The 72,089-nt window shown below is 44.7% G+C and overlaps 1 protein-coding gene across 1 annotated transcript; it reads left to right on the plus strand.

The window, feature by feature from the left end:
• The first annotated feature begins 30,012 nt into the window (after positions 1–30,012).
• On the plus strand, positions 30,013–32,842 carry GAS1 (growth arrest specific 1). The gene has a single exon (XM_085632919.1). The coding sequence runs from the start codon at positions 30,629–30,631 to the stop codon at positions 31,457–31,459; it is 831 nt and encodes a 276-aa protein (XP_085489045.1). The 5' UTR covers positions 30,013–30,628; the 3' UTR covers positions 31,460–32,842.
• Positions 32,843–72,089: the final 39,247 nt, after the last annotated feature.

Below are 72,089 nucleotides of genomic sequence, written 5' to 3' on the forward strand. Positions count from 1 at the left end.
GGTAGATTATTCTGTTTGGGTTGTGGAAAAGATTTCCAGCTAGAGGAATCATGTCCGGTTCCTCCGGTTGGAACTCCAACTTATGAGCTCTATGTAAAACATGGCGTAGGCCCCATTGCATATAACGAAGTGTGGATCCACTACACCAGGAAAGATGGTGTTTTAAAATGGCCCCAAAATGGTAGTTTTGATACCGATATTTTAGATAATTTAGAAATTAAATTGTTTAAGAAGAAAGCCCGGCCGGCGATGTTTGACTCTTTCCGCTTATGGCGAAAGGAAGCCAAACAAAAGGAAATTAAGTTAGCGAAAAAGAATAAGAGAGAAAGAGGTATGTCAGTAATGCAAGCAGCTGTACAATTTAAAGACAATGAAGAGGAGCAAATGAGTGAGCAATTGCACAGGCAGCATAAGTTAGGGATTGACAAATGTTACCCAGCTTTACCACATTCTAAGCAGAATGAGTCCGAAGAAAAGGAGAAAGATCCCCTGATGTCACATCTGTTGAGTTCGCCACCCCCGTATGCTCAAACTGCCACGGCACCTCCCCAGCTTGTGCATATGCCACCTCCAGTCAATATACTGCAAGCCTTGCCGCAACCGCCAGTTGTTTTGCAGCCGGTTCCTATCCCTGTAGCGCAGCCCTCTCAAGCGCCGCCAGTTGTGCTTCCAACTGCCCCCGCACTTTCTGCGACTTTGCCTAATTCAGCAACTGCCTCCCCTAACACTCTTCTTTCCACCACTCCAGTACCCGTCTCTACATCCTCTTTTCTTCCCTCTGTTTTTCCCCCTGTTCTCGCCTCAGCTTCTCCTTCAGCGCGACAGCGCTTAGCTAATGTGGTTACTACATTAATGTCTCCTCTCTTTGAGTCATCTGGTGCGACTCCTGGTTTACAGCGTAAGCAGTTGCGCAGCCAATTGCCTAACCCCGATGAGAAAAAGGTAATAGATAACATGGCGCGTAGATGGATTGTTTTTCCTTCACTGTATGATGTGGAATCAGTTGTCAACATTTTCCATCAATGGGATGCCCCGAAACAGAGATATGTGTTTGAGAAAATGTGCGAAATTCTCTGTGAAGAATTGGAGGATAGTGGTAAAAATCCAAACCCGCAGGAATTGTGTATAGTGAGGTTCGATTTTGGAACTGGTATAATTGTGGACCGCGAAGTAGATAAAGCAGTTGCGGTTGTATTGTCCTTTAGGAATGACGATTGCCAACAGTCATTGTTTGAACAAGAGGTCCTTGTGGGAAAAAAGGCAAAAGCGCGACAATACCCTATGAGAGAAGTTCCCCCGGTATGGAAGGAAGCGGTTGCAGCTGTCGGTGGTAACCCCGCTGTGGCAGCGCATTTCCAGCGTGTTTGGGTGCATGTTCCATGGAAGCGCTCTGAGGTGTTAGCGCTTAAGCAGTCCTTGCCTGATCCCCGTAAAAACCCCGCAGGTTATTATAAAGAGTTGTCACAGACGGCAGGGTCATGCATTATGAATCTGGCCGACATAGACATGTTGTTTGGTAATGTTGTTCCACAGCCTTTATGGGGATCAATTCGTAATGTAGATCACAATGCAGAACTAGGGGATACATGGGCTAACATTGTTGCTGCTGATGCTAGACAAACTGGTGGTGCGAAACCAGAACCTTTAGTAGCTGAATTGCCTGGTAGAATCATCACGTATATGAAGACAATAATGCCTGCGATGCGCGTAAATTGGGACAAGTTATCTGCATGCAAGCAGAAGAAAGATGAGACAGTGTCAGACTTCTTTACTAGGTTTGAAGAAACGTTTATTGATCACAGTGGGCAAGATATGAGTACTGAGGGTGGCCAACGGTTATTTGTGGATAAGTTCGTGCAGAATTTACTTCCTGACCTGTGTAAAAAGTTAAAAGATTCAGAAAGTTCTTGGGCTGTTTCTTCTTCAGCGCAAATACTGGCTACTGCACAGTATTATGAAAACAGAGATAAAGACGAGAAAGATAGAACAGAAAAGAAAACGAAAGAACTCAAGACAAAGGTCCTTTTACAGCAGGCCTATCCGCCACGTGGAGGTCAGAATAATTATAGGCAACCCCAAGGTGTCTATCACCAACCCCAACAGTTTCAGAACAATCAGCAAATGAATGGGTATTACCAACCACGTGTCCCTGTAGGTCCCAACCAATGTTCATACTGTAAAGAGGAAGGTCATTTTAAATATAGTTGCCCTAAATTGCTGCAGCGTAACGGCAATGTGTATGGCGCAAGAGGTAGGGGTGGTCCGCAAGCTCCTAGAGGTAGAGGGCGTGGATATGCTCCCCAGAACGCGCGTCCTCTGCCGCCTCAAAATACCATCAATAGCTTTGATCAGCAAGCTAACGCGACTGGTAATACGACCCAGTATTATAATAATGATTATTATGCAGAGGACGGTGATGCAGAAAATAATGATTACTAGGACAGCCGTAGACAGAGAGAGGGAGTTGTTTCAGTGCCAGTGGATCAGAGTGGACCGTATGTTGAGGTGACTACAGCAAATGTAACGGAGCCTTTTCTGCTAGACACTGGTGCTGCAAAGAGTTCAATTATGCATTCCAAACTCCCTGGCGCACCTTTGTCTGGCGATATAAATGTTTCAGTAGGTTTTTCTGGCGCCCCAGTTAGGAACCCGATTTCTAGTCCCATGTCACTTTCTGTTGGACCTTGCGAGCTGAAAGCACCCCTGATCCTGACAACAGGTTGTGGTGAGAATTTGCTGGGATTAGATTTGTTGAAAAGATTGCACGCTACACTGTATTGTTCTCCTTCAGGAGTACTACTTACATTAGGCAAAAAAGTGATCTCCCCAATGTATCTGTCTAAAAATACAATGCCACCTGAATTGTCATCCCTTCCGGATGCCCTTTGGGCTACTGGTCCCAATGATGTGGGCCTCTTGGAGATACCGCCATATGTGGTGACTCTAAAGGCTAATGTCAGACTGCCACGTATTCCCCAGTACAAGATCTCTAATGAAGGGCAGAAAGCATTGTTAGACATTGTCAGCGACTTGATTAATAAGGGTGTGATTGAAGAGACAAGAGGCAACGTTTGCAATAGTCCGATTTTACCTGTCTTAAAACGAACGGATCCTTCACAGCCACCTGTTTACAGATTTGTGATCGATCTTAGAGAGGTTAATAAGATTGTTGTGCCACAGTTTCCGGTTGTCCCTGATATAACTGCCTTGTTAACGATGATTCCAGCCTCTGCTGCATGGTTTTCAGTGATTGATTTAAAGAATGCTTTCTTTAGCATCCCAATTGCAGAAGAGAGCAGAGACATTTTTGGTTTTAGTCTGGGAGGCCGAAGCTTCCGCTTCAAACGCGCTCCACAGGGCTACTGTGAGAGTCCATCCATATACAGTCAGGCTTTGAAAGCGCAGCTTGATGCACTTGTTTTACCTAGTGGCGCTATCCTGATTCAGTACGTGGACGATTTACTGATCGCCGCGGATACTGAGAAGATCTGTAAAGAAGCCACATTGTCACTGTTGCGCCATTTATCCGCTTTTCATCACAAAGTGTCTCTCTCTAAGCTGCAATATTGTCGACAAGAAGTGACCTACTTAGGTCATCTCTTATCGAAGGAGGGAAGGAAACTGACCCCAGAAAGAATTCAAGCCATTGCACAGTTGAGTGTGCCAAAAACACAGCGAGAAGTACGTGCTTTCTTGGGCATTACTTCATACTGTAGGCATTGGATCCCTAGTTTTTCTTTATTGGCAAAACCTTTGTTAGCCTTAACATGCAAAGACACACCGAATCCTATCCCATGGTCTGAAGAGTGCCAGAAAAGTTTTGTGGAATTGCGTAATGCATTATGTTCAGCACCTGTGTTGGGTACTCCTGACTACAGCAAACCTTTTACATTGTATGTTCACGAGAAAGATGGATGTGCGTTGTCGGTGTTAACACAGCCTTTTGGCGACAGACCGCGCCCATGCGCATATTTTTCATCTACCTTGGACCCTGTAGCGAGGGCATTGCCAAGCTGTCTGAGAGCGACAGCTGCTGCAGCGATGTCTATCCGACAATCTGCTGGTTTGGTAATGGACAACACATTGATTGTTATGGTTCCACACGCTGTAGACACATTATTAAATAGAACTAAGACACAACACATGACTGTCTGTTCAGAACAGAAGAAGAGACGAAAGGGAGAGTGGATCTAAAAGATACTCCCCTGACTGAGTGTGATGGCACTTTATGGGTAGATGGGTCATGTTTCAAGCTCCCTAATGGTGACACGACTGCTGCATATGCTATCACGACTTTGCACACAGTCGTGGAAACTGCACGAGTGCCACATAATTCGGCCCAAGCAGCAGAATTAATCGCCCTCACGAGAGCATGTGTGTTGTCCGAAGGAATGAGAGTAAACATATACACAGATAGCCAGTACGCCTTTGGCGTGGCTCATAATTTTGGGCGTTTGTGGAAGGAGCGTGGGTTCCTGACGTCACATGGAGCTAAAATTCAGAATGGCAAGTTGGTGAATGATCTCCTTGAGTCACTGACCCTACCGTTGCAAGTTGCGATCATGAAATGCAGTGCGCACAGGAAAGTCACAGATGATGTTGGACGTGGGAATGCGTTTGCTGATGAGACCGCGAGAGAAACAGAACAGAATGTGAAGACTAGAATGTATGTTGCAGGTCCCGCAAGATGGGTTAATGATGTGGGAATGTGTGAGAACACAATAGAGAGTGTGAAGTTGCTTCAGGCTGAAGCCACAGAGGAAGAGTTAAGCAAGTGGAGAGAAAGTATGGGTAAGTTGGATGAGAATGGTTGTTGGATTGATCTGACAGAACATAGGCGATGGTTGTTGCCTGATGCATATGTGCTTCCAGTGGTTACTATGGCACATGGAATGGCACATATCAGTACGAAAGGTATATGCAAGTTGTTGGCTCCAGTATGGCAGAATGCTGGGATTCCCAAGTGTGCAGAGAATGTGGTCAAGAATTGCATAGTATGCTTGAAGTACAACCCTGGTAGGGGAACCCCAACTCCGGCTGGTCACTTTGCACCCCCATCATGTCCATTTGAAGTTTTGCAGCTGGACTTTATTCACATGGAAAGATGCAACAACCTGAAATATGTATTGGTGGTTGTTTGTGCTTTCTCAAAATGGATAGAGGCTTATCCTCTGAAAGATAACACTGCCCTATCCACAGCCAAAGCCCTTGTGAAGGAGTTTTTCCCTAGGTTTGGGATGCCAAGAATGGTGTGGTGTGATAACGGAAGTGAGTTTGTGGGTAAAGTGATGAAGAATGTATGTGAAGGGCTAGGGATAAAGCAGAAGTTCCATGCTGCAAATCACCCCCAATCAGCTGGATTAGTAGAACGCTACAATGGAGCCTTAAAGCTCAAGCTGGCCAAAATCCAGGCGAGCACCGGTCTTAAATGGCCTGACGCTCTGCCCCTAGCACTCCTGTCCACCAGAATGACCATACACTCACGAGTGGGACTTAGTCCTTATGAGGTCGTCTTTGGCCGCCCGGCTAATGTATGGGGCGTGCCAAGACCGGCGAAATTTAGTGAAATAGAACATCCAGTACTGCTCGATTACCTGTATGATTTGACTGTTAAACTGCGTGTTTTGCACCAACAGGTACATGATACTCTTCCCCAAGCCTCTGAACCTCCTGGACACCCTATCAACCCTGGTACGTGGGTGCTAGTCCGAAATTTCCAGCGTAAGAGCAACGACGAGCCTCGCTGGATCGGCCCTCATCTTGTTCTTCTTTCTACAAGATCAGCAGTGCGAGTGAAAGGGAAGAAGCACTGGATTCATGGTACCCACTGCAAAGTAGTCCCCTTGCCTCTGCCATATGACCAGTGGGTCAAGGAGGGTATCGCCGACTCAGAGACAGACACTGTACCTCGTTCTGTACCATTCAGTGACGCACGCTTAAGAGGCACAGTTTCAGACCAAGAGAGTGACAATATTCTGCAGGAAGCTGTGCCACCATCAAGTCGACTGGACACCACTGAGCCTGAACTTTTGTTTCAAGACCAAACAGCACCTGGCCGTCTCCGCTATAATTTGAGACCTAGGCCCATGGACAAATAAAGATTTCCTCACTATTTTCCCTTTTGACATTTTTTGCTCTCCCATCTGAAGGACTTTCTTGATTTTTGTTTTTCGAACCACCATCCGGGTTCTGCCGCAGGGTCGCGGTGCCAAGACTCTGGGGTACAGGCCGAAGACGCTAGGTCAACGGTTCTGGTTGGTCTAGGGCGTTTCCCTGGACTGGCAGGCGTACTCCTTAGCAGAAGACACTCATCCGCCGCGAGCGGCCCGAGTAGAGGATGGAGTTTTTTAAGATGGAGAGACCGATTGAGGAAATGAACTTTAACGCAAGGATGTGTAAAATTATGAAAAGTAAATGTTTTGTCTTTTTGTGCCTTTTTACATTGTGTAGTATCATAATGTTTATAGTAGGATTTGTGTTTTTCTCCGCTCAAAAGCCCATTGCACCCACTGAACAGCCTATATCTCTTTCTACTGCCTCCTCTCACTCTTTTCACCCTTTGCCTGAGCACGAACAGACCAGACGATCAGAGTTTGTAAATAACTCATTTATCCAGCTCTTGCACCAGCACCAACTAGTAATGAATACGACCAATTGCTGGGTGTGTGGGTTAATGCCACATACCATTAACAAAGGTATTCCCTACCTGGTGCTGCCGTATAGTTACAATGGATCGTCATGGGCATTCCAAACCATGTTTCTCTATGCCCTAGATACATACTCCCCTCGCCAACCACGTTCCATCAGACCTATCACCAATAATAAGGCTTTGATGAAAGGAGTTGCCGATATGAGTAGGGATATCGATGCATACTCATCCATTCCAAAAGAAGAGTTGAGACCTTATGTAGGATGGAACGCGACGGGGTATAGTATTAGTCTGGGTGAAAGACAGCGAAAAATTTCATCTCCAATCTGGGTCGTACCCCACATGGGTCGGTTCTGCTTACAGGGTAATGGTCAGAATCCTAGAGCTCAACTGGGAAGAAGTGACTGTACTGAAACGTACACCTTCCCGTCACAGTTTTCCCCTGCGTTTTTGGCTGCTAAGGGCACATATTTCATCTGTCATGACCGAGCATATACATGGCTGCCCCCTGATTTCTCGGGCACATGTTATATTGCGAACTTGCTACCGCCGACATTTACTGCTGCCTCTGACTATCACAAGACCAGAGTTGTGAGAGGTGTGATTAGTAAGGAGGATACTGCCGGTCAGGAAGCGGGAGACTTCTTTTTGGGTTTCCTGCCGTTTTGGGGACCTATGGTCAATAGTAGGAACCTGAGACAGCTGACACGTGTGGTTGAATCCACTGTCAATGTAACGGCTGGTGCCCTTAGTAATCTGACAGCTGAGCTCCAAGCGGATCGCCTTATGACTCTGCAGAACCGCATGGTTCTAGACGTTATTCTTGCAGACCGCGGTGGGGTATGCAAGGTCATCCAATCCAGTTGCTGCATTTTCATACCAGATAATGCTCCAACAGTGTATCAAGCCATCTCCAAACTCCATAAAATATCTGAAGCCATACACGTGGATAAGGGAGATTGGTCACTGGTGGGGTGGTTCTGGGAATTGATATCTGCCTGGGGATGGAAAGTTCTGATGGTCATTGGAATGATTTTAGCCATTCTTTTCCTGTTCTGCCTGTGTATACAGTGTGCTCCCGCGATATGTGGCCTCTGTGCTACCTTATGTGTAAGGAAACCTGTATCGAGGGACGAGCTAAGTAATAGGATGATGCTACAGCAACATCTCCATGACTTTGTGAACATTGACCTAGACTCGGATTAAGATGAGTATAGTGATTGCCTATGTAAGGGCAAAAGGAGGGTCTGTCGTACTTTAATATTCGGGACCGCGTAGGGGACAGGGCCCTACCCCTGTCTATCTTGGTATTAGCGAACCGCAAATGGTAAATGCGGCATGTACAAGTGCTTTATATATCGTTCTAGCTATGAATGCACTGTGTACACGTTATTCTGCTTCACTACGCGGGTTCCATTTTGGAAGCAGTGGCCATCTTGTCATTGCCCTCACATAGGCTATAATGGAGTAAATACGGGCCTCACAGTACATGGGCTTTCCCTCTGACTTCTCTGTGACCTGGGCAGCTGGCTCTGCTGCCCCGGGTCAAACCGGTCTCACGAGCTCCCCTTCCTCCTTCCACCTGTGATTAGCATCAGGGCTTGACCCGTCATAAAACCCTTTCATTCTACACAATCCCCCGGCTAATCTCTTCCACACCTGCTTGTTCCTGCTTTATGACTTGTTTCCCAAAACAGGAGATGCTCATGTTTATTGGGGGGTCTATTTACATCAAACGTGGGATCTGAACCTTACTGTGTAAATCATTGTGGGCTGGCCGAACTGGAATGTGGGATGGTCATCATGACTCTGCTTTTTCGTTTGTAATGTATACTTATAATGGCCATATCGTAAACCAAGGAATGTGTGCCTGGAGCATGATATTTTGTACTTAAGGAGAAGTCCGTTCCTATGATTTGCAGCAGTCTCCTGAGAACATACACGCTGTTGTACTTCTAGGATACCTGTCATTGGTCTGCAGCCAATAAACGATTCTTTGACTTCAACCAGAAGACTCTGTGTTTCTGTAGGTCCGGAACAGGGTGAACCCAAAAGTCATAGGGTGTGTGCCCCTGCACCGCTGGGTCTAAATTACCCAGTACTTCACTATTGCGTACTTCTCATCAACACTTGACCCTGTAGCTGTGGGTTTACCAGGTTGTCTGAAATCTGTGGCTGCAACATGCAGGAGTCTGGAACAGAGTGAGGGAATCATAATGGGATATCCTGTAAGGGTATTCGTACCTCACAATGTGGCAATTCTTTTGACAAGAAGCAGAACTCAGTACATGTCACATAGTCGGTTGACTAAGTATGAAAAAGTGATACTGGGTGCATCAAATGTGACTCTTGAGAGATGTGTGAATGTGAATCCAGCGACACTCTTGCCGGATATTGAAAATGTGGGTGTGAAAATGGAAGATGATCATGATTGTTTGGATGTGCTTGAGTACTGTACAAAACCGAGACCAGACATAAGGGATATTCCCTTACCTGAAAATGACCATGTGTTGTTTGTGGATGGATCATGCTTGAGGAATGATGATGGTGTGCTATGTGCAGCATATGCGGTGTGCAAAGTTTCAGAGGTCATGGAAGCATCACCATTGAAAGGAGTGAAATCTGCGCAAGTTGCTGAATTAATAGCATTGACAAAAGCTTGCGAAATTGGGAAAGATTTGAGGACGACTGTGTTGACTGATAGTCAGTATGGATTTGGAGTGGTGCATGATTTTGGCCAACTTTGGCTACAAAGAGGTTTCTTGACATCGAGTGGAACTCCAATAAAGAATGCTGAAATGATTGGAAAATTGCTTGAGGCGATACAGCTGCCTAAGGAGTTAGCAGTTGTAAAATGTGCTGCCCATGGTCGGGGGGAGGATTTTATAACGATTGGAAATAGGTACGCCAATGATGTTGCGCAGTACTGTGCCAAGACCAATCAGTCCATTAACAGGGACAGAGAAAGGGAAATGTCTTTTCTTTCTGTGATGTTTACTAATGTCCTAGAGACCTGGGATGAAGTGAAACAGTTACAAGATGAGGCAGGAGATGAAGAGAAACAAGATTGGATTAAGGCAGGATGTGCTCCAAGAGAAACAGACCATGTTTGGGTCTACAGAGATGGCAGACCAGTGATGCCTAACTCAATCTTGTCGTCAATGGCAAGGATGTATCATGGCCAGGGACATTTGGGGAGAGACGCGATGGTTAGGTCGTTTAAACAGACCTGGTACAATGCAAAGTTCAGGACAATTGCAGAGAGCATCTGTCAGAGGTGTTTAGTTTGTCAGCAATTTAACACTGGGAAAAAGGCAGTGGTGAGTCTGGGAACAATAGGCAGAGAAGGAGGTCCTTTTACAAGAATGCAGATTGATTTCATTGAGATGCCCCAAGTGAACAGACTGAGGTATGTTCTAGTGGTAGTCTGTTTGTTTTCAAGGTGGGTGGAAGCTTACCCGACTAGAAGAAATGATGGATTGACAGTGGCAAAGTTACTGTTGAGGGAGTTGATTCCTAGGTACGGGTTTCCAGTTACAGTTGAGTCTGATAGAGATAGACACTTTCAAAATGAGCTCATGGGTTTGATTTGTGAAGCATTGAAAATACAGCAGAAGCTACATTGTGCATACCGACCAGAGGCTTCTGGTGTGGTTGAGCAGATTAATGGCACGATCAAGAATAGGATTGGAAAGATGTGCTTAGCCACTGGCATGAAATGGCCAGATGTTTTGCCTCTAGTTCTGATGACAATGAGATCTACTCCAGATAGAACTACTGGTTTGAGCCCGCATGAGATAATCATGGGACGTGCTATGCGCCATGTATTCGTGCCTGTCAATAAGTTGGTGACAATAACTGATGACATGATTTTGGATTACTGTAAAGGCCTGGCTGACGCAGTTCATTCTGTGTTTCACCAGGTTGGAGAAGAAGCTACCACACTTGAGAAGAAGCAAGCCCATGATCTGAGTCCAGGAGACTGGGTGAGGATTAAGGTACACAGAAGAAGAAATTGCTTGATTCCAAGGTGGGGAAGGCCGAGACAAGTCATTCTGACTACAACGACTGCAGTAAAGTGTGCTGGAGTGAAGCACTGGGTACATGCAAGTCATACTCTGAGAGTTCCAAATCCGAAAGAAGGGACTGGTAAAGAGTATTTTGAAGAGTCAGATTCCAGTGATGATGAAGATACTGATGATACGGAATCAGTGAGAAAAGAAGCAGAGAGAGCTTCAAGAGAATCACTGCGAGTATCAGGGAGAAGATCAAATTCTGTAAGAGAGCCTGAGGTTTCAAACAGCAGCGAAGGAAAAAGAAAAGAAAAGAGAAATCACACAAAGATTACTCCTGAATCAGAAGAAGAGGAGATTGAAGAACCACTTGAGATTATACTTGAAGAAGTAGGGTCAGAAGAAGATAGAGAGGGACAGATTGCGGAAGACCCCCAAGGAGGTGTAGGGAACATTCATGAGGAGCTAGGTGAAGGGACAAGTAGACAGCAAGAAGATTGCGTGTTGGAGACCCGAGGAGGGACAGGAGTAGGGAAGTCTCAAACAGTGGTGAAAAAATCTGTGGAGAAGAAGAAAGCTGCTGGAAAACGGAAACAAGAGGCACTTGAAACAGATGATGAAGATGAACAAACAGAGGGTCGAGTTCTGAGAAAGAGAACTTGGATTGGAGAAAGAAGTAAAGAAACAAAGCCGAAAAAGGTGTTAAGAGGAGATCGTTGGCCTAACAACAGAGTTAAGAGGCTGAGATACAGAGTAATAAGAGCAAATTCATCGAAAGCTGAACAAGTGAATGAAGTTTCGAGTCAAAGTTCAAAAGCTGAAGGAGAAGAATCAAAGGAGTCAAACGAACCAGTGGAAATAAAAAGAGTAAGAAGACCCAACCAAAAGTACAGATCACCGGAATGGTCTTATGTGGCACTGTCTGAAGGAGGAGAAGAAGAAACAGTGACTCGAGATAATCCGGAAGTGGTCTTGAGAGAAGTGGTTGAGGAAGATACTGGTGAAATTTTGAAAGTACTCTTGACTGACATTGGAGAAGAGTCGAGTACTGAGGATCTTGATGTTGGAGATCTGATACAATTTGATGTTGAAGAAATTGAAGTAAAGAATGACAAGTATCCAAACTGAGTGAAAAGAAGGTTTCACTGGGATCAAGTGAACGAAGAGATCATTTGGATAAACTGAAAGCTGAAAAATTGCTGAAGAAGTGAAGAAGTTCAAACAGTAGTGGAATAGTACAAGCTAAACAAAAATGGCTAACATAGAGGATAATAGAAATAGATGTGCCTTCTTTAAGAGGTGGTGTAGAATGTGCTGCTGTTGTACTGGATTATTAATGCTTCTATGGGGTGTTTTAGTTTTATTAGTTACTTTTAGAGTAGAGTTTGAGATGCATACAGAGAATGTGACAAATGTAGAGAAGAATTCGCAAAAAGTAGTTCCAATTAGAATTAGAAATGCTTACATACACAAAGATAGGTCAATTAATAATTTTTCTAGTAATGTTTTTTCTAAACTGTTATATGAATATGTGAAGACAATGGAAGTAAGGGATTGCTACGTCTGTATGCAATTACCTGCATCCGTCTCAGAGGGTGTTACTTATCACCATTTACCAGCTACATATGGTATTTCCTGTAGTATTTTGAGTAGTGTTTTTTATTTGTTAGGGAAAATAGATTATAAGATGTCTAATAGAGATAGTATTTTTGGGCATTTGCCAATGAACAAAGAGCTGAATCCAGCTAAAGAAGCTAACACTTTTGGTGAGATTTTTATTGAAGAAAAAGGATTAACATTAGATTACATTTTTAAGAATAATTTAACTTGCAATTTGAAAGAAGAGGAGAGAGCTTTCCTGGATATGGTAGAAGAAAGGAGAATAAACATGCATGAGAAAGGGGGAAAATATGAAGTGAGTGAGACAATTTGGGACATTGAGATGGGAAAAGAGTTGAAGAATGGGGCTAGTCCAACTTTAGCTCTAGATGCACCGCAAAAGGGTAAACTTTGTATTACCAGAAGGAAATCCCAATATGATACATATTTTGTGGGGACTAGTGAGTGCCATGATACATACTTCATTGCGACAGGTTGGGGTTTCAGAAGTGGAGAAGATACGATTTTTCCGGGAGTGTACTATGTTTGTGGGAACAAGGCTTATTACAAGTTGCCTGACCATTGGTATGGCACGTGTTATGTGGGCCTGGTTTTTCCTAAGATTTTTCATACAGATAAAATAAGAGATGTAGAAGATATTAACTTATTAACACGTTTTAAGAGAGAAACTTGGTCTGAAATTGTGGGTGATATTTTTGGGGTTTTGATTCCAGCAGTGGGAATTTCTTTAAATGCTTATGGAATTCGGAAACTGTCCACAGTGATTGATCGCTTATTGACAAATACCGCAGGAGGGTTTCTTTTGGTGAATACGGAGTTAAGTGCCGTACGTGCCATGTCTATGCAAAATCGACTTGCCCTTGATATTCTATTGGCCAAGGAGGGTGGAGTTTGTGGAATATTGAAAGTTCAACATTGTTGCACTTACATTCCTGACGAAAGTAAGGATCTGAAGGTCTATATCAAAAATATTACTGATTTGCATGAAGAATTAGTACCACTTGAAGCTGGGAGTTTGTGGACTAAAATAGCTAATAAAATGATAGCTGTTAAAGATTTTATTGCAAAAATAGGTAGTACTATTATAGGTAGAATATTGTTTCCTTTGTCTTGTATAATTGTGGCTTTATTAATAATAAGATTGGTGTGTGTGTGTTGTAAAAACAGGGGAGGGAAAAAGAAATTGAATGAGGAAAAGAAAAATAAGAAGTTGAAAAGAGAACCTCAAGAAATTGAACTGGAAGAATTGAGGGAGAGTGTTTATTTAGAGACAAAGAGGGATGATGAAAAAGTGACTGGTGTTTAATGTTGTGTAAGGGGAAAAGACATTTCTGATTTCTCCTAAAATGGGACTAAAATTTTCACTAATTTTTTTTTTTTATTTTGGGTTTATTTGGTGATAAAATCACCAAAGGGGGGATTGCTGGAGCGGAGTTTTCATTTAGAAAATTCAGGGGCTTTTGAAGCTCTAGTATGTCTATGCATTTTATTAATTACTAATGAATAACAAATTAATTATTTGTCTTGTGCAAGTATGTTTTTATTAATCAATTCGTTTGTCTTAACATAAGAGAAAGTTACACGAGGGTTAGCATGTGTGTGCTGTTTCTGTTTCCTAAAAAATAACGTGCAAGTTTTCATGTTTAAACGTTGCTGTGTGCTGTTTATTTTGAGCACAAAACGCTGTCCGAATTAATGCTTTTTATGTCGCAAAAGCTAGGTAAATGCATACACATAAGGGTATTAGTGGGGTTAACACTGTTTAATCATTATGCTGTAGTAACGTTTATTTTGTCTCTTTAATTAAAGATGGGCTATTGTGGCCTATGGAGGGCTGTATTAAGATGGCTGAATTTTGAAGCCTGGCCTCGAGTGAATATGTGAAAGACGTGACGAGGGAGACCCCTGCTGGAAATGGTCTTGAAGTTAACTGACCATGGTCCTTCTATGAAACTTTCCATGAGGACAGCAGCAGTTTTTTGGAGTTCTCCAAGAAAAGTGAAAGTGTCCTTGGCAATCTCGAAAGACAAAGGAGCCTTAGAGGGAAACTCTGAACTGTGGCTCGATGGCCGAGGAGAAGCCGGATTAAATGTGATACATGTTTTATTTTCTTGGTTCCTGTTCCGTAGTCTTCGCTATGTGTATTTTTCCTGTGCGGAGGTTCATAAATGTTGCAATGTTGCATCCTTTCCTTCTCGCTCTGCTCAGTGATTCAGTATATTTTGCAAATTTGATGAGTGTTTCCATTGTAATTCTTACTATAAAAACTGTTAGCTTAGAGAGGGTTCTTGCCACCCTTTTGCCACTTGCCATTTTACCTTTGCTGCGTGAAGCTGCGTTGCTGAGGATTGATGCTGAGGACTTCGTCTTGAAAGACTTTACCGAGAGACTTGTCCTGACCCGTTCTGACACTTAGTTAGAATAGGTAACTATGAGAAATGATTTATTCTGATTGATTTACTTTGACTAATTTAGATAAAGCAATATAATTTTAAATATGGTGTTGAACTTTCTTTCTTGTCAATTATTGGGTTTATATTATTGATCATTATTGTATATGTTATGTAGATTATGGACAGTCACTAAACCAGATCCGATCGACCTGATATTGATGCAGGGTGTTTAGGTGTTTTCTTTCCACAGGTTTATTGCTGGTAGAGTATTTGAGTGCATGTTAGTGAAATGGGCCCTAGCGTATGATGAATGTATGTGCGTGCAACTGTGTGATTACTCTATCCGTGGTAGTGGGCATATTTTAGATACCCTGATCTCTATCAGGAGCTTAAAAAAAAAATATGCCAAGACATCATGTCTCTCACGTTTGTGAATCTAAAAAATAAAAAAATACTACAGCTAGACAATTCAACTCATTTTATTGGGATGCAAGTTTGATAAAAAAAATGCTAGCACATACACATATACATGAATACATGTCCAGACACATACACTTGAACAGTAACAAAACACACATTTGAAAAATGTAAGAACAGGACTACAAAATGTGTGTTATATTAACTATGCACACCTCGAAAGCACCAGATATTAGGGGGTTGTGCATATCACTGCTATATTTTATAAATTGAAATGTTAATGGCCAGCACGCCCTTTCTCCTCTTTGCGACTTGATTTTCTCTCTAATGACTAGTGTTTTAGGCCAATGTGTTGGGAAAGCTGCTTCTTTCTGTAAAGTCAGAGATTGGGGTCTCTCCACTTTAAGATTTTGAACAGGAGATACCACCACAACCGCTTCAACTTTCCTGCTTATCAGATCCAGAGAGCTAATACACATCCGGCATTGGAGCACTTCACTTCTAGACACTGCGAGGACACCCGCCCCAGGAGGGATTGAGTTGCGAATGAGGGGCATTATTCAGCTAATCACAGATTGTGCAGAACGTTATCAATAGGGAGCTTTGCCTTGCACATCTCAAGGGCCCATGGATTGGCACACTGGTTACAAATACCCGGGTCATTGTGCAATATTCTCCTGGCACGGATTACGCTTTCATTTTAATAAAATGAAAGACAACGTTCAGCTTTGAGGAAGGTGGACTTGCCCCCTCTCTTTTAATGGGATGTTTGTGCTCTCAAATGGGTGTTAACGTGGGAAGACAATGGGGAACAGGGGGCTGGTTTTCAGAAAAATCAAACCTATGCAGCTGAAACAGGTTTCTCCCCCTCTGCTGTTGCCACTTTATTTGAAGATTCTATTAACCTACAAAGCGATGGAAAAAGCTGTCTGTGATTTTCACCGAACTAACCTGGCAAAGAGGAGCGGCTGCACTCAGTGCTGGAGTAGGAGTCAGAGGCTCACAAAGTGCTCTGGCCTCCTTGCAAGCCCCACCCCTTTCGTGGCTTATCTCAGGGTGAAGAGCGTTCAGCGGCCGCTGCTGACAACACACCACCCTGTGGCAAGTTGATAAAGGTGCACCATCTAGACTTCGCCATCTGGGTGCCGCTGATGGCCCCGAGGGGAATGGTTAGCTGGCAATGCCCCTGAAGGGAGGATAGTCTGACGAGGGAGCAGGGCGGGCCCCCACTGGTGCAAAAGAGCAGGCACCCAGGTCCCTTTGCTCAAGTCACTAGGGCACGGTTCAGATCAAAAGACCCCATTCTCCAACATTTTTCGGGCCTCCTCCAAATGGTGGCCCTTCTACAGTTACAAAATAAGGCAACTGCTCCAATGGCAGAAGCCAGCCTTCATAGACATTCAGGAAAGGAATTTTAAGAAGGCCAGAGAACTTCATCAGCCATGCAGAAATCTGGCAACAAGTCAGTGTGAAAAAAAATCAACCCAGGCGAATAGCTAGTTATTCGCAGCACGACAAACTCCGACGGCCCACCTGAATCCTATTGTGGGCAGAACATTTGGCTTCCTCCTCTCCCCTAAAACCTTCCCTAAAATCTGCCCATTGGATAGGCTGGGTAGGAAGCATCTGTTTTCCACCAAGTGCAGCAAAACCAGAACATCCTTGGTCTGAGAAATAGGGGACGGAAAGGGTCTCCACAAGTGACTTTCCCCGCCCGCACCTGGGTTGCTGGGATAGGCACCCCAACAGTGACAAACTGGTAAAAATTTAATTCACGTGACCTCAGGATCGTCTGACCCCAGCAGTGACCACATCCAAGTCATAGAGACCATAGCCCAGTGGCCACGACAGCTGCAGCATCCCATTGGGAAATTCCATCTAATCCAGCAGCACCACCTCCATCAGGCTGAACACAAGAGTCCCAACAAGACCCCTGACTCTTGCTGAGAAAACACCGCAAACCAACATAGTGCCAGCCATTTTACCCTGCAGGTTCTAATGGGGATCCACACACAACCTCCAGTATCCCTTGCTAAAGTTAGCAACGCCCATAAAACACAGATAACCGACCCCTGGAACCCGTACAAAACAGCCTGACAACAGCCAGAAGATTCTCAATGCTTCCAGAGGAAGGGCGTAACCCAGTAACTTAGCCCAATTAGAAAGAAACCTTGTTCCACGCAACATGCAGAGACCCAAGGTACGTGCACGTGTCAATGGAAACATGAGCCTAAAATTAAACATTAGCCTCTCCTCACAATTGCAAGCTGTTCATACAGATCAAAAGGACACCAGCGTCCCGGTTAAATCATCACACCTTTAAGTGAGCAGCCCACGGGGGGGGGGTGTACTGTCCCCGCTGTGGCAAGGAGATGGAAGGTGGGGGGGGGGGGACACATAATAGGATTAGCCTTAAAAAAAAAAGTTTAAAAGTCAACATTTTCCCTTAAAATCTAGCACCTACTAAAATTGGGTTAAAATCCCGCCATTCTGCTAAGACCAATAAAATGTGATCACCTACGTCCAGTTCGAGAAACATTTGCCTCCCAGTAAAACCACAGAGCGTACCAATTACAAATAAAAACATAAGAATGTTCCTAAACTGCCTCAAAATTGCCTAATGTGTTTTTCCCAAGCTAACCCACAACCCGCAGCTCTTATCTTGCTGGTCTATAATCGAACTACAAGTGCACCAACAATGCAGCAACCCACCTTTCTTTGATCAAAGCTTTCAAAGACTGTTTTACAAAGCCAATTGCTTAAGTAAAGGAAACTCAGAACTGACTTTTGTAGATTTATCTAAAAAGACATTTTTCTGCACCGCACCAGGACAGGACACCAATGGGCGCCCAGACACTAAACAACAGATGACGGGCCTGGACGACAGACATCTCCCTTAAAAGATGACCCTACAGCTACGAAGGGATTCATAAGTCACATAGTTTCGTACACGCTCTCTCTAGTCTGAGTGCTCTCGAGCCCCTCCGGAGCCAAAAGAATGTATCTCATGAGCTCTACTTCTACATTCTTGCAACGCATGCACAAAGACCTCTCTCACCTCACACACAACTACACTGAACCAAACTACACAACACCTGGTATCAGCACGACCGGCATAGGAACACAAACCAGCAACAGGTCATGTTCAGTCTGTTCACTGATACCTCACACCGCAGGGACAGATAGGCTTCATTTACCACAGGAAATAGCCCCTGAAAAAGCAAAGTGCCTCGTCTATCTGTACCTATGCAGAATCAAGGCAAAAATCCAACCCAATAGAGTAGAACCCTGTAGGATACTAGTAAACATCACCCGGAGACCAACCGCATTGTCTTATATCTATTCACCGAGCCAAGTGATATCCAAACCAAAGCAGACACGATGCGCTGAAAAAGCACCCTAGGGTACTGTTTGGCTCCAGGACTTTGCAAAAAAGAGATTCTTGGAGGTAGTAAGACCACCGCACCAATAGGTCTACTCCCCCCTCCGCCTGATGTCCCAGAGCAGCCCTTAACATCTTTGGAAGCCACCTTCTATAACTACGAATGGACTCCAGACATGGAACTCCAGTGCAGGGCCGCTCATACGAACCACGAAAGGAGGGGGGTGGGGGGGGATGAGTGCCATGGGGGGGTCAAACATCAGAATAGACACCCCGTGCAAGGAAATCTCGGATAGCGAGATCAATAGGTACAATGGTTGGAAGAGAAGGGGCAACCCCTAATTAAAATGAAACTTACATTGTACCCTTTATCTTTCAGAGGCTAAGGAACCGTACCGTTGGGCATCAGTAAGAATTGCGGCATAATGCACATACCGGACCTGCAATGGGGCACCTCCACGTTGATGGATTACTACTGGCAAAGTGGCGACCTTGCCTACACCTACCTCGTCCCTGGATGTCTAGGCCTCTGCGCCCCCTGACTGTACACACCCCTACCTTATTATGCCTGGAGAATTTCTGTCTGAGTTCTCAACATCAGTTACAGCAGAAAACAAATGTGTTGCACTAGGCTCGAAGGAAAAGAACTGCTGAGTATTTTGGCTGGGCTCAGTTCAAGGACATTCCAGAAGAATTCAGACTGTTCCTCGAACATTAAGTAAACGCTGGAGGGTCAATACCCTTTTTAATTATGAACACAAAAGCGAACGCCCGCTGGCTGCAAATAACCAGATGGGAGAGGAAGTTGATCAACAGTACTGAGCTCGGTCTGAACACTACCAAAGTGGGACTGCGAGCCATTCGCCTCACAGTGATGCAACATCGGTACGAGTTGGACTTGATGACGGCTGTGGAGGGTGGGGTGTGTGCCCAGATCGGTGCTTCCCATTGTACTTTTATTCCCAGAAACGATATGGACACCAGCCCATGCCGTCCACGAACTCCTTCGTCTGCAAGCCGACAGGAAGGAGGGAGGCGCCCCAGAGCAGGACTGGTTGCATAGTATCTTTTCATGGATCCGCTTATGGGTATCCAAACTATTCATGTTGTTTATGCCAATGATCAATGCTGTACTTCAGTTATGTGGTTTCCTGCAAGTGGGAGTTTCCTTCTTCAAAAAAAGCTGTCCTCAAATTAGGTAGTATGAACATAGCTAGGGAGAAGGTAACAGACACTACACATACTTTCTAATAACATAACTGTAATGACATATGAGGAGGATCGAGAAGTTGAAGAATCAACTAGAGGGAGGGGCAATGATTACTGTGATGTGTGCAGGCCCGACAACGACAATACCAATAAATGCAAAGTAAACGTATGCCATAACCTGTGCCTGCACAACCATGCCAATGCCCATCAAAGCAATGTTAATGTGTGTCATAATCCATGCTCATATGACAATATTGTTACTAGTAGAGACTTCAGGAGTGTGGCTTCGGGGGCAGGGTACTCCTATGGTTCACCTCTTTTTTACAGAACCGTCAGCAAACAGTCTGGTCTCCGCCTTTTGTTGTCCCCATCCCTCATACGCAGGTGGGGGTCCCGCAGGGCTCGATTTTAAGCCCAACACTTTTTAACCTCTATAGGACTCCCTTGGCATTTTTGGCAGAGGCCCATGGAGTATAAATAGAGTCATATGCGGATGACACACAGCTGCTTTTCACCTATGATAAAGACTATGTTTTCAGAGGAGACTCGAGCAACACCTGCCAATCAGAGGTGTTTTACTGGCTACAACGGAACCAACTCAAGTGTAACTGAGAAATCGTAGATCATTTTTTTTGGTCTCCCTCCCAGTGATGTGTGGCGAGATTGGTGGCCGGTAGACTTGTCCACTCCTACATCCCCGGTCAAGATGGTCAAAAGTTTAGGGGTCAAGCTTGATGACAATTTGTCCATGAAAGATCATATTCAAGCTGTAGTGGGGTCCTTCTTTGGCATGCTCAAAATGCTAAACCAGTTTTTGCCCCTTCTTCCGGTCAGACACAGGAAAACAGTGGTCCAGGTTTTGATAGTATCTAGGCTGGACTATGTTAACATTCTGTACCTGGGAATACTGGAATATCTACTAACACGTCTACAGGTGGCCCCGAATGCAGCAGCAAGAGCAATTCTTATACTCGGCCCCAGAACACGGATGTCGCCCCATCTGAAATCCCTGCACTGCTTGCCGATCCGTAAGCAGATCAGTTTTAAAACAGGCATTCTGGCCTTTAAAGCCCTCCATGGAACAGGAACTTCCTACATCAGGAAAAGATTCCAGTTCTACTGCTCACATCGAACTTTGAGATCATCATCACTGCAGCAGGCAATTATCCCCAAGTTCACCCGCGCTCGATTAAGCGGATGGTCCTTCCAGGTGCAAGACACCCAACTTTGGAATAGTCTGCCTCTGGCCTTCAGACAGATGCGGGACCTTTTCACTTTTAGAAAGGCACTGAAAACGTGGATATTTCAGCAATAGTACACTATTCAAACCCTAGTCAGCATTTTTGTCAGCCCCGCCTAGAGGTCTCCAGTCCCGGGACACTCGATTGAGTAGCTGCGCGCTTTACAAGTACCTAGCTAACATAACCGATAACATAGTAACAACAATACCGATGTTTCATTTATTTAAGGTAAACTCATATCCGAGCAACACAACAATGCATGCTGATGTGCAGCACACACACTGTCTTTATTGACATTGTGCAGCAATTAAGGCAAGAAACTCTGGTGGCATGGGAAAGACATTTAAACAGCAGTTTGCTTTAAAGTCTTTACTTCAAGCACAAGTTGCAGATGGAGTTCCCATCAGGAGCTAGATGCATCGTTCTCATCCTTCAGATCAAAACTGCTTTGACAACCAATCACTGGTGGAACAAACTTAGTGGCTGCATTCCATGATTTTACATCACATGTGCACAAGTTCACTTACGCACGGAACGGGGACACACAGGATACCTACCACACACTTCTCTAAACTGACTTGTCTTACACTCCCTACATTGTGAGAGCCTTTGAAAAATACCCTGACGCTTATAGCAGATGACTTTTCAGGTCTTTCCTATAGATAGCTCTGGCAAAAACCTATTGACTCCACTACAATAACGGAGTGGACTTTGGGTCAACCCTTGCTCATGACTGAATCGCTTTATTGACTATCTCATACCAATGGTACTCATTTAGTGACTTTGTTCCTTATTCTTGTATTTGTCCCACTACTAGTGCATTTCTTCTTTACCATCCTTTTGACTGGTTAACTTGCATCCTTCCACTGCTGACAGACATTTTTTTTTGTTGCCGCTTAGCATCTCATGCAAGGCCATGGGTTTCTTCTCTTCCTTCCCAACAGGACTGCACACTCACCACCACCCTGCTAATTCTTTGCTCCCTGATTCCTCCCAACCTGCTTTGTTTTTTGTAACTACTTTCCAGAAAGGCCGACAGCTTTGCACCACTATCAGGTCATTTGCTTTTCTGCTCCTCACTGCTACTAGTTTGCGCTTGCTTTATTTTGCGCTTGCTTTATTTCATTTTTCAACTATATTAGTGAATGACCTTGGAGTACAACCTTACTTTTTTTTACCCAAGTAAGATATTAAATAATGGCGAAGAGTCTCTGCATCGATATATATCCAGTGTTTGAAGTGGGGGGGAACGGAAGGGCACGGCGTGCCCCTACTTTTAAAAATTATGCTAGTCCGTTCCCCTACTTCTTGATTTAAAAAAAGCGTCCCGGGACTGCCCTTATTCAGGCCCGGTTTTAGTAAGGGCTTGAAGGCAGGCGCGAAACGCCATGGGGCTGAAAGTGCTTCACACACAGACAGTTTCGCAGCCGTACCTGAGTACTTCACAGGTCTTTAAAAGACCATTTACATGTTAACGAGGCTTTGTTTATTTTTTCACCCCTTCATCTCCAACAGGGGCATGGCGAAAGGCGACAAATCCTTTCTTTGGCCGCGGTAACCTTTGCCTACTGTCCTGCTGCGTGGATATTCTTTTTCTATGCAGCGCAGGAGAAAAGAAGTTTGTTTATTTCGATTCACCTTTCCCAACCCCTGCAGCTGCTTATCACTTCAGGCTGCGACACTAAGATTGACTAATGGAGTAGGTAGGAGAATGTGTCACTTTTTGTTTTTCTTTTTAAATTCTGCACAGGCCCAGCAGGACATGTACTTTGTGTGTGCTTCATTTAATCCGTTTTTATCATTACCATGGCTGATGAAGGACAACAATAGGACAATAAAAAATGCCCAGATAACGCTGGGGATTAATGATCCTGCTGGAGAGCAATCATTTCTCTGATAGTAGCTAAGTGCAGATGAACTGTATTTTATGTGGAAGCTCAGTGGGTTACTGTCATTGTGACAGAGATCCTTGTGTTACTTGCAGTTCAGAAGTTACAATCCTAACATTGGTCACTGTCCTATGAACTGTCATCAAGAGCTGTATGCAAACCTGAATGATATAGTTAGAACTTCGCGTTTTTTGTTTTGTGATATAGTTAGAACTTCCCCAGTCTTTCATTATTCTAATGTTGCTAAAATGAGTATCTTTGGGCAGATATACATTTTTATCAGTAAAGCCAACCCCCAACCACTGGAGTACTCTTTAAATCCTGAGTTTGTGCTTCTCCAGACCAAACCCTCTTAAAATAACTGCCCACCAGTATGGATGACATGTGATTCATACACCTTGTAATCCTCATTGGCTTTTGTGACATTCCCTGTAGGCTGATTTACATACTTGTATGATTCGTTGTCTCTGTATAATGTGTGCGTGGTGTAAAATACTGACACACACTACACTGAAATGAGTAGCGCTACACAACAAATGAAATGCATATGAGAGAGGGACTACATAAAGATGAGGGGCACTGTTGGAGGGTGGCAGTGAGGGAATCCGAGGAGGAGGTAGTGGGAGTGGCTATGGAGCGATGAGGGGCACTGTTGGAGGGTGGCAGTGAGGGAATCCGAGGAAGAGGTCATGGGGGGAGGGGGGAGCTAGGGAGAGATGAGGGGCACTGCTGGAGGATGGTAGTGAGGGATTCTGAGTAGAAGGTCATGAGGGGGAGGGGCTACGGCGAAATGAGGGGCACTGGTGGAGGGTGGCAGTGAGGGAATCCGAGGAGGAGGTCATGATGGGGAGGGGCTATGGGGAGATGAGGAGCACTTGTGGCGTATGGCAGTGATTATTGGTGTGGCGCCAAAAAAGACTTTCGCATCAGCGCTAAAGCCGGCCTTGTCATGGCCTTTCTGTTTTTTTTATTTAATTAGCAGTCGGGTCATAAGGGCTACTGTGGAACATACTTTAAAGTGTGTGCTAATTATATTTACTGCTATATTCAATGTTTTAAGTTTGAAGGTGATTTTACTAATGTTTTTACCGGGAAAAATGAAAGTGGAGCCCGATGGTGCCTGATATGGGGCTGGGGCCCAAGGTCAGCTGTGAGATAAGGTGCACTGGAGAGGAGAAGTGGATAATCAAGCCTGTAAGGGAGTGCGTTGCGGAGTCTGGGGTCAGTTGGAGGTAGCAATGAAGAGGGATCCTCCATGAAGGCTCGAACAGAGGGAGCCCAAGTAGTGTCACTTGCCTGATACTACCACCTCAGAAACCTCCTCTTCCCATCAATGGAAAATTACATAGAAAAAACAGTTTTTGAGAGTGATAATATTTAGAAAGAGATTTGGAAAAGAGTGCGATTTACTGGGCCTTGTAAGACTAAGAAGAGATAAAGGAGGGCCCGGAAGATTTGCAGTCTGAGTGTTGCTACACCCAAGATAATTTTGAAAAAAAAACTATAGGGTCAAATACTGCATTTTATTTTCAACACCCCATTTTTACACAAATTCTCTCAAAAGCCATTACTGTGCCAAGACAACATCCCCAGGAGTTGACAACATTTTTTTTTCAAGATGCACAATATGTTCCTCCCATAAGTAAATATTTACCTCCACTTTGCCAAGGCCTGTGTTTTGTCCTGCTTGCTCACATGTTATCTCATTCAGGCTCACTACCCCCATTATTCATTCTCATTCACTTTCCCTTTTACTCAAAATTGCTCACTTGCACTCACTCTTCAACATTCGGTATCACATTCTCACTCACTCAGTCTCACCACTTTTTCCTACTCTGATTACCTCATTCTAACTTACAGTTTCACTTACTCTACGTGACTCCTTCTCACTCACTTTCTCTCACTTTCATCGACATACACTCTTTCACTCATGCTCAGTTACATTCAGGCACTCAATCATTCACACCCACATTTACTTACTCGCACTCATTCTTCTTTGCAGGACACTTTAATACATATGTGCTATACTATGTTTGAGCAGCTAGCTGGCTGACATGAATAAGAATTATTTATTTATTTATCTCACTTGTAAAGCGCACTCTCACCTAACAGGCATCCTGGCGCTGACAATCAAGAGTGCACAATTTGTGGATAAGAAGGAGCCCTTGTGGGTTTCCGTAAGTCAGATCAGATTCTCTTGAAGAGTTCCTTTGTCTCTGAGCCCTGCTTAACACATGTGTACAGGAGGAGCCCTATAATCATGTCCTCAATGTTTGAGACAAAAAATACTCATTGATTTCTGAACGAGAGTAAAAGCGTTAAGGTAACATGTCGTTCCTGCTTATATTTTGCATGCTTTACATAATCCTGCATTCCCTATGAGTATTTGCTTTTCCCAGAATGTTGTTACTTTTTTTCAGGCACTGCATAATTTGAAATGAGTCACATCCAAGTGCTTATAATGGGGCAGAATTGGGTTGTCGGTGAAGACAGTGCGAGTTTCACTCAGTGGGGCAGAAGGGTGTTCGGTGGGGATAGGATGTGGCATTATGGCCAGAGCTACCAAATTTGGAACTGGGGAACCTGGTTCAGCCTTCATGCCTTGTCCATCAGACCACTCCTGAGGGAGCACCCATGATAGACTTTAGAGGGCCCCACTAGACCTTAGAAGCCCTGGTCTCTTAGCACCAGCAGGTGAACCCTACCGGTGGTCAGTTGGGTAAACTTGAAGCCCTGTCCACCACAATTCATACCCAGGTTCACCACCAGTCTTGCGGGCAGGTCTACAAAGCAGCACACCCTAGAGCAGCAGTGGCTTTGTCACGCAGTAGTTTTCCTGCAATAATAAAAGTCTCCCACACAACCCCCACGGTTTTTGACGCATTCATAGATTTACAAGGACTTGTAATCCTGGGAATGCGGCAAAATCTTGCGCTGCCCCAGAGGAGGCATAACTAGGAGAAATATCTTTATTTCTCCTTGCTTTTTCCTCTTTCAAACTGTGCTTTATTCTGCAGCCCACATAGAAAGATGAAAAAGCCTCTCAAGATTGTTTTTGTACAGGAAGGTGCCCCTTCCTGCACAAAAACAATCCTGCATGCAAAGGAGGCACCCTTGCACCATGGGGCAAGTATGCCTGCGTTGAAGCTAGGCTGTCGAAATGGCACCAGTGCAGGGGGAAAAGACCGGAATGCACCATATTGGATAAATATGGCACATTCCCGCCCTTTCCCTGTGACGCAGGGCAGCGCAGCAAAGTAACTTGCTGTGCTGCCCTGGGCCACCATTCCCATAAATATGTCCCTAAGCTCACAAATAGTAAATTGACCACACTAATTATCTGTGTAAGAGCATATATTGATAAACACAATGAGCCACTGACCTTTTTCTTGGACCTTGTCGAGTTGCCAAGCACAGCAGCAGATCTAATCTTAGATACCTTACTTGCATGCTTAGAGAGACACGGTTTTACTGATGAGTATTTAAAAAGTCATTTGGTTCAGCTTGTAACAGATGGTGCTTCCAATATGATAGGTAGGAAATCCGGTGTGGCAACTCTTCTGAAACTGAAATATCCACAGTTGAGTGTATGGCACTGTGCTAACCACAAGCTGGAGCTTGCTGTGGGTGATGTGTGTAAAGAAGTCGCAGGCATTAATCAGCTCAAATTTTTTTTTGATAAACTATATACCACCTACCATGCCTCTCCGAAAAATCATAGAGAGCTTGGGGAATGTGCTCTGGAGGTAGAAGTAAGACTTCTGGCAATTGGAAAGGTGCTAGATGTACGTTGGGTGTCCTCAAGTGAAAGATCTGTGAGAGCTGTTTGGAATAACTACAAAGGACTTATTAAACATTTCATGGAATCTTCCGAAGACTCAACGAGGAGTGACATTGAGCAGAGGAAATATGCTGGTTTAAACCGTTTATTAACCTCCCTGGTGTTTGTTGAAAATATGGGCATTTTATATGATGCTCTCACAGAATTGGGTGACCTATCCAGAAGGCTGCAGCGGCGTGATATGACCATATATGAGGCCGATCGTTCAATACAGATGCAGATTTTAGTGTTTGAATCAATGGCTGATTCACCTGGGCCCTTTGGTTGCTACAACTGCATTAGATGCTGCTGAACGGATGCAGTTTGCTGGTGTAGGACTGCAACAGAACAAAGGCTGTGTTAGCATCAATAGGGCACAGTTCTTTAGGAGCTTAGCAAATAACCTGCGAAAAAGGATGACAATGTCTAATGCATCAAATGTTTCTAGATGCACAACCACAAACAATGATGAAATAGAATACAAAGAGTTAGTAGATAGAATGAAACTCCCACAACCAGTTTATTGTCCAGATCCAGTAGACATCTTATACGGTGAGGGAGAATTACAAAACCTTTGTAGCAGGTTGCATGTATTTGATACCAGGCAGTACATCCTTGGTTTCAGAGAGTACAAACAAAATAAAAATTGCATCTCTGAAAGCCTGAAACCATTAATGCACATTATAAACACCTTTTGTACCTCAACTGCTGAATGTGAATGGGGCTTTAGTGTAATGAATGATGTGCTCACACCACTGCGGAACAGAATATCAATCAATCGTCTGTCTTCTACAATGTTCATAAATATCGTGGGGCCACCTGTCATAGAATTTAAACCTGAATTTTATGTTCAGAAATGGTTAGAAAAAGGGAGGAGAAGTGCAGATGAAAGAAACTGCATGGCTCGGAGACAAATGGCTTATGATTCCACTTATAAGCGTATTTGGAATATTCTGTGATTGGAAACATGTCCCACATTGTAAATGAATTAAATATAAACAACTTATATATTAAACCTCAAATAAACATGTTTATTGATTCTTTGAATTAAATAACGTTATAAGCTGTAACTGGTCAGTGAAATGCCAAACGTTCAAAAATTGGTATGTTTTGCTATTTCTAGCCACACCTCCGACTCCGCCCACTAATCCAATCCTTGGGTTATTCCCGCCCCCTGAGTCTCCGCCCACAGTTCCCCTACTTTTTTTCCCCCACTTCGACCACTGTATATATCATATACTCCTGTTAACACGTGCTTTTAGGAACTGCAAATAATCAACAAATAACCAAAACAATTCTAGAAGTGAAATACTGGCCAAAACAACATTGTAATGGCTGCCTGCAACTTTTGCATCTACGTGGTGAAAAGTATAGAAAAGCATACAATAAGATCATGCAAGCTCTAAGGCACCATTCCAATTGCCAAAGATCACACCCAACTGAGGCAGCTAGACAGTTTCAGCTTGGCAGCACCCTGCAGATTTGATAAACATTGCACTTATCTAGATGCAATGACTTAAATTGTCTGCACATTTCGGTGTGAACAATTTTGATTACCTCCTTTAGGTTATAAGAGAAAGCAAGAGTAAACTCTCCGGGCGCTGTGAGGCCAACAGGTAACGCACAGGTGCCATTCCCTCGTTTGTAGAGCTATGCATACACATTTTGTCCACAAAATGACACGCAACCCGCATCTTGTAGCCGTCTTCAGGCTTTTAGCTCAATTCAGTGTTCACTGGTGGTGATCAGTCGAGCAACGCAGGTTTGTATCTAGAATACGCACAAATGGCTCTTCTGCTAGAAAGACGGTGCTGCCTCTAGTGGTGAAAAAGGAAAGTTGCTGAGGAGTTAGAGCGCGAGTTCCCGAACTGTCCCCATCTATGCTAAACTACCTCTATGCAACACTACCTGAACTACGGTATTCAGCTACTTGGCATGAGCCATAAACACACTTGCTTAAACATTCTATGGACTGGAAGTAAACTCGTCGAAATACTATTTTAGCCATCCGCTTCAAGCTTCTCCTGTGCAAATTAATGAGACCCTTGTCCAGCGTTCATTATTGAAATGCACAGAATACATGCAATACAAAACATATCGAGCTTACCGGGAATAGTACACTGGATCACAAAACTACGTATTATGGCATGCCGCTTTTTTCTTTGTTTTAACTTGCCGATCTTGAGAATATTTGTTTCCATGTCTAAAGCTCACTTTTGCAACGCGCGTCACAATCCGTATTTGTAAAGGGATCCTAACTTTCTAGATGACAAATAGCAAGAGAGTTCCGCTGTGGCGTTACTTTTCAGGCGCAATCGGGAATGGTGCAGACGAGGTAGTAGAAACGATCCCTAAAACAAGCGTGTTCCGCGCTAGAGGAAACACTAGCATGCCTGCAAAGAATAGTATGCCACCTTTCACATCAGGTGAAGTTTTTTTCTAACTGCCAAGACGGTGTCACTACAAGGAACACTGTGGCAAAAAGGACAGATTTACTTCCCTGTCAACAAGTTGGAAAGGGGGTTGTTTGAGGATGCCCTCGGTACTACTCAAGACTGGACGCTCAACTGGAGCGGATTTTGTTTTAAAAAATGATAGCTATAAATAAAACGTGCCGGGCTCTAGGCATTAAAAGGATTTCTTTCCTTCCTTTGGAGGGGATTTTGGGTGCTGTATAAATGACGGACAACTAGACAACATACACTGAATACCATCTGCTCATGGAGTTCTTAATGGAACTGTTCAAAACAAGCATACCCGATACATGTCGTGTGACCGAACTGGGAAGGTCTGCACCTCATCTTCAGGCAGAAAATTGCCTGTTTCATGCTAAAACCGATCTGGTTCAAAGCATCCCGAGGACAGTTCAAGATCAACGAACCTTACAATGATTAACACCCGCATACCCCTGCCACGCGAATGAAAGGGGAATTTAACAAAACAAAACTGTTCGCCGTTCCCTCGGTGGTAGCAAAGGGGCGAGTGCCATTTCTGGGGCTCATACACGCATTAGTACCGAACCGAGTGCCTTAGTTTTCAGTGGCTCTTGCCACGCACGCTGGAGTGACTGATGTCTCCTCTATTTCTAATTCATGAGCGTGTACATCGTGAAAAAAATTGAGCCGAAAATGTAGTCTCTTATCACAAGGGGGCAACAAGTGATACATATCTTATGCTAGGCTAAACTATATCGCAATCTGGGCTGCTTCTGAAGAGAGTTGCCCCGCTAGGAGGGAGGAGGGGTGGAAATGTCAATCTTCCAGGGACTTTCTCATGCAGGCCGAGAGCACGCATCCTTCCCTCCCCCTTCCCCTTTTAAGAATCCCACAGTGAAAAATGTTTAGACCACGACAAAACAGGCTGCACCAATGGTGTGGGGAGGAGTCCAGGAAAAGGGGGCTGACCCGGAGAGCCACAACTGGAGTAAAAGAGCGAGGCGTGCGAGGAGAGCAGGGGACGCGGCTGCAACGCTTCTAATTCGTGTTGTGTTTGTTTTGCTTTTTCTCGCATGCATAATGAGGAGGCATTAAGATAGCATCCCGCGTTCTGTATTTAAGGCCAGACAGGAAAACAAACCGCGGCAGAAGGATGGCCGGCTGTGCCTACAGGACTTGTTGAAAAGAGCTGGAGAAAGCAGAGGAGATCCTGAGTGTGTACTCCTGCAACCCACTAAAGTTGAAGCTGGGTACGAGTGCAAGTTGGGCTGCTGTTCTGGAGTGCAGCCTCATTCCTGACCAGGACTTTGTAGGGGGTCACTTAGCACGGAATCCCCGTAGAATTGAAGAAAAAAAGCGGAAAAAGGAGCAAGTTGTTGGGCTGGCCGCCTCTATGTGAGCCGCGAGACGAGCCTGTGAAGCGGCTAGACTTCCCTGCAGTGACCGCTTCTGTGCCGAGGCGCTCCCGCGGACCTGTGAAGAAGGGCCGAGCCCCATGCGGACACTGTGCGTCCGGACCTCGGCCAGCTTTGCTCGGGGGCGGCGCTGTCCGCCCTCCCCATGGCCGGCGTGCGGGTGTTGTTGCTGACAGCCGTGCTGCTGGGGGCTGCCGCCGGGCGCCGGCTCATCTGCTGGCAGGCGCTGCTGCAGTGCCAGGGCGAGCCGGACTGCAAGTACGCCTACAGCCTGTACAGCGAGGCGTGTGAGTCCGTCCTACTGCAGCACGCAGACCTCTCCGGGGCCTCGCCTCCTCGCGGGCGCCGTTGCCCCAGCCACTGCATCTCCGCCCTCATCCAACTCAACCAGACCCGGCACGGCCCGGCGCTGGAGGACTGTGATTGTGCTAAGGACGAGAGCTGTCGCGCCACCAAGCACGCCATCGAGCCCTGCCTCCCGCGCACGGGCGCCTCCGGGGCCAGCGTGCTGGGCTGTACCGAGGCTCGGCGCCGCTGCGAGCGCGACGCCCGCTGCGGGGCCGCCCTGGGCCGCTACCTTGCGCACTGCGGCAAGCTCTTCAACGGGGTGCGCTGCGCGCACGAGTGTCTCGCAGTCATCCAGGACATGTTGTTGCTGCCCAAGGCAATGCTACTCAGCGAGTGCGTCTGCGACGGCCTTGAGCGGCCCATCTGCGAGGCGGTCAAGGAGAACATGGCCCGCCTCTGCTTCGGACAGGACACCGGAGCCTACCAGCAAGGGGGAGGCAGCAGCGGGGGCTCCTCGGACGACGACGACTATTACGGTAATGACGACGAGGACCTGCCGGCCCGGGAGGAGCCTAGGATCGTGCAAGACACCGGCTCCTCGGGCAGCCCCTCGTTAGCCTCCCCTTCGCCACTGCTGCTTCTGGCGGCATGGACCTTGGCGGCGTCCATCTTGTGCTCGTTGCTATAGCACGCGCGGATGCCGCCTGGACGACGCTTCTGCCTCTCAGTTGCGTGCAGCTGACACTTGCGGCGCTGCGCCCGACCTCTGACACGGAAGTACAATTGTGGCCTAACTTGAACTTTCACAATTGAACATGCAATAAAATGCCCAACGTTGTGGAGTGTCATGGCAGGAAACTGTCTATCTTTGTACTAAAAGTGAGAGAAGAGTCTGCCAAGCGAAGGTAACGTGTGGATTGTTGTTTTCTGCAGCTCTTGACAGCATCCGGGATGCCACTAACCTCTACTGCGCCTATTGTGACTTCCTAGAAACTACTTTTTCAAAAGTTTTCAACTGTGTCCTATGTATGGTTACACGTTTGCCCGACCTGTTTCTTTTTATTTGGTCTGTTACTTGTAGTTTAATGGGGTGCATTCTAAACATAAGGTTAAAAGTAGCTGACTGGAAAAGAAAGAAACAGGTTATGGTAAACCATTTACCTGGCCCGGGGCATCTTGAGATTTTGGCTTTCTTCACGGGTTTGTTAAATTGTGCCCTGGGACATTCAACGACTTGTGAAAGAATGAACTTAATTTTCAGTACTATGCAATAGGAACTTTCCAGGGGAATTGACCAGTTAAACTGTGTACTTTTTTGCCCTTATTTAAAATGATGTAATCGCTGCTTTTCTGCCAGCAGAGGATGAGTTACAAACCCCAAGTTGCTGCCTATAATCGTCCTTGTCTTTAATGATTCACTTACAATCCTGGATTATTTCTGTACAATGTATTTTGCCACTACCCACGAGGACAAACTGTTCAAATTGTCCCGAAAGAAAACTTTACATTGTTCCTTTGCAACGTTTGTTTAAGAAGAGCTCTGCACTGCCATATTTGAAAGACACTTTCATCTGATAAACTTGTAGCATAACATCCTGGGACGTTTTTTTATGGTATCCGCTCTTTCCAGGTGTTTGGCTCTGGTACATCTTTTATATAAGTATATATATAAGTAAATATTTAAAACTGGGGGGTTTTATCAGTGAGAACGCTTTTGTATATAAAATCCTATAAATTGTATTCTTTTGGGAATAATTTATTTAAAATAGAGTTTAAATCTACATCTTATTTTCAGGAAAATAATTAGTTTAATTCTTCTGTGAAAGGTACATATATGATTTGTAAGGGACACGAACAAGTGAAGTATGCTCTAAAAATGTACAGTGTATTTTATAGAAGCTCAAACTTTCGTATTTTTTGAGAGATTTTTATGTAAATGCATTTCAGATTTGTTTCAGCGCATTGTATTTTTATAGAAGATATACAGATGGCCCTTTTTATCTTTGGAAAAATATAATGGCTTTTGCTTTGAAGTGCACCATAGTAAAATAAGATATTTTAAACAACAAAACTGCCTTCGTTACTTTGTTTATAGACCGTAGATTCAGTGAGAAATGTTTTTCTGCATTTTGGAGCAAATCAGTTTTGCTGTGTGCCTAATACACGCTTGAGCAAACAGATTTTGCTCCAAACTAAATTTCCCCATTACTTTTGTTTTACACAATAGCAGAATGTTGTGTTATTCCTCTATACTTTGCTGCTTACGCAAGAAAAGCGGAGTAATTGCTGTTTAACTGGTCCATTTCTCATTATGTATACAACAACCATTCTAAAAGTCAAACTGCACAATTTTACTTTAGCAAAATCTTAAAATATCAACCACCTGCAATGCCTGTTGCCCCACTTTTCACAAACCAGCAAAACAGCCCTTGCAATACATGGTTTTCTCCGGTTTCCCCAGTGCGAACATTATGGAATGTTTACAAAGTGCCTCGTGGCCTTTTATTGAAACTCGAGAGGTGGACGCACTGAAAACCCTTTGATGTGAATTCGCGTTGTGTGATTTTTAATAGATGTTTACGATGGTGTGTGGCAGTCACTGAGTAGATGTGCTTTTCTCGCGGTGCGCTGCGCAAAGATTAGCTGGGTTTCAGAATGCATCAACAAATAATGTATATAATAAAACAGACGCGTCCGTAACGTGTTTGCAGAAGAGGCATGGCGCTGCAATGAAGCCCCCGAGCAAACAGCACGGACTTGTGATAATGTTGTCAAGGGATGTTGTGCTTGTGGGCTGATGCCTGGTGTTCTGCCAGGGCTACTGATCTACACTCAAACGCCCTTAGATAAATAATTACACTTTAAGCTGCGTCGAGTGCTGATACACTTGACCTTGTAAATAGAAGTGTTTGCAGTGGGAATAAACTCGGCCACTGGGAAATCTTTGAAGCATTAACACAAAAGAGGGGAAGGGGGGGGTGGTTTCAAGAGAGCTCGGGTCCCTGAGGGATTTCGGTTCAGACCGCGCCAGGCTAGGCACTTAGAAAAACGTTTATTTATCTTCCATTTCTGGTGTTTGTTTAAAGTGTTTTTTCTCCCATTTTCAAAAGGTTGTGATTGGAAAGTCAGTCAAAAGAAGGCTGGAAAAAAGTTTAAGCGCCATGCCAAATAAACTTTATCGGCAGGCTTTGACTGAATGCCAAATAAAAGGCTGCATAGGCCCACCCCTAGTGCATAGAGCGTAAGAGCGTAATCACCCCTGTTTAAATGAAGCCCTTATTTTATTCTGAAGATCACACCTTTTTGATTGCCCTGTCAGCCTTTTCTCTTTGAGCCCCCCCCCCCTTTTAACTCGCACATCACAAACACAAGGCCCGCTTTTGCACCTTGAAAACAAGACTCTTACAAAACCAAGCCATCTGCATGACTATGGTGTGCGCCTACTTAAGTGCTTTATTAAGTCACCTCAATGGTTGAGTAAACGCATTGTGAAAACAAAGCCCGAGGCATTGTCTTTGAAAGAAAAGGACCAAAGGCAGAGCGGTGAAAACATTTCTTGCAGAAGGAATGAGTTTGCATTTTGTGAGAACATATGAAGTGGGGGATGTTCTTTTGAGGTTGTTGGACATAAACTTTAACCTTTTTTATTTTCCAGCGCACTGATAGAAAATGCACCGTTTTTAAGTTAATGTACGCTTGCTTATGCTATTGCAGACCCATGTTTCCCCAGGCTACATTGCAACGTGGCCTGGGACTGCTAGTGACCACGTGCACACACAAGTTGTACGATAGACTCTTCTGAAGCAAAAATAAATCTATCGGCTGTCGAAACCGTTTGCATTTTACAACCGCAGCAATATGTTGTGTTAATCCATTAAATAGTTTTAAGACCACGCAGATCTACGTAGAGTTTTGCATAGATGCAAAATGGGAGCAAATCGATTTTGCATCATTATTGCTGTTGCTTGCATCATAGTAAATGGAGAAAAATGTTTCCACCAAATCTACTTTAAAAATGAAGGCAGATCTCCGTCCGTATGTGAAGCTCAGAGTGCACCATAGTACTTAAACCGTGTACCCATGGGCTGAAGCAGGGAAGCACGTGAACGCAGACGTGTGTTTTTCCCTTCATTTTACTGTTGAGGTAAGAATGAAACTTAATGAGAACCCCACTTGGTTCTTTTTGTACCGATGCAAAAAAGGTGTTAACGTGCATTAACTCTAGCAAGCCCATTATGCTCAATGTACTTAGTAAAGAAGCAAATTATGCACTATACATATGGCCACTGTGGTTGCACCGATGAAAAAAAATGCCCTGTTTGCATTTGCACAGCGCATAAAAACACTCCTTAAAACACCAAGACAGTGTCGAGCGCCTGGCCCGTGAGACCCCGTGTGCGAGTTTTAGTTTCAGCCAGAGGCAGTGGCGAGCTGAACATTCCTCTCTCTTAGCCAGGAGGCACCAAAGACATTTGCACGAGAAAGGGGTCCGCACTGGCAGCTGGACTGATAATTAACTACCACAATAAACTGAGGGCTTGATTTTTACAGGCCCCTGTCAAAAGCATCTGCCTGGAATAAATCAACACTGGGCGCTGCCGGGGAGGAGGGGACACGAGTCATTCGACTGCCCCTCCCCCTCCCGCGTGTAGAAAGTGTACTCTGATCGCAGGGACCCTCCGCAATATTTACGGTCTCATTAAAAAGCGAAGGTGGTGGTGGTGACGTCTGCTGAAGTCCTTCAGACCGGGCATATATGCAAACCACCCCCTGCCCTTGTGAGAAATATCACAGACGAGGTGGCTTTGCGTTTGTTATCAGTCCGAGGCAAGCAAGAAAAATAACCTGTTTTGCACCAGTAACGAAACCTTTCACAATAACGAAGTGGGTGGGGGTAGGGTAGGAAGGCCTGTCTTTTGCTATCCTGTCTGGTTCCTTTCCCCCACTTTGGCCAGACTTTGCCTCTCCCTGATGAATGGAGTAAGGGGTCTCTGTTTAACTTAATGTACAATAATCTAATGTGGTCTGTTCCTCCCCTCCCCCTCTTTCATTCTCAGTTGAATCCCCGGTGACAGTTTACTTGTCTTTGCAGGCACTTGGGTGACAAATGTTTAAGGGAGTGGGGACAATGGGCGAGAACAAGGGGGCAGTTCATTGAACTGACAGTGACCATACAGTAAATGGAGCCAGGTTCAGGCTTGACTGGACACCCATGTGCGCAGCGCGCCTTTTGTGCCCCCTCACAAAGGGCCAACCTGGGCCCTCTGTTGACTTGAAACAATAAACAGCAATGTGCCAGGCCATACTAAAAATAATGTGGAACCAGGCGTCATAACAAGAGGCGCACATCACTCCCATCAGTCCGGCCCTGCGTTTGCCAGCTTCTCTCTGCATTTTCGTCTTATTATTGAGGGTCTGCTGGTGTTTTTGGAGACTTGACTGGGTCAGCAGAAATCAAAGTGGAAACATAACGGGTATCAGTGTATTATGACCGTGTAATGCCATCGAGTGGGCTGGGGACTCAACACCACAACATCAAACCGAAGACCATGTTATTTAAAATATCACCAGGCCTCCAACATTGCATTAGGAGACCTTAATAAACGTGCCATCTTCTATGTATTTGTACGCGTAAAACAGGTTTTCTTATGCTTCAACAAAAGTGGGAATCAATTCAATGGCTGATACTTATTTACTTTTACACGTTTTAAAAATTCGAATCGTGCAGTATGTTCTAACGTAGGCCTCCCTCCTCTGCAGATTGCGGAATGTGTCTTTCCCTGATCTCATGCATTTATTGCATAGTTGGGAAGACTGCTCCACATTACATTTCGTGTACAGCCTGGTAACAGATAATTCGTGGAAATGAGGCCATCCCTTTTAAATCATTGGAAAATGCATAGGTAAGAATGACATAGTCTTCCGTTATGTGTTCTAGAACTGCGTCTTCTTTGCCGATTGGGTTCTCGATTGTCTCCTTTTGGTAAGACAACAAAGAATCTCTACTCCCGTGGAGTTTCCTTCCCCATTGCGAGATAGATTCCATTGCTCAGACAGATCCTTTTTATTCCATGTAAATGAAGGTTATAGGATATTTTTCTGCAAGTTTACCTTTTTCAGAGATTTTATATTCACAGTGACAAAAGAGTGCTTTTTTTCTTTGCAAGTTTGCCTTTTGCAGTGCTTTTGTATGTCAAATGGTACTGGACAACACAGCAACACTAAAGCCAGAGCCACTGGAATTATGCGATTCTGCAGCTGCAACTTTTTCTGCATTCTTACAGATTTGACACTGTTGCCACATAATTCATCGTTTTCTGCATCATTTGCAAATTTTAACAAAAAGGTAGTTTCTAACTCAAAAGGTTCAAACGTTATTAAAAAACACCATGCCTGTTGCTACATGACGGCAGGTCTTTTGTCACACATTAAAAAAAGGCAGGTCACCTGTCAGTTGTTGATTGCTTTATTTAGGAGTGCAGCTAATATGTTTTAGGTGAAATATTTGTCCAGACAGTGCTAACATTTGTAAAAGTTACTAAATCGCTGAGAAATATTGCTTCAGAAAGTGCCACATCATGCTGCATAATTTAGCTTTTCTTGCCACATAATTTAGTCAACTCACCCGTACAATCTGAGCCTCACCTGTCGCATAATTCCAGTGGCCCTAAATAAAGTTCATTACCAGTGGCCCAGTGTCTGCCTATCTGCTGGAGTCTGCAGATGGGGGTGCTCAGTCAGTACTCTCGATTTAAGTCCTCTATTTCAGGAGTAGTGCATGGACCGCTCTTGGTTTTACTTCACATTATGGCGTTCATATGGAAGAGCAGGGGAATGCATATAAAACACGTTCTAAGAATGATTTTTATTTTGATGGGTAGAACTGCCAATAAGAGCTCCAAAGAATCAGTTTGACGTTGCTGTGATAGAAACTAGACTACAACAGCTTCCTGAAAGCATTGAGAGAAGAATTCTGGATCTAAGAGGTCTTTCCAAAATTTGAGGTTCCACTTAGTCTAAGGAGGGCCTTAAAATGTACATGTGAGGTGTAGAAAGGAATAGGTTATGGTGAAGCCAAGCATGATTATGCGCCATCCTCCTTACAGGGGCATAGCTATCGGTGGTGCAGCCGGTGCAGTGGCACCAGGGCCCAGAGGTAGAAGGGGCTTAGATTGCCCTGTTCTGTTTGCAGTTAGGAGGTCATCCACTCAAATATGTTTAAACAGAAGCCTGCCTTGGGCCTTGCTCTGTGTTTACTGTTAGTAAAGTTTGGGAAGAACAGAGAATCAGGGCTGAATGGGGAAAAGCAAGGGAAGGGATGAAAGGAGAGGCTGATACAACAAAGGAAAGAAGGATACGAAAAGAGAGAACAGGAGATGGGGATGTAACGTGAGAGAAGGAAGATCAGGACGAGCCAAGAGGCAAAAGAAGGGGAAGGGAATGGAGCCAAAAAAGGATGCGAGGAAGAGACAGGAGGAATGAGATGAGGATCAATGAGAGACAGGTAAAGGTACGAGTGAGGGAGGAAGGGGGGTAGGACTGAGCGAGTAAAAAGGAGGAAGGACGTGTAGCGAGAGCAAGAGAGAAGGAAAGGCCGGTAGAATAAACAACTTGCAATCCCCTAAGCAGGGAAGCAGCTATCATTAGTGCAGCAGGTGCAGTGAAATCAGGGTCCATGGTTTGAGCGGTCCAGTGCACGTCAATTGTGTATTTTTTATTACCGACCCGGGGAAGAGCGCCTATTTTCAGTGCATGACATCCGGGCTACGCCCCTCCCCTGCCTCTTATGAAGTACCTAACACAGCCAACAGATGATGCAGGGGCCTGTTATGTACCAAGCGCCCTGACGCACGCACAACATAGAGCAAACCCATTTTGCTTTTTGTTTGCTTCAGTGGTAATAAACGTAATAAACAGATTTGGCTGACATGACATATAAAGACTAAACTGCAACAAGATATACATCTCATTACTTATGTACTATGCCCGTTCCTTTGACCATATGGAACAAATCCGGCTGATTTCGTGTTGAACATGGTCGTTCTTTTTATACTTGCAAAGTGAAGCACCATTAATTTGTGTTCTTGTCTGTTGGGTAAACAGAATAAAATCAGTTTCTTCCATGTCTTTGCCTATTTGCAAAACCTAAAGCATGGATAAGCTAGAGGCACATTATTTATTTTATGTCTCTGTGTCCAAGTGTGCCACACTGCACAATGTATCTGTGGTTCTTTTTTCTTAATTCCATAGCGCTGCAAATGACATTCAATTGATGAGTATAAATGTCAAAATATGTGCAATTATACGACTAAGAATTACATTTCCACACATCACATCAAAGACAATTTAAAAAGTATAAACGAATGCATGTAGGTAGGTAATACTTCACATTTCCCTTTGAAGCTTTTATAAACTCCACAAAGACAGACAATATTTCGATTTCAGAATGCGCAGGTGCAAAACTTCACATATTAGGGCCTAGAGGGTGGTTTTGGTCCTTCTATCGGCTCTGTACAGTGGTCAGAATTGTGAAAGGGCAATAAAGGTTTTGGGTCCAGTTCAAAACACAGAAACCTATTGTTAAGTAGATGGCGTGAGTGAAGTGGCCCAGAAAGGCCTGCTGGGATTGGCTCCTCACTCTCCTGACCGATTTGATCTAGGCCCTAGAAAGTCCGAGCTGTGTTGTTGCTTTGCTAAGCTCTCTGTTAGTCAATCTCACCTGTCTTCAGCACCCTCACAGGGGCCTAGCACAACGTCACGGGCTCAGCCACAGACCTGGCAGTGCTGGATCTTAAAGAAGAGGCACTGCCCTGTCATTGAAGCGATGGCACCACCAAAGCCTTCTGCTGCCAGTGGCACACACACGCTAAGGTCTGTTTCGACCTAGGACACTTGTACCGCGGAAGCTTTAGAAGCCCACAGGAGCACATTAAGTACATCTGGAAAGATGGCAACACCAGGGCTTGTTGATGCTCCATGGACAAAACCGCAGACACCACCTGGGGCTGTTGCTGCCACAGGGCCACGTGCACCAGTCGGGCCTAACACTACCATGGTGAACAGGCACCCCTGAGCTTGAAACTGCCCTGGGGGCACAGAGCCACGAGGGCAAACACTCACCTTGGAAGCACATGAACCTCAGGGGTTCCTCGCTGCCCTGCAGGTGCAAGCATAGCCATCAACCAGCTCACCCTCATTTGGAGGGTGTCACCCTCTTGTCAGAGATATTTACCTTCCTGTAAAGCAACATGCCTCCATGTAGTTTTGCAAACCTGCATCCCCTCCTAAAATGCTCTGGCCTTCATCTGACGTCACCCTCATTCACGAGCCAGCAGGTTGACAAGTATGTACAGGCGCTACGAGGACCAACACTGACCTGGGGTCACAGGCACCACCTGGGTCTGTCGCGGCCACAGGTCCACATGCACCAGTCGGTTCTAACTGTACCCCTGGGGCACAAGCGCCACGAGAGCTTAAAGCCAGTCCGAGGTACTGGCACCAGCAGAGCCTAAAGCGGGGGCACCGGAAGGATCTTGCGCCTCCCTGGGCCACAGGCACCGCCCGGGCCTCGCGGCACTTCACTCTTTGCAAATGGCGGAATGATGTACTCCAGAATAGTGGACTGTACGCCACGGAGGGACCGTTGGTCGCCAGTAACCAGGGGCTCGGCGTAAATGATTTCAACAATGTTTTATTAAACGCGGGCCGAGAGCCCTCGAGCTGCATTAATCGGGGAGAAGTCGAGTGGCCCCTTTGTGATGGAAATGTTAAGCACATAATAGTTCAGCCCAACAATGCGGAGCCCCTTCATTCTGTGAGCCGCTGACACCTCTGAGAGCCGAGCTGCGGGGAAGGATGTGGGAAAGGCCTGCTCTGGCGAGGGCTTTCAGCGGAGGGCTGTGGGGTGAGCCCGGAGCCGCCCTGCTCACTGTGCGGGCCCCTGGGCCAGAGCAGCGGGAGAGGCAGGCAGACAGGCCCGCTGTGGTCCACACGAACTGCTGCACACTGCTGCTTCTGGACATCGTGCAGCCTTTTGACATGTTTGTGTTCCGAGACCGAAGTTGAATGTTAAGATAACATGTTGACCATTACTTTCCCTATTTCTGCGAGTACGTACTACCCTTTCCAGTCCCTTTCAATCAAGTTAAGTTATTGGAACGTTATAGGTAAACTTTCTTTCAAATGTGATGCAGCGTTAGTTAGCGTTTTAAAATAAACTTTCGCTCAGTCTTGCAGCGTTCTTAAATAAACTTTATTTCAGACAGACGTATTGCAGCGTTCTTAAATAAACTTTCAAAGGTACTGCAGTGTTTTTAAATAAACGTTCTCCTAAATGTCTTGCAGCTTTCTTATAAAAAAAAAGTTCGCTCAATTGTAGTGCAGCGTTCTAAAATAAACATTCACGGGTATTGCAGCCTTTTAAGTTAAATGTTCTCTCAAATGTATTGCAGCATACTTGAATAAACCTTCTCTCAAATGTATTGCAGCGTTCTTAAATAAGCTTTCTTTCACGCTACCTCTCACTCTTGTTTAATTCTTCATTCCTTTTTTCTCCTTCATCCTTCCTGTTCTCCACTCACCTCATTTCCCCCCTCTTCTCTGTATCTTAGTCTCTGTCAGTCTCCCTTTCTCTCTGTCTATAATTTTCCTTCCTCGGATCTTTCGCTGGTCCTTCTACATCCCTTCACACATATCACAATGTTTGTCCTCCTTTCGTTGTATCTCACACTCCCTCCTCTTTCTCCTCGCCATTGCTACGTTTCGCACTTTTCATTCACTTTCCTTTCGCAGCTTTCGCGTCACTCCTCGTTTTATTCTCTTTCGTTGCTCTCACTCACCCACCTCTTTTCGTTTTCCTCGTCACTCCCACCCTTCCATGTTTCCTTCATTCTTCTTGCACACCTCTTCCCACTCTTCTCTTTCCTCGGATATCTCTCTGACTCTCTTTTACGTTTCACTCTCACACATCGCCTCGTCAATGGTAGTACGCGCTTTGTAAATACAATTACAATCTCCAGCCGCTGTTCCCTTTGTCTCAAATCACTTTGCTCGCTTTCTTCTCTCCCATTCTTCATTTCCACTCCCATATTTCTTGCAAGCTTCATGTTCGCCCTTCCTCTTTATTCTTATTCTTGTCCCTATTTCCTGTTCTCCCCTTTCTCCACTCATCAGCTGGCGCGTTCTTTCCCTTCACTGTCCCTTCTCTACCCCTCTCACTTTCCATATTTCCCTCTTCCCTGTCTTCATTTTTGCTTTTCAATTCTCCTCCTCTTGCTCTACTTTCACTCCTGCCGGACTCATCTTTGTTGTTCTCTCTTGTCTTCAGTTCTTCTTTTTAGCCCGCCACATATTTTAAACACTGTCCCTCTTTTCGTATCTCTAGTTTCTCTCCCTCTTTATCTCTTTTTTCTCCCACTCGTGTTAGCCAGACTTTCCCTCTTTTCAATTTTCCCTTTCTTCTCCCTCTTTTTTTCTGCCTGAAGCTAAGGTTAATAGGACTGTCTGAATTAATGACGGCCAATGAGACAACATCAGTAAGGACATGAAGTAACTACAAGGAGTCTACTTGTCTACAGTCCGTGTCACCCAATGGGCGCTGCGAGCTAGCCCTCTTAAACGTCATCGCACCTTGAAAACGTAAGGACGTCAAAGTAACGCAAGTTATTGTGTATGCACTCTCGCTCTCCGTCTTGGCTGGAAATGTATATTTTGCAAAATCCCACATCATACTTGGCCACTGCTCTGTAAATAAATACACGAATGCCCTGAAGAAGTTTGCATCTAGGAATGGAGACTATCAGAGGCGCAGGTCCAACTAAAAGCATGAACTATGGAACCCCTTTTGCAACTTAAATGTGCTTTTCATATATACCAAGAACACAGTCTAATTTGTTTTCTATAGGGTTGTCCCATTTTGGAGAATCGCCACAATAACATGTACACATCCAGTACATATTCTTATTGTTGTGTGGCTGCCTTTTGTATAGCGCTTACTGCCAGGGCCTCGGCGCTTTCCTAATCTGAGCGCCACATGTCCCGCCCTTTCATGTCGAATCCCCATTTAATAAACTGGGTCTTACTTGATTCGAGCAGGCAGGAGACAATGTTACACTCGAGGGCTAAACGTGCTTTTCTCCTCTGGTTCTCATTGTGTGCTGGTGTTGAAAAGGAATGCGAGGGCCATGCCGGAGCGCCTCCACTGCCCCCTTAGGAGGACACATCCATGCCTATTAATAATTGTATAACTGCCCCATTATTGTGCCGAAGAATGGAGGCCTGAAAGGCCGGCCCCCAACCTGCATTTATCCTGAAATGTTTTCAATTAACTCCTGGCACCGGCAGGAGAGCATCAGGCCCCCTTTCCCATGCTGAAATATGGAGGGGCTGCGGGGCGCCTCCCAGCAGGAGGGGGTTTCATTAAAAACAGCCCATCATAACTCAGCGACTTCTGCTCCCCGTTTAAGCCCCTCCATTCAGGACGGCTCCGGGGCACATTTTTTACGGCTTGAGAAAGAGAAATGATTTCATAGGATCTTTTCGGGAGTTTGTTTTGGCCGCGCGCTTGAGTTATTATCTGCTATCTGATCTGATGAAAAAAACCTCTCCACCGACTGGCACAGCAGAGATCCTTGGAACAGGAGGAGGGCAGGCCGAGAAGGGAGACCAGCCTTGCATTCCCACCTCAGGCCACGCTGGCTTTAGGCAGCCCTCCTCGCATTTCTTGCCACAGCCCCCCGCCCCCCTTTACCTACCGACTGAAGCAGTGGAGCCCCAAAACTCAACACCACTTGCACTCAGCTAGTGACATTCTCCAACGTTGTCATGCAATGTCTCCCACAGTCCAAATGAGCAATACTTATTTACAATGTAAATATGATATCCTATCTAATGCACCTATCTGCTGACTTATGCAAATAAGATCGTGGTGTCACTGCTAGAGGCCTTATCTTTGAAAAAGGAGGCAATTCATAACGTCCCTAGTTTTGGAAGAGGATGAACCCAATCATGCGGTGGGGATGTAACTTGCCCCGGATCAAACCATGTGGTTGAATTAATGTGCCGGAAGTGTAATCCATGGTCCCTGAATCAATAATAAAACTATCAGACAACCTCACTTAGTCTAGTACAGGGCGTCTGTCCTCCATATAGCCATCTCAGCTAATGTCTACATTCTTGGTGTTTACGAGATTCTGGTTTGTTTTCCCAATGTACACAATTGAGCCAATGGCAGGTTTGCTTCTTTTATTTTGACGAACCCCCAGAATTGAAAATAAATCAGACACCATACTTAGAGAGTCAGTGCCTGCGTGATATTTTGAATGTGTTGTGCCGGCACTCTCACAACAAAGTTCTCCTACAAAACCCACATTGCTGGCGCACTCACTATTACAAGAATGTACGCCCACAGTGCCCACATTTGATCTAAATCGGTTTGTATGGGGAAGTGCATGGTGGGTGAGAGGAACAGGGCATCGGTGAATCCCCTTTGCGGAGGAACATGCAGGAACGACAAAAAATACTGCAGATAAATATGCACCCGACTGAAGTTATACAATTTGGATTAATAAAAGTTTGTTTTACAATTGTACAGCATCACGGATAAAAGGGGACGTTGCAAAAGAACGCACTTTCCTGTGAAAAGGTATGTTGTTACATTACGTTAGTTATGTTAGTATTGTATTTTTATAGCTCGAAGTTTGCCAAAAATATGTTCAATTGGCAGAGAAGTAGCAATATACAAGAGGCTAGCACTTCTGGGTTTTATGTGTAATGTCTGGCTTTAAGACACATGCATTCACTGAACTTACAACTAATCAGTAGGCGTCATCTCACCAAAATCATCACGGTGGGAGAAGTGGCCACACATACCGCTTGATCTCATTAGTATACAGCATCATAGGAACTGGCAACACACAAACATTGAAACCAGCAGCAGGCCCTTGTACTGTTGGAGTCTCTTCCTACAGTGTGAATTTGTGGGTGAGTTCTGGGAGTCGGTCACAGGAGTGATTGTCACTGTTGGAGGGTTAGTGCGGTCAGTGTCTTCCAGCTGTTTGTGGGTAGAAAGTCTATGCTAGTGTGGAGAATATACATCTGTGTAGATGTGTATCAAAGATGTTATGGTGACTGATGTCCATGATGTTCAAAGGACTGGACAGATTCAGAGATGGGTGGATGTAGGTGTACCCCGTACCCCTCTAAAGGGTGAGGAAACAAGTGAATTACTGTGACCAGTCACATGAATGAATGTATAATTGTGCACTGAATGCATGCCTCTGTTGCTTCATTTTCGAGGAAGGCTGGGTACAGACTAGTGGGTGAAGACAGGAATAATTGCCGATATTTCCTCGCAACAGTAGGTTGATTGATGGACTGCACAGGCAGGTCGTGTCTGACAGTGTACCAAGGGTATATGTGTGATTGGCTCAATGGATGACTTGCTCAGACAAGAACTACGTCTGTGGCCTGCCTGGGCCAGAATGTTAAGTTAAAGTGTATCTGTCAGCTGGTGAGGGCTTCAGTGCATTGATGCATCTTGCTGCTGCTCTGCATGCCTCTGGGATGCACCATGGCTAGGTACCAGCCTGAGAGCACTACCCACAGGATTGGGCAGGACTGAGGTATAGCGTGAGAATAAGGCAGGTGGGTGCTAGGCTCCTCCTAAGCCTCTGGGTGATGTTTAACTGGAGTTACATGGCCTCCCACACCTATCAGAAGAGGTTAGTAGCCATTGAAGCCGTTGGTGATGCTGTGCAATGAAATCTAGGAGTGGACCATGTTGAGTGGGAAGGTAGGTCTTCTCACCGCATAGGGCCATGTGAATGAGTCTGGGATAACGGGCAGTGATCTCCCATTTTCTTGGGTGAGCTCTGGTCTGTCTTAGGGGACTCCCAGAAGTTTAATACAGGCGGGGTACTGGTCAGGATCTTGATAAACCACCAATCCCTTTTTATGTTTTGTGAGGGAGGTCTGGGAAGATACCACAACTCACAAACCCTCTGCTGTCCACACATAACAGTGCCCTCCACTTTCCCCTATGACCTTGTAGGAGGTCTTGTTTAGGAGAGCTATGATGACTGGGAGAGGTCTGACCATCACAGAATGGTGTGAGGAACAACACAAGGAACATTTGTTTTACCATGATACTACTATAACATTCAGGTAGGGCATGGATGAATATGTTTACCGTGTGTACTTGATGGGCACCATGCAACTCCCAAAATACTGGAGTTCAGTGTTCTAAAGCTCTCTCTGTGTGGGCCTTTGAATAGGAAATGACAGTTAGGCAATTCCTGCATTGCTGAAACTCCAGGTATAGACTCTGTGGTTGGTTCTGGTTATTGGGAGACACGCTTCGCCTTCGGGAGCTGCACTGCAGACACTATTAGGCCAGATCTACCCACTACTGTTCCACACCAAAGTCTGCAGTGTCCTCAGCCTGTTCTCTGGACTGTTTACTTTGCCCCTCACCACGGCTCTCATATCACTCATGGGCTGAGGCGTAACAGAGCTGCAGTACTATTTTCAAACAATGTTTATTGAAAACTTAGGGCAGCCGTCTGGTAATGAACAGGGATTGATAACATGGACCAACAACCAGCTACTAAAGCAGGAAAAATTAAAGACATGGCGAAGTTATTTGTAAAATGTCTGAAGACCGATTTGTTAGCTTACAAAGTTTGCAAAGTCCGCTAGGGCTGTCGGCAGGGTGCAGTGACAGCAGTTCTTGCTAGGCATAGCTGCCTTTGAACAGCGCTCCTGGATCTTGTCTTGACAGAGGCTTTCGTGTTGATTTACTTTGAGTTCCAATTTAGTTGTGCCTCACAATTGGGTTGAGAAGCATCATTGCTTACCACTCCTTGTGTGCGCCTTTGGAAGATTTAACTTGCATTGCGGCAGGTTCTTTCTATGACCTGTGTTGATGCCTATTATCCAAAGCCACTGTGAAAACGACAACAAAATTGAGTGCCCAGTCAAGCGCTGCCACAGACAGCAAAAAGGGAAACTCATTTTCTGCAAGGAGAGTTGGCTCCCATGTCCCTACCCCCTCTGCCAAACAAATACGCCAGATTGGCTGCTGCAAGGATTCTCTGCTCCTGAGAATGATTTCAAGGTCACAGTTAGACCTTCTTTTTTAGTGTGAGCATTAATGTTCTGATATGATGTCAGCTGAAGTGCAGGTTCTCCCTATGGTGGGGCCCTAGTTTTTAAGCCCCTAATTTACCCCTTTGTGAAGAACTCCTTCGCCAAGCCTGGCACATTCTATAAGGAGTTAAGCAGAGATAGCATAAGTTTGGAACAAAGAATGAGAATTTGGTTGAGTTGACTGTGCGCTCTCAGACTAATTTTGTGTTGGTTACGTTTTGCAATAGGGGTCTCCCCTGACACACACTGTTTTTCAGGATATGGAGGAACATGTCTCCCCTTAGTTAGAGCAATAGAGAAATATAGTTATGTCACCTCTTCTCTTCAGGCTGGTTGACCTGTCTAGTTCTGTCCCATCCCAGTTCTCAACCAGGGCACATATTGGCTCATAAGAAACTCAGTCGCATGTACTAAGTGTTTAGCAGTCGCAAGTCCGGGGGAGCAAGCCGTTGTTCAGAGGCCCACTGCCAACTCTCACGAAAGTAATGGAAATTAAGGAATTCAGGCTGCTTAAAAACAAAGGGGGATATTCACAAGGAGCTAACGCTGAGTTAACTGCACTTTATCGCAGCCAAAGTTGCGATAAATCGATCGTCCCATTCACAAGCTGGTGTTAACAGCCCACAGCACCAGTTTACCCTCGATAGCAGCCGCAAAAAACATTGCCACAGAAGACTCCCGCAACTATCGCTAATGAGATGCAGAGCAGGCGTTCCCGTGCCCAAAGCCGCGACAACACCACTCCACAACATTCACAACGACCAGCCAGAACTGCAAAAAGAACACAAAACAGGCAATAAGGCGCGTTAGCAGCAGGAAAATAACACCTGCTCTGACCTGGTGCAAAGTCGGACCACAGCCTGCACCACAAAAGGGAGCCAGCCCACAGCCACATCGAAGGGCAACAGATGCCATGGAGCCACCGGTCATGCAGGCCGGACACCCAAGAGGGCCACAACGCCCACAGCCACCACCCCAGGACCCCAACACCCACCCGGAACACCCCCCCCCCCCCCCCGGACTACCACACAGGCAGCGCAGACAAAGACAGTGGACCCCCAGGAAACGCACCAGCCACACAGACCCAACACCTGACAATGTCATTGCCCACCACAGGCTCAAAAGGACAACCATCCTACACATCCTAACCAACAACGCCCAACAGGCCGACGGCGCTAACACAGCAGACAACCAACATCCCACCCCACACAAAGCTGCTGGCTGTGCTGCACCTGTTGGCCCCTGGTAGCCCCCACCAACACCCGCCACAGTCGGAGGAGACACACAGCCAGCCACATCCAAGTCCCTCACACCTGACCTGGACATCACCATCAGCCTGTTACTCCAGTCCCTATACGTCCAACACAATGTGCAGGATCCGCTGGACACCAAGCAAGGCCCATACGCCATAGCTGGATGTACGCACGTGTCGGGGGCAATCCACAGCACACTTGTCATACCTGTGCCCCCTGCCGACACAGCACACAATAACGCAACAGAAAGCACACTTCTCACATCAACGTGCAGGCAACAACCGAACACCGTGGAACCTCCACCAATCTCGCCTCCAAATACCCAGCCACTGTGCACAATTCCTCCATCCTCCGACAGTCCATCTGCAACCAGCGTCCCCAGGATGGCACCAAGGGAAATGCACAGCCCCTTGGCAAGTTTCAAGTGAACACCCCACTCACCTCAACTCCACAGCCATGCAACTCGCAACTCTGGCAATGCACACGTCACAAAATCAAAACCAACATACCAAACATCATGCCCACCCACCAGACACAACAGAAGAACTCACAATGGTAACCTGGGCAAGCCGTAAACATGAGCCCTCAACGGCATGGCACCTCAGCCACACACTAGCCCATTGTGGGGAGAGGTGGCAACCAGGCATGTGTGAAGGATGCAGGAGAACCATGACTGGGAAAGCACACAATGCCAAGAGTGGCGGAGATGTGCTGGACAGTCCTCAGTATGCCAAACACAGCCATTTCCATGGCGACATACACCTCTGGTGTATGGAGTGTAGTGGACAGTGGACGCAACCATGTCACCCCGGCCAGTGGGGGAGTTCACGGAAATGTTGCCTGTTACGTACTCCCCGTAAGCGTGAGCGGAGTGGGATGGCCCGGCGTATGGCAGGCCAGCGTAGTGGTGTGAATAAAAAGCACGTAGCCCTGGGCGTGCTCCTCTTCTGGAAAGCCCAACGTCTCTGCCACGGCGGCGCCTCTCACCACGCCATGAGGCCGACGCTGTCCTCGTGAGCAAAGTTGCCTGTGATCCTGTGCGCCTGCCGTACCCTGGCCCGCTGGACCCCGTACCCGTCAGGCCCGCCCCTGCGCAGCCAGGCCACACTGATCACCTTCTGGGACCCACCACATGCCTGTGCAAGCTCCAAGCCCGAAGCACGCGACCGTGGCAGCCTCTCAGACCATCACAGCCTCCACGACACAGGCCAGCTTTAGACCTTTCTCGTTGATGTACTCTACTTCTGCCTCCGTCCTACACTACGGTCAAGTAGGTCACACATTTGATTACACCATGGCAGTGAACATTATTTAAGGCAGAGTTCATGTCACTATACTCCCTTCGATGTGGTGCCACCAAGTCTGTGCATAGCATTACAACCACACGTGTCTGTGGGCCTACGCAGACTACTGCCCTCGGCCAACGCTGCGCAAGAGTAGGCCACAGAATTGGAACTGAACATCGATTATTCAAAGGCAGAAACATATCATCGCACGCAAGGCGAGGCGTAAGTGGACGACGCGTTACAGTCCGGAGGGAATAGGATCATCATTACGGAGGTGATCAAACACTACAGACAACTGCCCTGGTGTCACTAACTCTGTGCATTGCGAGCTAGCGACAGGTGGGTGTGGGCCACTGCTTACCGCTGCCTCCGGCCTACACTGCGGCCTAGCAGGTCACAGAGTCTTGATTTAGTGATGGCAGACTTTATATCAGTGTACCGGCATCATCGCAGTCTGCATCCCCTCTCAGCACCGGTGCCACTAAGTCTGTGCCCCGGCCTTCATGGACACTCTCTGGTCTTACATTTGTGGCGTCTGAGACTATGGACTAGGGGCTAGTTCTCATCCTCATGTAGCTGATACCGAATTGGTGGTGAAAACGAGGCTGTCTCATTCCACTCCACCATTTGCTGCTTCCGGATAACATTAGACCTTCCGCACCATGCCCTGGAGGACACCTTCCTCTGTCCACTGCAAGACTTCGTCACATTCCCCTTTGACATCGATGAGGACCCGCTCACTGTGCGTGGACCTACCTCAGTGCACTGGAAGTCACCGTCCCGTGGCAGGGTGCCTGTGCCGGCCGCTGTGCATCCGAGATCACTAACTCTGTGCTGGTCAGGTCCGGGACCCCTCCATCTGAGACATTGGATGACCTCTGAGGCGATGGCCGTAGGGTCACCAACGCCATGTGTCTGTGGCCCTGCACTGTCCGCTGCCTCCGGCCTCAACTGCGGTCTACCAGGTCTCACACACCAAATCGAGTCCTGACCGGCCCGGATGTCGAATCACCGCCGGAGGCACACGCCACCACCGGCAGGACCACCTCCAACCGCCATCTGCCAGAGTCGAAACGGTGGTCCTGACAGACTTACGGAGTTGCTCACACCTGTCGTGGATGCCATCATCAGACTGATACCCTGTTCGGCACTCCAGGTGCCACTGACTCAGTGCACCGCAAGCCATCGTCCGTTACTGATTGAGTTTTGTGCTGTGGAGAGGTTGCACAGCGATGTCATCACAAGCAGTGTGGGAGTCCTGGGACGTTGATGAGGAGGATGATGCAGGTGCAACACACCCCACTGCATCTGCATCAGGAATATCTTGAAGGAACACAATCCAAGACTTTTTCTTCACATGGGCGCGCTCAGCTGTAGTGCCCAGACCTCAGTGCGCTGCAACTCGCGGACACTTCTGTTTGCTCATTGTGTGCCCTCTGGACTTGCTCTTGCTCCATGATGCTCCGTAGTTGTCCCTGTGATGCTGGTGTTGGCTGTTTCCGTATTCATTGTGTTAACTGTTGTATTTGTTGCCAGCACCAAAAACTCCCTGAGGGCTGGCTTGCACCCACCCCACACACATCCAGCACAGGCGTCAATTAAGGGGCCGTGCGCACGTGCCCGTAGCCAGTTCAATATCATGTCTGCGTGCGTCCCGTGGTCTTGTTGTATGCATGGGGGCCCAGGGCATTGCAACATTACCTTGTGCTGTGTACAGCGGATGCAGGCATGTCACCGCAGGCATCGGGGTTGAGCTTGGACATGTAGCTTTGTCGTCACCCACTCAATTCATAAGGGGAGTGGCCTGGGCCGTCATACGCAGGGCCAACGTGAGTGTGTGACTGATATGTGCGTGCCCCTTGGCGTGGTTGTGTACTGTGAATGTGCATCTGCATGTGTCCCTGTGGCAGTGTGGGTCTCCTTTGTGGGGTGTAGGTGGTCCCTGAAGGATAATTGACACCAACGTATGTGATCTAGTTCGCCTTCCATGGGTTGGGACCCCACCCACACCTGTTGGGCCACCTCCTTTGCGTGGGATGTCCATGGGCTGTTGTAGGGAGTCGGTGTCGAAGGTGTGGTGGTCCTCTCCGGCATCCTAGAAGTGTTGTCTTCTGTGCTCTGCTGGAGGTGTTGTGTGCCCCTCTGCAATGTGAAGGGGAGATGCATGTTGACATTGTGTTGACATGTATGTTGGTGCATTGTTCTGGGTTACATGCAGAATGTATGACAATGCACATTGTGACTGTTTGGGAGGTGCTGACTGCTGCTGCGGGACAGTGTACATTTGGACTACATGACGGATGTGAGGTCGTACGCGTACATTTCCATTTCACGGTTTCCTGCTCTGTCAGATGTAGTAGGCATGTTTCTGTGCATGTGCGGAGCCAGTTGTGTCCTCTGTTCTGCAGTGTCGGCTTTGCGCATTGTACCACGTTGTCGTCAATGTGGGTGTGCTGTTCTTGCTATGTGTGTGTGCTGCAGTGTGCCAAGGGGATGAGGGACATGATCCAGGGTAGTTGTGGGTGTGCAGTGTGCTACACCTCGTTGTGCATGTGTGTCATTGTGCCCATCTCCCCCGTCCCCTCCAGTCCCTGGTCGTTATTCACCCTGTTGATGTTGTGTCAGTTCCTCTCGAGCTGTGTCCGTACTCCCTATTCATTGCACCGTCTCCACACTGATGACTGTGGCCTCGGTTTCCTCCAGCTCCTCCTGTGGCACAGGACTGCCACCTCCTGTCGCCGTTACAGCCTTCCTATTGGCAGCGGGTTTGTGCCTGGTTTAGGTTGTCAAGTCATGCCAGCGCCTCTTGGCCTCCTCGGCATTCCGACTGCATTCCAGGTGGTCAAATTGTGGGTCAGTTGCAGGTAGTGTTCTGTCACCTCCGTGACGCTGATCTGGTTTTGCTGCGGACTACACCCCTTCTTCCTCTCCCTCTTCTCCTTGGCCGTCCCCATTGTTCCTTGCTGGTGGTCTGTGTGGGTTGTGGGGTTCACGTTGGCCTCTGTGCTGGGTCAGGGTGCATCCATGTTGCTACGTTCTTTGGCTTGTTTCTGGTGTGTTGTTTCTGTGGTTTATAAGGTGCATTCTCCCGCCAGATGCGTGGTATTTGCAAGCCTGTGGCAGGTTTTCACTACTTTTTGTACCGCGATTGGCCTCATCGCATTATTTTTTGCGTTCGTGATTTGCATTTTTGCGGCGTGGCGTTGATTTTTACGCTGAGATTTGATGCGTTATCTGGTGACTATCGCATGCTACCACCGCGTTGTGAATACTTGGTTGGCTAGGCAAAATGTTCCCGCGATAGGCTGCGATGTTGAGAGTTGCATTAGGCTACTCTTGCGGTAGTTATCACACGATCTTGTGAATATACCCAAAAGTTTTACATTTTGAAATGCAATGATGGAGATGGTGGTCTGCTTACAGCCATCATCCCATTAAAACCAATCATAAGGGGTCGCAAATTGCTACCTCCCTAATGAATATTAATCAGGCTGGTTATTCTGTGAACCCCTGTGATTCCTTACTTTACAAACTGACCTAGTGGTACAAAGGTTAAAAACAAGCACCCTTGACCAAATTGCGAGATTTTTAACAATATGCTTGAAAAACGCAGTCCTGGTTAAAGGATGTCTTTATGTCATCTTTGTAGACTTAAAATCTGCTTTTGATATGGTCCCATGAAGGAAACTTTGGCATGTCTTAGAAAACATGGGAGTCCCAGCTAATATTTTGGATATCCTTATTAGGATTCATGAGAATAATACGGCACGAGTTACATAAGGCAAGACTGGGGAATTAACAGTTGCATTTGGTATGGAAAGGGGGGTAGGCCCTGGGTGCGTACTAGCTCCAACTTTCTTTGCACTATTTGTAAATGATCTGGCTGACTTTTCAAATTACTCCATAAATGACGCCCCAAAAATTGGTTCTATAAAAATTCTTGTACTATCATTTGCTGGAGACATGCTGGTAATTTCCCAAACCCCAAGCGGCCTGCAAGCAATTTTGAATCGCTTTCTTCAGTTCTGTACGGATCGGGGCCTAGAGCTAAATATAAGTAAAACAAAATATATGATATTAAACTCCCATAAGACTTCCCAAATGAATGTATTGGTAAACAACTCCCCCCTTGAGCGAGTTTTTTAGTTTGCTTACCTGGGGATAACCGTCCCACACATTAAGTTGGAAGCCCGAGGTGAGCGAGTGTGCTCTTAAACTCCAACAACTGTCTGGGGCAATTCTCAAGCTGGCCAGAGGACTGAAATCTAAAAATCTATCCCCAGCCTTAAAATGATATAAAATTAGGGCAAATAGTGTAGTCCTCTGTGGAGTGGAACTGTGGGGTCATTAAAAAATAAGGGAATTAACTGTGGTCGGGAATCGCTTTGCTGGGCAGTTACTCAATCTTCTGCAGAGTACCCCAATACGTCCCCTATTGATGGACCTGGGTCTGTATCTAATTTCTTTTATGATGCAATTGAGGCCCTATTGTTCTGGTATAGACTCTGGACAACCCCTGAATTGGGGCCTTATATACTACCCTTCATGGATCTTTTTAACACACCATGCCATTTGATGATATCGTGGCTGTTATACCTAAAACGGATGTTTAAAGCTCTTGCCTGGATTCCCTGTGGGAAAAACCAGAAGAAGACTTTAAGATACCAAAAACCTGATAAAAGAGCAGTGTAAAGACTACCTATGGGGTGAAATGATTAAAAAACTGTCCCTTGGGTAGTCTAACTTTCTAGATCATAAGATCAGCCCTAATTATGAGACATGCCTAGATGTGATACAAGGCTCTTTTCCTAGGCAACTCTTCTTGAAGTTTAGATATGGTACCCTCCCCATAGCAGAGTTTACTGGGAGATGGGGGACCAATACTGGTTCTAGCAAATTCTGCCCAGTGTGTAATATAAGTCTCAATACCTTTACTTATTTTGTATTCTTCTGCTCTGCCTACAACAACCCCCATAAAAAGTGGATTATTTCTATATGTCGCCTTACGGGTGTAAGAACAATTGGGGTAGCCTTAAGGATATTGAAATCTGACACAAGTGAAGTGGTTATGGTCGTCATGGCTACATTTCTACATGCAGCTTGGCTTATACGTATGCGGACTGTAAGCACCGCTTTGCAACATGAGATCGTGTTGTAATTTATTCATCAAGAGAAGGGGTGTATAAAGAAAACTAAATGAACATAAAGGCTAGCAAAAAGACTTGCCATCTGGCTAGTATACTTTAAAAGGTGGGTAGTATTATTAAAAATGTTATATAAGAGAGGAGTATAGTAGTGGTTGACCTGATTCAGGATGATTTATGATTCAGAGGGGAACTGTAACAACATTCGTCCTGTAGTAGGAGGATATGCATTTGAAGGGTCATAACCCCCTCACCCCCTTATTTTGTTCTCTATTTTAGTTGCCTCTTATCTGGTTTTACATTAAAAAAAATTTAAATTGACAGAAATGTTCAAGTGACCCTTGTACATAGGAAATGGTATTTAATAAACAATTTAACATGAATAATAATAATAAATATTGGTTGCAAAAAGTTATTGTACTATTTGTGACTGCTTTTTGCGACCAGTATGTCAGTACATCTGTAGGGTGACCAAACGTCCCGATTTTCCCCGGACGGTCCCCGTTTTTGGAGACGTGTCCCGACCCTTTTCTCCAAGTGACTAAAATGTCCCGGTTTTCAAACAGTGTCCGGGTTAAACACAGAAATGTCCCTTTTTTTTATTGTTCCGGTTGAGAATGCACGCGCATGCTCTCTTTGCACTGTTTACGGCATGGACGTCACTGAGGTGAGCGCTGTAGCAGGAAGGGAAATCCTTTGAAGAGAGACATTTTCTCTCGGGATTTCCCTTCTCTTTTACATGCAGTGCCACCTACGTCATCATGCCAGCCATATTTGAACAATTGCATATCATCAAAACTGAATCTTCGCTAGAGGAGGAAATTGTGATATTAAGAAGCAACCTCAGTTTATGAACTTTCTAAACTTCTGTGATCTGTAGAGGTTGTGTGTTTGCTGCTCCCCCAGATATCCCACCTAGAAGCACACGAAACAGAAACTTTAAAGTATTTCTGAATGTTAGGATGAGTGTCCGATAACACATGTGGTGATGACGTCCCCAACGTCCTTCTCAAGCTCCAACCATTCATTTCTACCATTTCCAAGATCAGAACAGAAATCCTGGGGAACGGAACACTGGTGATCAGGTAAAAGGCTGAGTCGCTATTTGAGGCCTTCATTCAGTGGCTTCAGGTTAAACCTGCCTTGGCTATTAAATCTGCTCATTGTTTCCAACATGTTTTTCAGATTGTAAAAAATGTCCCCTATTGTTACATTATTTAAACATATTTACTAAAAGTGGATATGTGGCAATAGCTTATCTGTTTCATATACCAAGAACATATAGATTGCACATTGCACATTCCCATATCATGCCCTTTGCTTGTATTAGTTGTCTTTTAGTTGTATCAGTAGCCTAGATATTGCACATTCCCAAAGTCATTAAATTTCACTTAGCCAAAGATCTGTAATTAATAGCTCGTCAGTTGCACATGGAAGTCGTGCATCTATTGCTTGCATCAGCAGTTTATCAATTTCACGAGCAAGCATACTGTCCAGGTGGCGATCCAAAAGATCTTCAATTGCCTAGCCCATGTCTCTTACCAAAAGTTTCTACTTTGGATAAAACAATATTTCTTCGTCCTGTAGCTTGTATTCATAGCCATACAAACTTTTCAGTAGCCCTTATGCATACCGTGCAAGGATTAATGTATTTCTCATTGCATGTTTTATTCATAACCAATTGATGCATGCTCTGTGTTCTCCATATCAAAGCTATGACTTGACCTTTTGACTGACCTTTCAGATCACGCCAAACTGTTTAGCTGGAAAGGACTTAAAGGAGCAGGGTTAACGCCTGTGGGAGAGGCGAGCAGCGCTGCTCAAGCTTTTTGCTCAGGTCTTCACACTATTGCGCTATGAGATGATACCAATGGCTAGAGTGCACTATACATACCCCAGTAAGGTAACATGACATCCCAGCAGTGACCACGTAAATGTGGGAGGACTGTGTGGTCGGCCAGCCTTTGCGACCCTTAAGACCCTAAGGCAGTAATACCTGGAGAGATGTGTTTTTCTTACATTGGTCCAATGCTGCCCTTTGGTAATTTAGCATTCCGCAGTTTACCTCCCATGCTTTTCTGTCATGAGCAACTAAGCAACATGAGAGAGTTGTACTTTACGTGGTGCTGACACGCAGCTATAGAAACGAGCATTGGTAAAGCTAGTAAATCTGGCGTTTGCTAGCTTGTGGTGTTTTATTGATTTTTGGCAAATATATATAATATAGTCCTTAAAAGTGTAAATGTAATATAAAGTACTAATGCTGCTGCGTAAAGGAGAGGGGTGCCAATAAAAAACCTCGGATTTGTTGTCTGTAATGCTTCATCTCGGTCTGTGGAGGGAGCTGTCATTGTAGTCCTTTTTCTATGTCTATGACAGCTGTCAAAAAGCCCTACTTTTATGACGATGGTTACTGCAAACCATAGTCCTACTTCTATGTCTATGACCTGTCCCCGTTTTTTTGTTTTGAGAATCTGGTCACCCTATACATCTGGATCTTAAGGACCTCATTTAGAGAAATGTGGTGGAGTACCTTGTCAGCTAAACTTGCAGTTTGCCCCATCTATTAAGAGTTGGGGTAACCACTAGGTTTCCATCGGCAGAGCCTCAGTTGGCTTCGCCTGGGCAAACCTTTGACTGATGGCCTGACCGATAATGGGCCATCGATCAATGGATGTCAGACCACCTGTCCTATTGAAGGCAGACTTTCCACCGTCTTTTTTTCCTGTTCAGGACTACACTGCAAACTTAATTGTCTTGCGAGGCTCTGAAGACATAAATATCTCCACCTGCCTAGCAGAGAACCCTAAATACGGCGGACTTTAGTCAGCCAAGGCAGTGGAGTGCATCTCACTTCTGCCCTGGACTAACAGAGTACTAGCCTGCATTGTATAAATAAGCCTTAAATCATCTTACAAATGCTACTCGACGGACTGCTGGCCTTGATGTATATTAAGGCCTCCTGTGTTGAGGAAAAAGCATACACTGTGGCCGTGTTGACCATTTAGATTTATTTGGGACCATAGGCGCTTGGAAGGAAATACCCTCAGTAGGTCATTGGCGTGCTGTGTGTGGCACTTAAGGTGGAACTCTGTTGTGTGTTTTGTACTCTTACACAATCAAATAAGAACTTTAGATTGAAGTGGAGGGTCTACCAGCAGACAACTCCAGACATTTGCACAGCTTTTTTGCTTGATTGATAACTTGCCATTAATAACTCTTACTATAGATCTCTCTCCGACTTTGGGGAATTAGCAGTGCTGCTGCATATAATACATCCCTTCACAGCAACACGTATAGGCATCCGGAAAAGCAAATATGCAGCTCTTTGAATCCGCAGTACACTTATCCCTGATGTATATTTACCACCCTAAGGAAGGTACAATTTTAGAGATGCACCGCTCGGAAAACACACCTGCTCTTGGCTAAGTGGGCTGTCACAGACAGGTGGTAGAGCACACTCGCACACAAAGGTCTTTTGTGGCCCACATGCCGAGTTGCTGACCCCAGAGTCCCATTTAAGCAAAGGCTGACCTTGGGCAGTTGCCCCTACACGACAGGTTATACAAACTATGGTGCTTCTATTTATAAGCATTTTAGAGGCAGTGTTAGCACAGGCCGGGCTGAACTGGCACTGGTTTTAAAAGGCACCTGTGCTGCAGCTGCCAGTCAGTGCACATGTCCAGAGCACAGGCGGCTATTATTATATTTCTCTCATTTGATAGCTGAATAAATAGGCAGAACTGACATGCATCTTTTATAAACACACTTGTTCTATCCAAAATCTATAACTTTAATAACATTTGTTTATGTATAAGTTTTTGCTACAGTAACTGTGATTTGTACTTCTGAAGGATATATACTTACTTGACCCAGATCAATTATATTCATTTTTATCAGCCCCAGAAGATGGAAGGCTGTGTTGGTCCCATAGAACTCGAGCTTCTGATATGCGGATTTCACACTGATTTTTTTACATGTAGAGAATGATGTTTCTACAAATGGGTCTCAGGGGAATCTAGATTTTATGAAACATACAGGAGTTTGGTGTTATGCATAACCTTTTAAATGCACCTCCCCAGCATCTTATTCAAAGTACATTATACTTTAGCATTAGAACACTTAGAAGAGAAAACATACACTTTCCTCCATTTTTCGGTCTCCTTTTTTGAATGCTTCGACTGCAGCCTTCTTCCTTCCTTTTCATCCTTATTCCTGCATACGTCTTCTCCTTAACTGTCACAATCGCCCCCAAGCTCTGGGGGTCAGATCGCAGGACTTAGTTCAGTTCACCAATACAATGGACTGAGGCCTGTACACAACCCACTTAGGGATACTGTGTAGGAAACGTTTCCTGGTCCTGATCAGTCTCACTAGATGAGTTTAGGAACACAGTGGAACTTCAACTCTCTTTCATACATTGATAACACACTCTAAATAGCACTAAGGCACAGGGGATGTTCTTTAGAATGTTTATTTCTAAAAACCTAAGTCTAGTGCTTAAAATATTGATGGTATCCACACAGAATGAGAAAATAAATATAGTAATGCATGACATGGCTAGGGAAAACAACATCAACATTCCTAAAAAGGATAGCACGTGCCTAGTATCCTAACACCGTATAGCCACGTCTAAGTGCTCACTACATTTGAGCAGAAGCAATAAAAAGCAAGCCTATCAATCAAGTTCTAGATGTACGACCCTTTTTAGCGGTCGCAAACGGGTAATCAGCCTGTTTGCAACCTCAAAAAAGGGCGGTGGGATGTACAAACCCTATTTTGTGAGTCGGTAACCAATTACTGACTCGCAAAATAAGGTTTGTGAGTCGCTATAAGAAAGGGGCGTGCCAAGGGCGCCCCTTCCTATTTGCGATACACATTGGTATGTACCACCGTTTTGCAATCACAATTGCGGTCACAAAACAGTTTACCACCTTCTTCAAGTAGGTGATAAGCCACTTGCAAACAAGGAGTGGTGCCCAGGGGACACTTTCCCCCTTTGTGAATGGATGCAAAAATATTTTTTAAGAGCAGACAGTGGCCCAGGGACCACTGCCTACCCTTAAAAAAGGAAACAGAAACGTTTCATCTTTCTTTTCTAAACGCATCCCGTTTTCCTTTAAGGAAAAAGGGCTGCATTAAAAAAAACAGCTTTATTTAAAAAGCAGTCACCGACATGGTGGTCTGCTGACTCCAGCAGGCCACCATCCCTGTGTGTGCTGGCCATTCCCAATGGGTTGCAAATTGCAACCTGCTTTATGGATATTGATGAGGCAGGTCATTTGCCACCCCATTAGGAATCGCTAGAAAAGTCTAAGACACTGTTTTACATTCCATTTTATGAGTCGCAAAACTTTGCAATTTGCAGCTCTCAAAATGGAATGGTGTACATCTGACCCCAAGTTTCTTAAGATGGATCGCACATCACACCTTCTCTTGCTACAAAATAGCTCTTAAGCTATTCTATATCACAGCTTTTGAAATGCCGAAGGCCACTTTTCTGCTTCTCTCCTGGAGCCGCCTTCAGCTGAAGCTGGTTGTCGCTGCAAACTGTCTTGACCTCTTGCATGATAGTCCTAGCCTTTCTAAGTTATGGTCAGATACCTGGGTTTTATAGTATCTGATCGCCGATTGTTTGTCGTATTTATTTAAAAAGAAATCATTACTTGGCGGGACTAAAGCATCAACAAGACTAAACAAATATGTCGATAAATGTGTCACCTTAATTTACATGTAGATAGTATGCTCTGATGACAACTTCAATAAAAACATGTCAGTTTCCACAGTAAGCGTCCATGATGTTATGGCAGCACCCACTACAAAAACAATAAAATATGTCAACCTAGATAGGAGGCAGACAAGATAGTAACACTCCTGCATGTGCCTTAAACTTCACACTTCTTCTAAAAGAGATAAAAGAATCTGCAAGGAAGCACGTAATTAAAATAGAAGAGGTCAAAATGGGACTTGTCACATTGTCACAACATAAACAGTTTCTTCTTTACTGGCCACCTGAAATAAACCAAACTAAAGTAAAATCTTGCCATTTCTGATAATCTCATTCAAAATTATTTCTTTAAACTGCTAAACATCATTCTCATTCCACTCTTTTTTATATACACTCTAGAAGAACCCTACATCTCCTTATCTCCTGGGATATGTTTGGAGGGATAACGCTAGCTTCTGTGACTCCAGGAAAATCTAGATTTCATTACAAGACCGGAGGCTATCATTATGCATATACTTTTATTTGCTGCCCAAACATGCAGCCCTTTAAAGGACATTAATACATCATAAACATATAGATTGTTTGTGAACAAGTATAACTATCCAGTGCATAGGGCTGTCTTCCTCTTTTGTTAGCTGCTCACAACCAGATAAGTATACCACTCTGTTGTTTTCCATACTCTTATTGATTACTACTGTTATACTAGAGTAGAGTCGAGCACTATCATACTTATGACTCCCTTCTGGAAATCCCAGGTGTGGTTCCCCGGAGTGATGGAACTGGCTATAGATATCCCTTGTCTAGTTCCAGCATCCCTGGGCCTGCTTCAGGACCCAGAGGGAGAGGAGATTCCCTTTGGTTTTAGAGGGGAAAATGAACCTTCTTGTTTGGAGGATTTCTGGAGACCCAATAGATATTCAGACCTTTCATCAGAAGCTAAGAACTTATTGGATGAATCCAGAGCACCAGGAACCAGGAAAAGAAATAAGGGTGTGTGGAAAAAATGGTGCAGTTGGTGTCTGGAGAGGGGTTTGGATCCTGTGGAGGTCCCTGTTCAACAGATAGTAAACTATTTAGCAACCCTTTTTAACTCTGCTCTCTCTTATAGAACCATTAACTGTTACAGATCCGCAATTTCATCTGGGCATGCTTTGGTGAATAATCTAGCAATAGGTAGCAACTCTCTTATCAAACAAGTTATGAAATGGGTTAGACTTAAAAGACCCCCCAAAGCACATTATGATTCCTTGTGGGATGTTAGTCTAATTTTCAAAGTTTTTGTATCTCGGCAAGATAATACCTTCTTATCTCTTAAACAGATTTCCATGAAATTGGCAACTTTACTTTGCCTAATTTCTTTCAAACGAGTTTCAGATATAAAGGTTCTTGAGTTATCTAACAGATTTTATTTTGAAGGCGTACATTTTGACATTTGGAAGAGAACAAAGACTATGTCTGGAATGTATGTTGTTACAACGCATACGTTCACAACACAGTATTTTACATTGCGTTTGTTACAACGCAAGTCGTTGCAATGACTTGCGCTGGAGGCCGCTGGACTTAGGAATAGTATGATGAACTGTTCCAACTCCAGCCTACGTAACAGTAGGGAAGGTCTTGGAATAGTAAATCATACTATAGCTTAGCTTAGAGCGCCATCCAGCTCAAGTCGTTGTAACGCCTGCAATGTAAACATACCGCGGTGTAACGACCGCGTTGTAAAGGTCGTTCTCCCTATGTCTGACTCTGTTTTCTATACCTTTTTCAATGGCTGTGAAAAATTGTGTGTTGTAAGATGCATGAAAGTTTATGATGACACAATTGCACAATTTAGGAAGAATGGAGTTGATCAAGTGCTTTTATCGTATGTTAAACTCCATAAACCAGTCTCTTCAGCAACTTTAGCTACATGGATACGTACCACAATGAGTGAAGCTGGCATAGACCTGTCAAGATTTGGGGCCCACTCATCTAGAGGGGCAATGTCTAGTAAGGTTTTCTGGTCAGGAGAATCTCTTTCGGAGATTCTTAGAACAGCTCATTGGTCTAACGCAAACACCTTTGCAAAATTTTACTTAAGACCAATAGAGCATGTTAGCAATGTAGCTCTCAACAGCTTTGAACATGCATAATGGTAGCTTCTGGTCTTGTAATGAAATGACGATTCTCCAATTATTATGCAGAGAGAATATTGATTTCATTAAAGACAAACGGAGGCTAACATTATCCCGCCCTCCCTACCCTATGATGACAGAAGGGATAATAAGGTTTCTTTGAGTTTGTAAAGCTTGCTAAACGTATAAGTTTATAATATGTTTATCATCCAGTGCTTTTTCCCTTTACTTTATAATAATTCCTCCTAGGATTGGGATGTTCAACAAGATGGTTTTTCAAAACGTCTGCATTTCCTTAATACCAGAGATGGATTCCTGTTACCCTTGTTTCTTCACAGTTTAAAGAGGAAGACAGCCCTGTGCACTGGATAGTTATACTTGTTCGCAAACATTCTATATGTTTATGATGTGTTAATGTTCTTTAAAGGGCTGCATGTTTGGGCAGCAAATAAAAATATATGTATAATGTTATCCTCCATTTGTCTTTAATGAAATCAAGATCCTCTCTGCATAATAACTGGAGAATTGTCATTCTCCTGACACACATGAGGAGAACCGAAGCCCAGAAGTCAACATTAGGCATGTTTACAGACCCTCAAGGCAACACTTCCAATATGCTCCGTCAATCCTAGATAAAACTTTACCAACGTTACTGCATTTGACCAATCTGCCTCCTCACATGGAAGGTAAAGCATGACCAGCTGAGAAGCAAGATTAGGAAAATACAAGAAAGAGCCACTCACAAACCTTGCAAGTACAATGCTAGCATAGGCAAGGCAGTCTGTAATTTTTTAAAAGAGCTATACACGGAAGAGAAAAGAGATTCACAATCAAACTTAGACCAGTGGTTGAGACAGGATCCCCTACCTGCTATAAATATAGAACAGCAAGAAACTCTAAATCAGAAAATCACTATCTTAGAGATAGAAAAAGCAATTTCCAAATTAAACAAGGAAAAAGCTGCAGGACCAGATGTTCTCCCCAATGAAATCTATAAAATTCTTAATGAGACATTAGCCCCTTTTCTTCAAAAGCTATTTAACAACATATACATACATCATGCTCCCATCCCACCTTCATGGTACGAGGCTGTAATCACTTTAATATTAAAGCCTGGGAAAGACTCACTAAAATGTGAATCATATAGGCCAATCTCATTATTAAATAGTGATTATAAAATCTTTACACAAATTTTGGCAACAAGGTTGGGGAAGATATTGGGGAACATTATACATCCTAGTCAAAAGGGTTTCATGAAAAATAGACAGTTAAAGGACCTAACACATGAACTAATTACAGCCATTGATATAGCTACCACCACAAAAAAGTCATTAACGGTAATAATGATAGATGTTGCTAAAGGATTCGATAGAGTAAACTGGCAATACTTATATGGAGTTAGAAAACAAAATAACCTGGGGGATAACTTTTTAAATGCTATAAAATCTATATACGAGCTACCAACAGCAAGGATAGCAGTAAACGGTGTACTCTCACCCAAAATTAAAATAGGGCGTGGAACACGGCAAGGCTGCCCTCTGTCCCCTTTATTATTTAACATGTATATAGAGCCATTGGCTAGAAGAATAAGATCAGATACTGGGATTATTCCATTCAGATACTCCGATTGGGAAATAAAAACTGCCCTGTATGCAGACGACTTGATGGTTTATACACCAAACCCAGGGACCGCAATGCCACGTCTAATGGAATTAATGGAAACATTTGGGGAAATATCTGGATATCTAGTAAACAAAGACAAAACGGAAACAATTACTTGGAATGGCCCAATAAATGCGTAACTAGAAAAACCAGAGATTAGATATTTGGGAATCAGGGTAACCAAGGACTTGGACAGTATAGTTAATCAACTTTAAGAAGCTCCATCTGGAAACCAAGACCTTACTAGAATCATGGATGCATCTCCCATTATCTATACTGGGTAGAAAACATTTGATCAAAATGATGATTCTCCCAAAGTTCACGTTTATTTTTAATGCTCTACCAATACATTTTAAATCGGAATGGTTGCAGAAATTACAGAGTGACCTGACTAGCATTGTATGGAAAAATAAAGCAGTAAGAATAGCATGGAAAAAATTACGTAAAAAGAAAGTGGAAGGGGGAATCACTCTACCGGACTTCAAACTATATCATTGGGATTTCTTTTTTAAAAATACTAGAAATCTTCTATTAGGTAATGCTCAAAATTCCATGCCACATCTACAAGCATTAAAAAAGAACTTTCCAGAGGAAGGTAATTTCTTTCTATTTAAATATTGTCATCCCAATTTTTTTTTAAAGTTAGATTTAAAGTCTTGAAAACTGCCTGTGAGATTTGGGTACAAATTAAACGAGTTATGGGAATTCTGTACTACAGTAGTAAAGCTCCAATTTGGAACTCTCCAGGTACCCCAGAATGTCGCTCAGATATCTTAGCCCTCCCTTTATGGAGGGCAGGCGTAACAACCTGGGGAGAATTAATCGAAGGAGATTCCCTCATTCCTTGGGATGTACTTGTCTTAAAAACAAACCATACCTTGTCAAAACTTAAGTATTTTCAACTGGCAAGCTGGATCCGGAATGAACGACAGCTCAGTCCAGACTCAGAATGGGAGGGTGAATTTGTGAAAGACTTAGAACTTAAAAAGGAAGTGTCCAAGTGGTACTGGATGCAAGTGGAAGCAAAGGACAGCAAATTACCAGCACCAGAGGAGTTATGGAGATCGGACATGCCAGATGCGGATATCTACACTTTATGGCAAGTCTCATATGCAGCACTTTGGTTAAATATCCGTTCTGCACCTTTAAAAAGAAATCACCTCTTTGCCTTATACAGAGCCTACTGGTCCCCTAAAAAACTAGCCAAATTGGGCGGAAGTACGAGAAGATATTACCCTAATTGTGAGTTGGAAAACGCGGATGATGTTCACATGCTATGGCAGTGTCCAGCAATCCAGACCTTCTGGCGCGAGGTGGCTGAGTTCGCTTCCACAACACTAGGCTTTGAAGTCCAGGTAAGCCTTGATCTTGTTATATTTGGCATAAGACATAAAGGCAATAAAAACTACATAGCAAACATCCCTCAGGCACATTTACTATTTGCATTGATAATCATGGCACGTAGAGAAATATGATATAAAGGTTCTTGAGTTATCTAACAGATTTTATTCTGAAGGCATACATTTTGACATTTGGAAGAGAACAAAGACTATGTCTGGAATGTATGACGTTACAACGCATACGTTCACAACGCAGTATTTTACATTGCGTTTGTTACAACGCAAGTCGTTGAAATGACCTGCGCTGGAGGGCGCTGGACTTAGGAATAGTATGATGTACTGTTCCAACTCCAGCCTATGTAACAGTAGGGAAGGTCTTGGAATAGTAAATCATACTATAGCTTAGCTTAGAGCGCCATCCAGCTCAAGTCGTTGTAACGCCTGCAATGTAAACATACCGCGGTGTAACGACCGCGTTGTAAAGGTCGTTTCCCCCATGTCTGACTCCGTTTTCTATACCTTTTTCAATGGCTGTGAAAAATTGTGTGTTGTAAGATGCATGAAAGTTTATGATGACACAATTGCACAATTTAGGAAGAATGGAGTTGATCAACTGCTTTTATCTTATGTTAAACTCCATAAACCAGTCTCTTCAGCAACTTTAGCTACATGGATACGTACCATAATGAGTGAAGCTGGCATAGACCTGTCATGATTTGGGGCCCACTCATCTAGAGGGGCAATGTCTAGTAAGGTTTTCTGGTCAGGAGAATCTCTTTCGGAGATTCTTAGAACAGCTCATTGGTCTAACGCAAACACCTTTGCAAAATTTTACTTAAGACCAATAGAGCATGTTAGCAATGTAGCTCTCAGCAGCGTTGAACATGCATAATGGTAGCCTCCGGTCTTGTAATGAAATGACGATTCTCCAATTATTATGAAGAGAGAATATTGATTTCATTAAAGACAAATGGAGGCTACCATTATCCCACCCTCCCTACCCTATGATGACAGAAGGGATACCAAGGTTTCTTTGAGTTTGTAAAGCTTGCTAAACGTATAAGTTTATAATATGTTTATCATCCAGTGCTTTTTCCCTTTACTTTATAATAATTCCTCCTAGGATTGGGATGTTCAACAAGATGGTTTTTCAAAACGTCAGCATTTCCTTAATACCAGAGATGGATTCCTGTTACCCTTGTTTCTTCACAGTTTAAAGAGGAAGACAGCCCTGTGCACTGGATAGTTATACTTGTTCGCAAACATTCTATATGTTTATGATGTGTTAATGTTCTTTAAAGGGCTGCATGTTTGGGCAGCAAATAAAAATATATGTATAATGTTATCCTCCATTTGTCTTTGATGAAATCAAGATCCTCTCTGCATAATAACTGGAGAATTGTCATTCTCCTGACACACATGAGGAGAACCGAAGACCAGAAGTCAACATTAGGCATGTTTACAGACCCTCAAGGCAACATTTCCAATATGCTCCGTCAATCCTAGATAAAACTCTACCAACGTTACTGCATTTGACCAATCTGCCTCCTTTAGGGTTTCTTATTTTCCTCTTCTAGCCATATAAAATATACCCGCCATTGTACCAGTAACCTATAAATGTCCGACATCTTACAAAGAATCATACTAAAACATTGTTACCAATAGACTTCTCTATCTGTAAAGTATGCATTGCTGACACAGCAGATCTATAGCAATTCATTGTTCTGTAGTTTAGGACCTAGTTTAGGCTTTGCAGCTGATACTCTGCCCATCAGGGTCGCGGAAGGCCTTACATCCAGCACCCTTACGGACTACCTAAAGATGACCACCGGCCAACTCCGTACATTGAAAGGTACCTCTATCATGGCATTCCCTTCAAGGTACAAAATGTTTGATGGATGGCTGCCATCCCTTTTGATGTCCATTCACAAAGCTTTTGAACTTTTCTTGTTTTTCAGTGACAAACTCCCAAAGCTGGAGTTTGTTTCTGAAAAACAAAAAACGAACGACCTCCAGACCCAGGGAGATCTCTCCCAGGGTGTAGGCATCATTATTTGTTTTTTGTGGTTCTGAAAAAAAAGGACATTACACCTTCCACCCTAAATAGAGTGGGCCCGATTCACAGAACTAACTTAAGACAAAATCCTAAATTTACTACCATTTTCGGATTCACAGAAGGCACTTACTCATTTTGGTATTCACAGAAGACACTTACTCACTTCGGTATTCACAGAAGTTAGGAGTCCTAACTTTAGGACTCCTAAATGCCTTCTGTGAATACCGAAAGTCTTAAAATTAGGATTTGTCTCAGGTTAGGAGTCCTAAAGTTAGGACTCCTAACTTTACTACTACTAAACTGAGAAAAATCCTAATTTTAAGGCTTTCGGTATTCACAGAAGGCATTTAGGAGTCCTAAAGTTAGGAGTCCTAACTTTACTACTACTAAATTGAGAAAAATCCTAATTTTAAGACTTTCGGTATTCACAGAAGGCATTTAGGAGTCCTAAAGTTAGGAGTCCTAACTATACTACTACTAAACTGAGAAAAATCCTAATTTTAAGACTTTCGGTATTCACAGAAGGCATTTAGGAGTCCTAAAGTTAGGACTCCTAACTTCTGTGAATACCGAAATGAGTAAGTGCCTTCTGTGAATACCAAAATGAGTAAGTGCCTTCTGTGAATACCAAAATGGTAGTAAGTTTAGGATTTTGTCTTAAGTTAGTTCTGTGAATCGGGCCCACTGTCTCTGATAACACCAATGCTTTTGGGCTATCCGAGGAAACTTTCTGATGACAGAGTCCGGTCCGCCCATCTCTAAATAAGGCGGATGGACAAAACATTTTGCAGACAGGGTAGTCTGAGATTTTTGCGACAGAGTACCCTGTTCCCTAAACTGTAAATCAGACTCTTAGTCCCTGAGCATATAAACTTTACAGGAGTTTCATTGCAGAAGCTTCAAAGGGATCCACACCTTTTCTTTGCACCAATGTACCCAGGCATCCAGACACCTTAATACTTTTGACCCTGGTGCCTATGACACATTGAAGAGACTTGAAGCCTCTTGCAGAGGTTTTTAAATAGCTATCTGTCATGGTAGTCTCTAAACAAGAAGATCCTGGACTGCACTCTAGACAGTTGGTATTCCTCTCTATCTTGCCCTACCAAAAGCCACTTGGTTGCTAGTCTTTTGTAAGGCTCCTCTACAGACAATTCCAATTCACCTGAAAATCATGGTTGAGAAACACCAAAAAGAGTCACCAAAACTACCTGACACTTTTGACTGCAATAAAGGACCATTTGAATCATAAATGGAGGAAGGTATTATAACACCTCTGTTTTTTCCAGCCTTGTTAATATGCATATATGCATATATTTCTGAAGTCTGCCTCCAAATGTAACAGCCTTGTCATTTTGTTGTCAACCTTGAAGGAAAGTAGTCATTGGACACCAGTACTCATGAATCATTCTGAAATAATCCAGATTCAACATCCAGCTGCTGAAATTCCTTAGTATCTGGAGCAGAGCTCTTCAAACGTTTGTCGGCTGAACCCCCCCCCCATCTAAAACTTTTTACACGTCGAGCCCCCCCACCATCACCACCACCTGACAAAAAAGTTCTGGAAGCTGGTACTCTGCATCATTGATGACCCTTCCCTCCTGCAGAGCCTAGGTTGTATAGGGCAAATAATATTAAATAAATTAAGAGTGTTTAGTAAACTGAAGTTTTTTTAGTGCTTGTGCTTATTCTAAAGTTCAAATGAAAAGTCTCCAAGAAAAAAATAGCACAACAAAAATTACATTGGTGCTTTATTTTTCACATAAAACACAACATTTAGGATAGATTAACAAAAACACTCCCGAAACACAGGTGTGGGGTGTGCCTGTTTTTCTCCATAGAGACAGTCAATGTGTGGATGGATTCTTGCTTCTGCCATCCTTTGGTTGTGCTCCACTTCCAGTTTTGAGCAGTACCTGGAAACTGGAGTGCTCACAAAATGTTGTAATATTTTTTTTTGCAGTTTTATATAGTGCTACATGACCCAAAGGTATTGGAGTGCTTACAGGAGTATATTTTACATTACACAAGCATACATTAATTGTTTGTAAGCACAGGGAGATTAAGTGGTTTGCCCAGAATCACAGGATTTTGAGCAGACACCAAGAATTGAACCTGGTTCCCCAGCTCTACAGTCATCAGCTCTGGCTGTTGCGCCACATCCTTACCCCTAAATAAGATATCAGTAAAAGGGGTTCCACAAAACATGCTTTCTGACACGATTGAAAAATCCATGATTATGTGGAGTATGGCCATGTGTTGCCATGTCAGTAGGAGGCCAGCCACAGTTTTCCAAGAAGACCTAGGGGACATTTACATCATACACATGTGATATAAGTGATTCAAGAGGATATATACATCTTTATTCTCGAGCAGCATCAAGAGTCAATGTGTTGGCATAGTTGGCTTATAAAGAAGATTGCCTTCCAAAACTTCAGAAATAGCTGCACAAGAAATTTGTTTAATTTGGTCTACGAAAGAAGTGAGGACAGATGGTAGGCATACTTCACAATATTTGTTATATCAGACTTGTGGACGCAGCTCTAGGGATTGGAACATGTCATGCAAGCACCAGTGACTTTAATCAAGGTCAAATTCATTTTTCGTAAGTCACTGGTAAATTAAGTGATTTTGCCCAGGATCACATGATGTTGAGCCGATACCAGGCCTGGAAACGGGGTGCCCAGAACCAAAGTCAGCACCAATGGCATTAATGCCAAATCCGCTCCTCCTTAATAATAATCCACATTTGTAATAATAATCCACATTTGTAAAGCGTGAACAATCACCTTTAAGGGTCTCTAGGCGCTGGGGGCCATCGTGAAGATTAAGCAAGCTATTGGCCAGAGTCAGATGGTGCTGGGCTAATCTGCCCCCGGCGCCGGGGATCGAACCGTGATCCCCAGATTCCGGAGTCAGTCGTCCTGGCTGCGGTGCCACACCTCTTCCCTCTTCCCACTAGTAGTGGGAGGAAAGATAAAGGTGCAAGGCTTTAAAAAATATTACAAAAAGCTCTTCACTCTTACCTGCCAGAGAATGGAATCTTCAGGAAGGATACAACCATTGTAAATTCCTTGCAGTGAAACGTACTTCCGACGTGGGAAGCAACATGGGCTGCAACTAGACCCGAACTTCGGGGTGGGGGGGCTAAGACTCCCAGCCAGGGCTGGCCCTAACACTGATCGCATACCTGAGGGGGACAGGTGAGTGAAGTGTCACATGAGCAAAGTGAGTCGTGTGCTTGTGTGACTGCAGGGTGAGGTACAGGGTGAACTCGTGTGAGTGCAGGTTGAGGTACAGAGTGAACAGCGCAAGAGCATTGTGAGTGCAGAGTGATCACTGAGAGTGCAGAGTGTGCGGTGTGCTGATGTGACCGCAACTAAGTGGAGGGAGAACGGTGTGAGTTCATGGTGAGTGGCATAAGTGCAGTGTGGTTACTGTGAGAGCAGGGCGAGCGGGTGGTATGAGTGCATGGTGATCAGTGTGAGTACATTGTGATCCCTGTGAGTGCAGGGTGAGTTTGAAAGAGAAGGGCGAGAATGAGGAGTGAGTTGTCAGAATGCAGGGTGCATTCCCAGACACAGCTGAAGTTACTCAGCATGTTATTTGAGACTTGGCATAGGGTTTGAGATATAAGTTAAACTATTGCTTTTATGGCATTATTCAGGCTCCAGGGAACGAGGGTGGAGGAAATAAATATCGTGCTTATCCTGCAACAAACTTCCAGTCTTGCGATTAGGGTTGCCAGCTCTTTATATTGATGTCCCAGATGGTACAAAAATAAGCAGTCCCCTATGTTATGGACATGGATTTTATCATCATGTTAGCACTGACAGTATCTGAATCGGTGGCGGCAGCTATGTCAAATGCCTTAAAAAACATACAGGACCTCCTGTCTGACCGGTTTGGACTTGCAAAGTGTCTCAGTACGGACACACCCTCTGGGTGCAGGAGGGTCCCCAAAGTGTGGATCAGGTGTGCGAAATTCACGTAATTTGCTTTTGAGTAATTATGCGAAATTCTACAACAATGACTATGCAAAATACAAAACCCGCATTTAACAGTATATTTTAGCATTAAATGCTTCCTTACATCCATATTGGGATGTGAGAATGCATTTCAAACCCAAAAATGCGTCAAAACCACAAGTGCTGAGAGCAACAGCCACTTGCTTTCTGGGTGTTTGTGTTGTTCCTGTGCTCCCATGCTAAAATGATGTCACATAGTATAATGACATAATTTGAGGAGAGATAATCGGAGCAAAGGCATACTCTTGACAAGTTGCAGTTGCGAAGACCCCCTCAGGCCCCCCCTCCCCCGTCATCGTGTGTGTCAGACCAGGCTGAGACAGCTTCCAGGGCACACACACAGACAGTTTTTGAGCTGCCAGCCGCACCCTAGTACTTCACAGGTCTTTAAAAGACCATTCACGTGTTAACGAGGCTTTGCTGTTTTTGTCACCTCTTAGCGCCCCTGCATCTCCACTCTGACTATGGCTGAGACACACGACTGGCACCTGGAGGCAACAATGGAAGATGAAGTGGTGGGGTGGAGTACGCGCCCCCCCCAGTGGGGGCGCGCCCCACAGT

Source organism: Triturus cristatus, chromosome 2_1 (assembly GCF_964204655.1).
Source record: "Triturus cristatus chromosome 2_1, aTriCri1.1, whole genome shotgun sequence".
Taxonomy (NCBI): Eukaryota; Metazoa; Chordata; class Amphibia; order Caudata; family Salamandridae; genus Triturus; species Triturus cristatus.

Excerpts from the sequence above, each read along its gene's own strand:
- GAS1 (XM_085632919.1), top strand. The coding sequence starts at position 30,629 with ATGGCCGGCGTGCGGGTGTTGTTGCTGACAGCCGTGCTGCTGGGGGCT.